General features: G+C 44.1%; 2 protein-coding genes and 1 non-coding gene across 3 annotated transcripts; all 3 read right to left on the reverse strand.

The window, feature by feature from the left end:
• Positions 1-3,356: 3,356 nt before the first annotated feature.
• On the reverse strand, positions 3,357-38,969 carry KICS2 (KICSTOR subunit 2). The gene is made up of 3 exons (XM_066634384.1): positions 38,732-38,969; positions 34,539-34,827; positions 3,357-4,628 (listed from the first exon to the last, which is right to left on the reverse strand). The coding sequence occupies exons 1-3, from the start codon at positions 38,964-38,966 to the stop codon at positions 3,812-3,814; spliced, it is 1,341 nt and encodes a 446-aa protein (XP_066490481.1). The 5' UTR covers positions 38,967-38,969; the 3' UTR covers positions 3,357-3,811.
• A 688-nt stretch (positions 38,970-39,657) lies between these two features.
• On the reverse strand, positions 39,658-46,873 carry RPL18A (ribosomal protein L18a). Its single transcript, XM_066633745.1, has 5 exons — positions 46,765-46,873; positions 45,219-45,398; positions 43,477-43,606; positions 42,004-42,113; positions 39,658-39,810 (listed from the first exon to the last, which is right to left on the reverse strand). The coding sequence occupies exons 1-5, from the start codon at positions 46,780-46,782 to the stop codon at positions 39,718-39,720; spliced, it is 531 nt and encodes a 176-aa protein (XP_066489842.1). The 5' UTR covers positions 46,783-46,873; the 3' UTR covers positions 39,658-39,717.
• LOC136657969 (small nucleolar RNA SNORA68) lies at positions 42,218-42,346 on the reverse strand. Its single transcript, XR_010794776.1, has one exon. It is a non-coding gene; the product is annotated as a small nucleolar RNA SNORA68 (small nucleolar RNA).
• Positions 46,874-61,246: the final 14,373 nt, after the last annotated feature.

A 61,246-nucleotide genomic window follows, 5' to 3' on the forward strand; every position in this document is an offset into this window, starting at 1 on the left:
TACTCAGCATTTGGTTGATATGCTAAGAATGGTGCTTTGCTGTCTCTGGTATGAGATAGCCAGGAACAGTATCAACTATTTGGGAAACAGTAGCCTCATCTGTCAAGTTGTAGGCAGTCTTAAGATGGGGGGGGGGTGTCTTTCAGGGCTAAGTGGGAGCTGCATGCCTGACCTATGGGAGTGTGATGGCAGTTGGCCAGGAGCGTGTCAAAAAAACTGAACAGGTTATGGGGGTGTGGTGAGGCTGAAGACCCTGGCCATGACATGCACCCCTACACCTGTTCTCTTGAAACTTGGTGAACTATTAAATGAAAAAGGGGAAGGACTCCCAATACAGTTATGTTCAACTAGTATACTTTCAACTAGTTCCAACTAATTATCCAGACTGTGGATAGGGACTCACCAGTGGGTCATGATCCAATTTTTGGTGGGTTGTGAAATGTTTTTGAATTTTTTTAAAACATTGCCCAATTTGCAGAAGAAAACCATTAGGTGATATGAGGTAATCTTCATACCCCCAAATTAAAATGTCACATTTTCTCTAGAAACAGGCATGCCATAGACCATGTGTGAACCCCATTTCAGCATTTTGTCTGGCCTGGAAGTCCCTAACTGCACATCTTGCTCTCTGGTTCAACCTTCTGGGTACCCTGGAATTACTGTAAAGGTTTGGAGGAACAATCCTTGAACTCAGTTTCTAGGGAGAGTCTAGCAAATGTCTGCACACACATACTATATATAAAGTCTTTACAGTCTCAGGAGCACAGGACCCCAATTATTATTAATAATCTATTAATTAATAAAGTTTCTTTCTAGATATTTTTGTCTAGTGGGTCACAATACATTATCATTTTAAAAACTGGGTGCTAGCGCTAAAAGGTTTGGGAAGCAGTGAACTGGTGATCATGCATTTGACTGTAGTTCTACACGTCCTATCACCACTTCTCAACAATACTGCGCTCTCCTGGTCGCTCAAGGAAGAAGAGCAGAACAGATGCTGACTGTACAAGCATGGCTATAAACACAACCGGTGAAACCAGGCATGCTCACTGTTTACAGCTGTGGGGTCCCCAAGGGTCTTTCCAGTCAACCCATTTATCAAGCAACACATGCAGCATAGTTGTTCCTTATTTGTGCAGGTCCAGTCATTCTTCTTCAAGAAAGTGCTTCTGTCTGAACGTATGGAATGATTCCAGCACTCAACTGCAGTATATCACCACTGCAGGAAAGCAATGAATCCCCCAGGCAGTCAGGCTGTTGAAATTTAGGGTGCTGTGCAGATTATAATTGCATGAGTCATAGAAACCTATTGATAAATTCCATAATATCAATGACACAATTCCCACCATACATATGCTGGCTTTATTTTTCTTAGAAAAATATGCCCCCAGCATTAGAATATTAATCTTTCATGTGAAAATATTAGTCTTTAGGTGAAAAAAGCAAGGGATAGTTACACTCCCATCTATCTTGCATTGAGAAGATGTTGTACAATGACTTGTATGAAAGACAAGTGAAGAAGGGAAGGCTGGGGTATTTATCATGTTGCCAAACCCCAAGACAGCTAAAATTCTAACATAATCTGGATACTTCCTCTTAAGTGTGGCAGCCATCTCATATTTTTGCAAGCCCCTCCAAGCTCTTTTTCAAAATACTTACAGCCAAAATACTGACCCAAGAAAGTTAATTACAGTACAGGCGTGCCCCCTTATTTTCAGGGGCTCCAGCTATACAGCTCAGTCTGAGCCTGGCAGAGGATGGGGACAAACATCCTTGGCCTCTGCTGAGCTCAAGACGCCCCTCCAGAGGCAAGGGATGCTCCAGAGGGGGTGCCAAACTAGATCCATGGATAACTGAATCTGCAGATATGGGGGAGGGGCCCTTATATTGATCACTTCCACTTTGGCCAAGTTTGAATTTCACTAAAAAACTTTATGACAAGTCTACCTATATTCATATCTGCACACTTGTTCAGGTCAGTAACAGGGAACTCTATATATACACATGGGCATATGTAAAAAATGTTTCTTCTTGTATCATCTTTCTATTATTGTGTTAAGCCCTCATAGTTAATTTTGTGTTGGCATCCTTCAGTCTCGGAAGACGATGGTGTCACACTCTGAATGGTGGTTCTGGAACACAGTGTCCTCTCCAGTGTGTGAAGCCTGGGTAAAGTAGGTATGGAGGATAGGCTGTTACCCATGCAGCAAATCCCCCCTCTCCACGTCGCTGAAATGGTCCAATGGAAAGGCAGAGGCCAATACGGTTGGTTCCAGCGGTGTCGCAGGAGTAGCCAGAACGTGACTGTGTTCAGCCATGAACTGCCTCAGGGACTCCGGCTCCGGATTTTGCCTCGAGGTTGACTCCTGAAGCCTTTTCCATAACTGGATGTAGCCACAAGGCAGTGGAGGTTTGGGATCAGAGTTTTCCTTCTCTCAGATGAGCTGCCTTCCCAGGCTAACGAGTTCCATCTACCTGGTGGCTGTTTAGTCGCCTCATAGTTAATTATGGACTATTTATACATCTGATGAGGGCTGGCCTTGGGATGCACTTGGAAACATTTTTGCAGTGCCCCAGGTTCATAGCCAGGATCTGTAGAATCTTGACAATATAAAAAAAGGTATTATAGGCTTTCTATCTCTTTGGTAGAATGAAAAGCAATCCAAATATGCACTTTAAAAGTGCATGTGAGTTAATGGAGCAAATGGATCTAAGAACACCTTACTATAAAATTGCAAAAAGACTAGATTACCCTAGAGAGGGGGCCTTTAGGCACAGGGCACAATTGGGAGCAATTGTTCCGACTTAAAAGTTAATCCTGCACCTTATGGTAGCCAGCACCCCCTCCCACATACTCTACCTGCTCACACCAGCTACTTCCAACCCTGAAGTGCATCATCAACTATTTTGCAACGGACACCAAATGAACAATATGAACTTTGGGCACTGTTTTTCCTAAACCACAAGCACTTTTTAAGCACTTTTTCAGAGAATGGGAGGATGGAATGGGGCAGGATCAGTCCTGGCAATTAAGAAGTTGGTGAATGTACACATTCTAATTCCTAACCCCTCGATATTGCTTTCTAATGATCATCAAACGTAAATTGTAAGGCCATCGACTCCTACACTTGTTTCACTAAAGCTGCGGCCTTAAAATAGCAAGGTCAGCTTACATACATATCTCCAATTCTTAAACCACACACAAGGGTCAGAATTTCAAGAGAACTACCCAAGTTCAGGATTGGAATCTTAATTGAGGAAATTAAACCTTTCTAGATGAAAGTTTGACTATAAGAACTATTACTTTTTCAAGCTAAATTAAAGTTGCCAAATAACAGTATTTTTAATGATGCATTTCCTTTATTGCAATTATTTGCTTCCAAGTTCTTGTGCATATGACTGAAGAGTATTTTCGTAATAGAAGGAAAGTATGGAAAGAAAGTGTAGAAAGAAGAACAGGGAAAAGACATCCACACCCTGTATTCCTTTCAAACCAGAATTCCAGCAGATTCTAAGTGACCAGCAGAGATAAAGTGCATATATTCCACTGAGGTGAACTTAAAAAAATAATACAGCAGCTGAGCAAAAAATCCTGAATAATTTTAGTGCACTACATTTGATTAGTTTTCATACAACCCTCCCACTCAACTTTATCATTCAGTCCAAAAAAATTTAATGCTAATATTTAACATTAAATACTTAATATTAAAATAATTCATTTTTTTCTTAAAAATAACACACACAGTATTTCTGGAAAACTGCAGCTGTTTCCCTGAAGTTCAACATATTGTTTTAACAATGACAAACACTCTTATCCTTTGGATCCAGGCTTTAGGCTTGCAAAAGCCTTAGAGTTCTTAAGGGAATGTGAAATTTCATTGAGAAAAGAAATGAAATGAGAGTCTCTCTCAGACTTCTTAGACTCAAAAATAACCACAATAGTAAAATGAGGTTCAGGACGAGTCAAGAAATATGTGCTTTGAACTTTGTCATCATAGAAATGGACAACTTTCTCCAAACCGTTGAGGTCGGAAGCCCTGTCAGTCATAATCATAATGACATTGGGCCAATGCATCACAGGCCTGTCACTGGGCAGAGACACCACTGCTGGATACTGGTCTACACCCTTTGGGGCCTCCCTGTAGGAATGGGGGTGATGGTAACCATGTCCCTGAAAACTTTCTGACCCCCTGTTGTCAAAGATCAAAGAAACATTCACAGCATCATATTTCCTGATCAAGCTGGAAATCTTCCCAAAATAATCAGGATTGGCTTTTGCAGTCAAGCTTTTCATTTCCGATGGCGTTGTTTGTCGACTAAGTGCTTCGTGAAAGTAAAAGCTACATTTGGCAAGAAGCGTGTTTTTGAGTTTTATTAACCACAAGAAAAGGTGTGGAGGCTGCACGGCCTTCTGCGACTGGCCCCCAAAGAGATGTTTCTTGGTTTCACGTTGCTTCTCAAAAATCTGTCCCCAGCTCTGCAGCTTTGTGTGAGCGTTGTGCAAGTTGACCAAAGATGGAAGGAACTTCCATTCCGAAATCTGCACCTGAGCCTTCAGAAGATGAGTAAGGACATCTGCTTCTAGTTGGAAACTGCATTCAAGAGGACTAAGAATTGGATGATGAAATCTAGAAAAGAGCATTTCAGTACTTATGAGAGATCTTGTACCAAGCTGACCTACAGAATATACAATTCTAAAGAGTGAATACAAAATGTTATTTCTAGAAACATTCCGTTAGTTGCAATTTATTAGCTACACAAGTAAACAGGAAAAACATAATGAAATTCAAGTAGCAATGCCCCAATTTCCCAAATACAGAGCTACTGCACTTGAGACTTGAGCCACTTGTAAATACAGAGCCACTTGCACACTTGAGACTGGCCCCAAATACAGAGCCACTTGCACACTTGAGACTGGCCGATATCCCAGTATTAGATAATTAGATGCAGTGATGTATGCCTTGATTACTATGGACATTTAAAGATCCATCCTGTCAAAGCAATCAACATATTTTAGTTTGCAACTTCCCAATTAAGTCATCTTTACATTATGAAGCAAAAAGAACATTAACAAGAAGAGCGAAACATGCAGCACACATGGACTAGGCAATTCAATCATAGTATGGCAAAAAATATTGTAGGGATCTTATCCAAACATAACAAGCTTAATTGCCAATATGGATAAACAGATCATTCACATCTCCTACTGTGAGTAAATTAGTAACCACACCACAAATAAATTCAGAACAGCTTCTAGCTAGAACACAAAGATGAGGCTCTTAACAGATGCCACTTTATACCATGAGAGACAAGGCTCTTTTACAGCAGGCACTAGCAAGTTGAAATGGAAAAGACTGAATTTCGCTTTGCCATATTTTCTACATTTCATCTTTTATTCAGACCACCTAAAGTTTGCTTCCCTTCTTCCGCAATGATATAATTTACACTGATATAAAACAGCTGTTTAATTAACCCATCTGGAAAAAAAATATTCTCTCTATAACCTGTCCTGTGACCAGTTTAGACTTTGGTAGCAATGGAAACATCACAGGCTTCGTTTTAGGAATTCTAATCAATACATGCCTATGTCCTTTTCTTCTTTTAAAGTTTTTACATTTACCTAGATAAAAACTATAGCTAATGAGTTGTTTATGATTAGAAGTTTATAAGCAGCCTACAAAAGGTGGTGCACACCCTGAGTGATGTCTATCCCCAGAATTTTTTTTTTTGTACACACCATATCAAGACAGAGGCTCTCCTGGTTCGGAAATCCTCGATGCAGGTGCTGGACTATCAGCTTGCGCTGAATGGGGCTGCACTCCCTCTGAAGGAGCAGGTCCGCAGCTTGGGGGTCCACCTGGACTCGCAGCTGCTCCTGGATTCCCAGGTGGCAGCTGTGGCTAGGGGGGCCTTCGCTCAGCTTCGGCTGGTGCGCCAGCTGCGGCCGTACTTGGATCGTGCTGACCTGGCCACGGTGATCCATGCCTCGGTGACATCGAGATTAGATTACTGTAACGCGCTCTATGTGGGGCTGCCCTTGAAGATGGTTCGGAAACTGCAACTAGTGCAGAATGCGGCGGCCCATGTGGTTACTGGAGGTAGGCAGTTCGACTCTGTCAGTCCGCTTCTCCAGCGGCTGCATTGGCTGCCCATTCGTTTCAGGGCCCAATTCAAGGTGCTGGTATTGACCTTTAAAGCCCTATACTGCTCTGGACCAGGGTATCTTAGAGATCGCCTACTCCTGTACAATCCGGCTCGTCCTCTTAGTCAGCCTTTTTCAGAGAAGGCCTTTTTACAAGTGCCGCCGCCTAGGGAGTTACGTGGGGCGGCAGCAAGAAATAGGGCCTTCTCAGTAGTGGCACCAACACTATGGAACTCCCTTCCCCTTGACTTAAGAATGGCTCCCTCTCTTGAGACCTTTCGGCGAGGCCTGAAGACCCTTCTGTTAAACAAGGCTTCTGAGTTCTCGGCCTTTTTAACATCTTTTATATTTTTTACAGACCTGATTCTTTTATGATTTACTGCTGCTCTATGCTCTTTTTACTATTTTTACTCTGACTGCTGTTTTTTATAATGTGTTAATATGTTTTTATTTGTTTTTAAATTATGTTTTTATAATGTAAGCCGCCTTGAGTCCCTTCGGGGAGAAAGGCAGGGTAAAAATAAAGTTGTTGTTGTTGTTGTTGTAGTTATCATCATCATCATCATCATCATCATCATCATCATCATCAAAGATATTTTCACTATTTTTTTTAAGAATCTACAGTGTCAGTGCACAACTATACAACAAATGAATTGCAGCTTCTTCTCATTTCACTCACCTCATGTTCACTAACTAAATATTGGATCCAACTGGTTCTAGGGATATACCAGTAGTAGTAGAAAGTACATACCTTATATCAAAACTAACTTTGACAGCTGGTCCCGCCCCCTTTTACCAGAAATCCCGCCCCTAAGGGGGTTCAAGTGACCCCTCAAACAACTCCTCCCACTGCCCCCCACCACTGGTGAGGGTTTTTGGGACACCCCGACATTTGGTTTGGCGGGAAAAGGAGCCCGCCAATGAAGTGTGGGAAAGGGGGTTCATGTGACCCCTCAAACAATTCTCCCCATTCCCCTCGACCGCTAGGGAAGGGTTTTGTAGCACCCTGACATTTGGTTTGGCGGGAAAAGGAGCCCGCCAATAAAGTGTGGGAAAGGGGTTCATGTGACCACTCAAAGAACTTGCCCCATCGCCGCCGACCAATAGGCGCAGGTTTCATAGCTCTTGGACCACCGTGTGGAGCCAATGGGAAAAAAGGGGGAGTGGGAACAGGTCCGGACATGTCCTTTTATTTAAGGCCCAGGGCCTTCGGGGGGAGGGAGAAACCCATTCAGCCTTTGCGGTTGCTGTTGTTTCTGCCATGGCCTCCCCTCTGAAAAGCTCACCCACTTCGCCTTCTGAGATGGAGGCTCTCCAGTTGGAGTGCGAATCCCCTGCCGGGGAGGAGAGTGAAAATCACACTATGGTGGTGGTCAAGATGGAGAGCCCCGAAGAAGAGAAGGAGAACGTGCCGCCTTCTGAGGGGGGAGACCCCGGTCAGACCCGTGGATTCTCAAAACTACATTCGCAAACTGCTCAAGATGGAGAGCTGCGATGAGCCGGAGACCCCAGACAGATCCACTGATTCTCAAAGCCTACCACAGGCACCTATGAAGAAGAAGCAAAAATGTAGGCGCTATGAGGATGACGAGGAGGATGAGGAGGATGACGTGTTACCGTTTCCATCTTTGAACCTGGTTTACCAATTTGCAATGGAAGAACCACCTGTACCTAGAAAAACTGAAGCAGAGGTAAATCATTGTGCTTGAGTGCATACGTGAGTGTGTTGCCTGAAATGTAAAATCAAAAATACTTATTTGTGTGTTTTTTTGTAGGCTATTCCAAAGAAGGATGTGAAGCAAGACGCTTTCAAAACGTTACGGAACATTTTAGGGGTTCTCCCGCTGGACAGACAGAACAAAAATCTGACATCACAGACAAGGCAGAGAATCACAGAGTGTGCTGAGAGCAAGTTTGTTCACCATTGTGAAGTATTGTGTATCAAAATTTCTTGAAGTGTCCTGTGAGGGATGTCGAACGAAGGCCCCAAACCAGGACGCCCACGTCTGCTTGGACTGGACTCAGGAGTTTATTCGAGACATGCTGCGCAGGGTTATGAAGAAATTGGATATTGCATGCCTGGTGCACACGTGTATCTGTATTGCATTTTAATTAGGTTGTCTCTAGATGAAGCAAGAATTTCCTGAATATGTTATGTCATTACTGGATCATGTATATAAATTTGAATATGAACCCCATAAAATAGCCGGTAAATTGCTTCAACCGCAAGATCACGTATTTTTGATTTCTGTTGAAAGAGTGATCAAAGCCAAATCTTTTTGGTTTTATCTGAGATGAGCGGGTGGGGCTGATTTATTAATATCTGATTGTATGAAATAAAATACAGGTCTTGCATGCTAGGGAAAATGAACATAATGTAGAAGACATGTGGGTGAGGGAAGGGGGATGCTTATTATTGTTCTATGTGTATGTATGTTCCAGACTATGTGTATGTATGTTCCAGACATTTTCCAGACTCACAAAGAGAGTCTGGTCCAACAAGAAGCTGACGGAACATACCAAGATCCAGGTCTACAGAGCTTGCGTCCTGAGTACACTTCTGTACTGCAGCGAGTCATGGACTCTTCGCTCACAACAGGAGAGGAAACTGAGCGCTTTCCACATGCGCTGCCTCCGACGCATCCTCGGCATCACCTGGCAGGACAAAGTTCCAAACAACACAGTCCTGGAACGTGCTGGAATCCCTAGCATGTATTCACTGCTGAAACAGAGACGCCTGCGTTGGCTTGGTCATGCCGTGAGAATGGATGATGGCCGGATCCCAAAGGATCTCCTCTATGGAGAACTCGTGCAAGGAAAGCGCCCTACAGGTAGACCACAGCTGCGATACAAGGACATCTGCAAGAGGGATCTGAAGGCCTTAGGGATGGACCTCAACAAGTGGGAAACCCTGGCCTCTGAGCGGCCTGCTTGGAGGCAGGCTGTGCAGCATGGCCTTTCCCAGTTTGAAGAGACACTTTGCCAACAGTCTGAGGCAAAGAGGCAAAGAAGGAAGGCCCATAGCCAGGGAGACAGACCAGGGACAGACTGTACTTGCTCCCGGTGTGGAAGGGATTGTCATTCCCAGATTGGCCTTTTCAGCCACACTAGACGCTGTGCCAGAACCACCTTTCAGAGTGCGATACCATAGTCTTTCGAGACTGAAGGTTGCCAATACATGGTATGTATGTATGGAAATAAAAAATAATTACAGGTCTTGCATGCTAGGGAAAAATGAACATAATGTAGAAGACATGTGGGTTTGCTTATTAAAATGTGCATGTTTAGGAATAAAAAATATATTCTTTATATGAACTTTTGACTGTTCTGATGCTTACAGGGGGATTAATTCAAATGAATTTAGAAGACATGGGCCTGGGGGGCATGGGAGAATAGAACCTGCTCACATAGGGGTTACACCAAAAAAAGGACTGAAAATCAGAAGCTGATCAGACACATTTCTATATGGGAAAACAATTTCAGCTATTTTATATTCCATGAGACTGGGAATCATATTCTGTGTCTGGATTTTTACATGTGCAAAAACCAGATACAGGTCAAAAACTGGGGTTAATCCAGGACTATTGCATTCCAATAACTTGGAAATTTTTCAAAACTTTTTTGACATGTGTCTGGATTTTTCCACGCGCAAAAACCAGACACAGGTCAAAAACTGGGGTTAATCCAGGACTATTGCATTCCAATAACTTGGAAATTTTTCAAAACTTTGACATGAGAACAGAATCTGTATCTGGTTTTTACGTGTATAACATCCAACACCCATGACTTCTTTTAAGATTTATGGTGTGAAAATAAAAACATACTAACTTACCAACATTTTTGTTTATTGTATAGGCCTGGGAAGAAAAAACTAATTGGAATGTCCAGATGTGAGGGGTAGAGATTTTTCCTATAAAAGGGGACACCTTTTTGTGTGTGTCAGAACATCTTTCATTTGGTAAGCATATTGCTCTCTCTCTCTCTCCTTTGCCTTGGAATTTGTATGTGTGGGGCGTGTATGTGAATCTGATAGAATTAAATATTGCTTCTATCTATCTGTATGTCAGACTGCTTTTATTCAAGGTTTGTATTTTTCACTCTGCAAGTGCTCTGGGGCATTCTTGGTCTGAGAAAATCTTACACCTATATCGCTGGCTACACAATTTTGTATGATTGTACTATGCCAGCCAGCATGCCTGTGTGAAAACTTGCCTCTGTGTGTGTGTGTGTGTGTGTGTGTGTGTGTGTGTGTGTGTGTGTGTATGATCCTATTAGGACAAAATGTCTGGATTTTTGTGGGGTCTGATGTCTTTTTTTTTTATTCTGTGCATGCTCAGGGGTTATGTAATGACAGGAGTTTTTAAAAAATCCTAGCTCTCTCTCCTTTGCCTTGGAATTTGTATGCGTGGGGCATGTATGTGAATCTGATAAAATTAAATATTGCTTCTATCTATCTGTATGTCAGAATCTTTTATGTCTGTATGTCTTTTTTTTCAGGTGTACAGTGCAAAAAAATATAAAATTGTTTGATCCGTGGTGGAATGTCTGAGGACGACGATGGAAATTCACAGGAATCTGATGGTGAGAATCATCTTAAATAATAGCATCCTATTAATCTTTAAAAGTACAAGATACATTTACATGCCTTCTTCTGTTTCAAATTTAGTGCTGTTTCTGGGGGCACTGCAGCAATCAACTGCTAAACCAGGTATTTGCACAGTTGAATTTTTTATCTTCCTTTCTAAGATAAAAACTGAGCAAGCAAAAAGAAAATATGGTTCTTTTATGTTTTTTCAGATCCACTTACTCAAGCAGGCCCTGCTATGTCAGATGGCAAAATTAGTAAGAGGGGCCTATAACATTTTAACTGGAAAGTTACTGAATAATCAAGCCTATTTTTAAAATTTGATTTTCCACATTTTTACAGGTTGTAAGGAAAAGGCATTCACTTTTCGAAAAGGTAAAACTGTGCCTATATTTTTTTTAAAAAATAAGTTTCTAGAGTTTCTTTAAAAATCCAGTAACGTGGCCTTCCTTTTCTTTTTAAAGTAACTGGTGCAGTATCTTCAAGTACCAGATTAAACCCCCCAGTTCTGATGGTTTATACTCAGCAACCAGTTCTGGTTTGTGTTACTTTACCTCATATTTTATTTAAAAATCAAGAAACTGTGTATCCTACATAATCCATAATTATTTTTACTGTTTTATTTCTTTTTTGAAGGAGAATCTTCTCCAGCTCTATTCAAAAGAGGTAAAAATTCTGTTATTGCTCCCCTTTTTTATTCCACATTTATAACCATTTAATATAAAATTAAATTTCTGATAATTTCAGCTAAAGGAATTATTGATACAGCTCTTACCAACAGATGTGATGGTGGTTCAGGCATCTTTAAAAGAGGTAATGAACCTGATTAATAACAATAAAAAATTAAAAAGATTTTCCTTTTTTCTTTTAGTTGCCAGAGGGTCACCAAAATCCTACACAGGAGGAGGTAATTCTAGGCCTTTTTTTTTTTATGGAGGTCAGTTTTTTTTTAAAAAAAGAAAACTGATTTTAAAATTTTGGTTTTTCAACATTCAGGAAATACTGGGCCTGTGCAAAATCACGCAGGTGTTAATGGACCCCAAGGAAAATCTCCATTGAGTCCAAAGCCTAGCACGTCCAAACTACCTGCTCTGGACAGTCACAAAAAATGTAACTTCCTGTATAAATTACATAATAGGAATATTTTTGATGGGAAATCCTATGCCACTATTTTCTAGCGCTTTTAAATTTTGGTTTGTCTACATTCAGAAAATCCAAGGCCAATGCCTCCAGCACCTGGTAATGTGGTCCAAAGAAACATTCCCATGTCACCAAGACCTAGTACCTCAACAGCGGGAAATCAGAAAGGTATCAGCTGTTCCATTTCCAGCCTGTATAAACTAAAAAATAAAATTAATATTGGGTTGGGGTGTGGTAATCTGATGCCTCTTTTTTCCTAAGAATGTCAGATTTTTAAAAGAAAATGATTTTAAAATATAGTTTTTTCTACATTCAGGAAATACTGGGCCTGTGCAAAATATTCTTCAAATAAAAGCTGCTGGGGGGCCTTCTACTTCTAATGTAGCAACTACTGTCAACCAGAAAGGTAACGACTTGTATAAATTTATCCACTAAATTTGACAAAAAAATATTTCTTTACTCCTTGGGACTGGATGCCTTTAAGAGGGGATTGGTGGAAAAAAATCCATTGTGGGTTACAAGCCAGGATTTTAGAAGTAAACTAGGCAAGGGACTCTCTTTTTTACCTGGTGTGAGATACAGGTCGCAGGACTATGTGGGGGCCTATGGTCTGTTCTTATGATAATAAATTGCCTATTTCAGTTATGCAGTCTCCCCATTCAGTAAAAGAAAATTATGCCTTTTCCTTCTAGGAACTGTCACACCTACTGGCAGACCGCTCCCTGACCAGAAGCGTCATGTTGCTGCCTTGTCTGAAAGTGAATCTGAAGATTTTGCTCTGAAGAAAAAACAGAAGAAAACCAGAAACCTTGACCCAGATGAATGTTTTGAATTGGGTGGATTATTGAACCAGTGTATGAATTCTGTTATTGAGAAGGAGAGAAATTTCTCAGCTCAGCTTAGCGACTGGAATTCAGAGTTAAAAAAACAGTGGTGCTCGTTTCAGGGGAAGGGGCTTGATAAAGAGATGCTTGTTTCTTTTCAAGAAAATATTAAAAACTTCCACATCTATCCTGATAGTCTGCAGGGGGACCTGAGCCAGACACCACACAAGTCTCCACCAGATGCAGGGGTGAATCAGGTTGGGGCAGGCTTCCCACACTTCCTACAGGGCTCCTCTGATTCAGAGGATGATTATAGGGCTTTCTCCCATCCCCCAGGGGTCACCTGTTCGTACACCAGATGCAGGTGCTGATATGGTTGAAGACCATTCTGATAGTGGCTATTCCTCCAATCCAAACGCTGTGTCCGATAGCGGTTATTCCACCATGAACACTACAGGGGGGGAGGAGGAGGAGGAGCCTGAACCAAGAGTCTACCTGGAAAGGGAGGGGCGCTGGGAATGGCATGCTCCGAGACTACCTATCTCCCGATACACTTTTTCCTTCCGCTTTGTAAACCTGGAGCGTTTAAGTCACCCCCTGTTGGTTGAACACGCCATAAGAAATAACATTCAGGAATTAATGGATGAATTACGTAGCGAAATAGATCCGGGGGATTTAGTACAACTGCGTCTTGAAGGAGCGGGGTTAAATAACCCCCTCTTCTCCTTGAGGAGACACATCAATGCTCTGGACGCTGCATCATTTTTTGCTAACATAGGGAATCTCATTCAGAGCAATGCAGAAGTTCATCTCCATGGTCTGTTGCGTCTCATTGTTTCTGTTATCAGAAACAGGGGTGGAAGGGGCCAAAGAGTGCTAAGCACTGTCCTTTATAGCAAGATCATAGAAAAGAAAAGACAACACCTTGTTGACCTGAATAATGAGGACAGCAACCTTTGCTTTGGGGGCGGTCTCTTAGCAATCATAAATGGCCAAGGGTATACTGATTTTCATTTATTACAGATGGCAAGACAGCTGTATGCAGCAGTTGGGATTGCCCCTGATAAAAAAATACTACTATCAGACCTGAGGAGATTTGAAAGGTATTTACAAGCGAATATAGGGGTTGTACTACATGGTGATAAAGGCTGGGAAATCTTCAGATCAGGCTCACTTATAAATGATAAGTCCTACTTTCTACTGCTACACAATGAGCATTATTATGGTATTCTAAACATGAAAGGATTCTTTGGTTCTAGAAATTATTGTTCCATCTGTGGAACTCCTTATGCTCATACACACACTTGTAGGTTTCGCTGTCGTTTTTGTTTACGGAGGCAGTGTACCAGGGAGGTGGAGGTGCGGTGTGAAAGCTGCAGACTGATATGCCCTTCTCGGGCCTGTTTAAATATCCATAAAAAATTAGCGGCCAAAGAGGAGATTGACTGTTTTTTTAAACGGCTGTGTGGAGAATGTGGAGGTTATGTCGCTAAAAGACACAAATGCAAGCCACGGAAGTGCTTGGAGTGTCTCAGTATTCCTTTACCTGACCATCTCTGTTACATTCCCCCACTTAGGGAACCTGAACTTTCAGACAAGTATATCTTTTTTGACTTTGAGTGTACTCAGGAGACAGGAATTCACTTTCCCAATTATATATACGCGATGGGGACAAAGAAAGGGAAAACTTGGGAGTTTAAGGGCGAAGGCTGTCTTTCAGACTTCATTTCAACTTTTATCTCCCCAAAGTTCAAAGGATTCACCTTTTTGGCACACAATGCAAAGGGGTATGATAGCTACTTTATCTTAAACCAGCTGGTGAAGGAAAGGATGGATGTGAAACTTATTGTACAGGGAGGTAAACTTTTGTGCGTGACGATGAAAAAATTGAAAATTTATCAACAGCTTAAACTTCCTCCCCATGAAGCTTGGGAAACTTCCCAAGGCTTTGGGGTTTGAGAGCTGTAAAGGATATTTTCCCCACTTTTTTAACACTGCTGAAAACTGGGATTACGAAGGCCCTCTCCCCCACCCGAAATTTTACGGGTATGACACCATGATGCCTGATGAGAAAAAAGATTTTCTCACGTGGTATGAGAAAAATAAGAACAGCATTTTTAATCCTCAGAAAGAGCTAGCGCATTACTGCCAACAGGATGTAAAAATATTGAGGAAGGCCTGTACGTTGTTCAGGGATGAAATCCTACGGATGACTAAATCGGGAGGGAGGGACGGGCTGGATCCATTTCAATACTTAACCATAGCTAGCATCGCAATGGCCATGTTTAGATACATGTTTTTAGAAAGCAATGCCATCGCTATTCTACCATGGGACAACTACGACTTGATAAAAAAGCGATTTTCCTCTGCGGCTATACAATGGCTGATGTATCTGGAGCATAAAAAATCCATCGAGATCAGACACACTTTGAAAGGGGGAGAATTTCGGGCAGGAGAATATTATCTGGATGGCTACACAGTGATTGGGGGCAAACAGGCAGCTTTTGAATTTTACGGGTGTTTTTATCATGGCTGTCCCATTTGTTACAAGGATACGGAAATAAACCCCCTCAGGAACACAACCTACCGTATGCTTTATTATGAGACCAAGCGTAGGGAGTATGAGATCAAAGATATGGGGTTTGAGATCATTACCATTTGGGAACACGAATGGAGGGAAATGTTAGCTGGTGATGCAGCACTTAAAGCGTTTCTGTCTGAAATAAACCCTCTGCAACCTCTGCAACCTAGAGATGCGCTGATTGGTGGGAGAACAAACGCCATTACCCTCTATTACAAGCCCAAAGAGGGGGAGGAAATATGTTATTATGACTTCACGAGCCTGTACCCATATGTAAACAAAACAAAGAAATATCCTTTGGGGCATCCTGAAATTATCACAAAGAACTTTAAGTCCCTGTCTTGCTATTTTGGTGTCGTGAAAATGAAAGTGCTCCCCCCGAGAGGACTCTTTTTCCCTGTATTACCGGTTAGGGTGAGGGGGAAGCTCATGTTCCCTTTGTGCCAGAAATGTGCGGAAACGAGCCAGCAGGAACCCTGCCGTCACTCTGATGAGGAACGCGTCATCATAGGCACATGGTGCACTTTTGAGATGATGAAAGCCCTGGAAAAGGGGTACAGGGTCTTGGCAATTTCAGAGATATGGGATTTTCCTGGCAAATCTGACGAGTTGTTTTCTGGTTACATTAAAATGCATCTACGTCAGAAACAAGAAGCCACGGGCTATCCCTCGTGGTGCACGGATGAGGCAAAAAAGAAACAATATATCTCTGATTATCGTGAAAAAGAGGGCATTGAATTACGCCCCCAAAAGATCGCGGTGAACCCCACAAAGTGCCAGATAGCAAAGTTGTTTTTAAATTCTTTGTGGGGAAAATTTGCTCAGCGCTCTAACTTGCTGAACAGCAGCATCGTGAGGGACCCTACTCAGTTTCTGGTGTATGCCTTTTCACCTGCCTATGAGATTTCAGGGTTTGAAATTCTTGACGACGAGGCAGTCACTGTGTCTTGGAGAAATTCATCAGACAGGTACACACGGTCTGGTAGAACAAATGTACTAATAGGGGCTTTTACAACTGCATACACGCGATTAGAACTTTACAACTTGCTGGAACAGTTGGGTGACAGGTGCTTGTACCATGACACAGATTCTGTGATCTTTGTACATCGTGAGGGGGACTGGCGACCCCCCCAGGAGACTACTTAGGGGATTTGACAAATGAGATTCCCCCAAATGAGCGCATCACAGAGTTTGTGTCAGCTGGTCCAAAGACCTATGGCCTGAGACTGTCCTCCGCGAGGTCTTACATGAGAGTGAAGGGCATTACGCTCCACGCTCAGAATTCTGAAAGGGTCCATTTCGATAGTCTCAAACAGATGGTTCTGGACTATGGAACGGGGTCTAAAGAAATTGTTCTGCAGCAGAGGGGCATTCTGAGAAATAAAAAGATGTGGCGTATCGAAACAGGCGGTCTGAAGAAGACGCTAAGGGTCGTATATGATAAGAGGGTCCTTCTGAAAGACTTCAGAACTCTACCTTACGGGTATTAAGATGGATGTGCGGTGGAAACACCCTTTTTCGGCCATTTTAGCAGGGCCTAGCAACTGCGGGAAAACGTATTTTATAAAAAACATGTTGGATCACGCGCATACTGTGCTCTCTGTTGTTCCTGAAAATATTGTATGGTGTTATGCATGCTGGCAGCCTATGTATAAGGAGCTCCTTCAGAAGTACCCCCACATACATTTTATGGAGGGGCTCCCTGTGACGTTTAATGATGATGAAATACTACCCCCAAATAAAGTGAATCTTGTTATCATGGATGACCTCATGGCCTCTGCTTCTTCCAGCACTGAGATCGCTGACGTTTTTACCAAGTATGTGCATCATCGTAATTTAAATATTTTTTTCATCACACAGAACATTTTCTTTCAGGGAAAATCCAATCGCACCATTACCTTAAACGCAAAATACATAGTGCTCTTCAAAAACCCCAGGGACAAACTACAGATCGTTACACTGGTACGCCAGATGTACCCTGGAAACGTTCAGTTCTTTCTAGAGAGTTTTCAGGATGCTACCGCAAAACCTTATGGGTATCTGATGGTTGACTTAAATGCTTCCACGCCTGAGTCTTTCAGATTGAGGACGGGGCTTTTCCCACCAGACTGGCCGGTCGTCTACAATATGAAAAAAAAGAAACTTGGAGCCCTTTACAAAAGCAAGTGAGTTAACCCATAGGGCGTTGAAATGTAAGTGCATCCTCCTCACGGCAACATGTCTATCTGCATGAGAAGAAATCTACCCCTTTTACAGCTGCTTATCAAGGCCCCCCCGCGACAGAGAAAAGCCATTCTGTGCTCGGCTCCTCACGATCTCGTCTGGGCTATCTCAGAAATTGCACTCAACACTTTAAAAGGTAACATTCCCTTATCCGGCAGTCAGATTTCTCAACTGAGAAAAAAACCGCTCCCTCATCAGAAAACTGAGTAATAAATGGCTATCATTAAGAAAAAAGAAGCAGCTGGTAAATCAATCTGGAGGGTTTCTAGCTCCCTTGTTAAGCATAGCTCTCCCCCTAGTCGCAGAGCTTTTACGTAACCGTTGATGGAACACGCTGAAAAAATGTTCCTTGTACCTAGCCACCAGTTAGAGCAACTGAAAAATCCTTCCCCAGGAGAAGAAAACATCAGAACTACAGCCCTCAGTTCCTTAGATGCTGACATGCAAAATGTTTTACAGAGAAGGGACTTAATGGAATATGAAAAGGCGAAACAATATTCCGCTCTGCTTCAAAAATATCTAACTCATGTGAAACGGGGAATCTGAAAAAGGACATCTGACCTTGTCGTTACCAGCAGCAATGCCTGCAGAACTGGCTGAGACAACTACCAAAGCACATGTCTCTTCAGATCCAGACAGTGTATATCATGAAGTCTTGGACAGTTTGTCAGATATAAAACCCTGCGAAGATAGTACTAAACAAAATGATGCAAAACAAGTCTGTTTCTTCGTGGAATGAAAAGGGGGCTTTTGTTTACAAAGGGGAAACTATCCCTGGCTCCAACATGTTGGACTTGGTGAAAGGAATCACACAAATCCACGTGCTGCCAGCTGCGCGCACGCCTAAGGGTTGGGATGTCTTTCTGAAGGCAATGGCTGAACTAAATATCCCATCCACGGTTGTCGGCAACCCGGGAAACAGGACCTCTTTGGACCACTTGAAAAACCCCAGCCCCGTGACGGAAATAAAACATACCCCCAAGGCTTCCAGAAGATCTTATAAAAAGCAGAGACAATCTAGTTCTGTACTGTGGCTGACCTTATAAAAAATAAAAGCACTTTTAAAAAAAAAAAAACATGCTGCTTCGACTTTTTTTCTTTTAAATCCCCTCAGAAACGAGTATCTTTTTTATTGAAAACCATGCCCATGAAAATTACTACATGACACACAGGTTTGGGGCTGATAAAAAAACCGGGAGGCTAGTCGTGACATGTTCTGCTTCTTTTTTACAAATAACAGTACCATGCGGTCGTTCCTTAGCAAATCATCGGAATAGTTCTTGAATCTGGTTAAAAGTTAGCCCCTTACACCGTTAGCGCAGAAAAAACACACAGTGGTAACCACAGGTTGCAGAGTCTGGGTATTGTACTTGCTTTGCTTGATATGTTGTTACAGGGCCACATGTTCTTAAAAAATCCATGATTGCCTCGGGGAATCGGGGATGGTCTGGCAGATGGCCGTAGGAGTAAAAAAACTCTACCTGGTTTTCTTCCGACAGGTACAAAGCTAGCCAGTGCTCTCCTGGGCAATCATGAGGGTCCGTGTTGACCACCAGTCCCGCGGGTCTCTGTAGCTGGTTTGCTTTAGGAAGCTGGTCACAAGAAAACACTCCCTTGAATACCTTACAGGTGGCGGGGTCAACAGACAGCAGCCGCGTTAACTGCAGAGTGTCCATGTCGCATATAATCAAACAGAACATTCCTCTGGTTATTTATTTCAATTATGTTGTCAAAAACCCCATAGACGATCATGTTAACGGTCTGCGGGAGGGGTCTGGCAAACTGAACTTCTGCCCTAAGGTTTCCCACGTTGATCATGGAATAGTGCTTGCCGCATTCCTGGTCAGGGGACAGGTCGAAGGCGAAGAGCGTGTACCCCCTCGCAAAGTCTTCTCTGTTGACTATCAGCCCCTTGTCTTTCATGTGCTTACCAGAGGCATGCACCAGGCTCATGTACTCCCTCACACAGCTTCCTTCTTGAAAGTCTGGTTGAAATGGCTTTGCTGGGATTTGGTACCCTGATGGGTAAATAGCAAAAAACTTGATGTCATAATGCTTAAAGTTAAACGAGTTTTTGCTGAAGGTTCCGCTGAAAGCGTCTTTGTCCACTAGGCCGATCACGACCATCTTTGGCAATTGTCCCAGAAACAGGTTCTCCTGGTTACTAACGCGACTCCCCACCGGGAGACCTGACACGGTCCACGGGGTACTTGGCGGTGGCTGTAAGCAAAGCTTCAGCGTGCCCCAGCCATACCCCCGGGGAGACTCTCACCTTCTTTACAAACAGCGACGCCATCAAAAGCTTCAACTTGTAGCAACGTTTGCCTCATCAGTCATCATGCAGAATCTGTCTTTGCTCCAGGTAAGTTTAATTTTCATGTCCACCATGTTTAATAACAGTTTTTCTTGAAAAAAGAGGTACGCGTGGAGATGATCCAGGAGTTCTATTTTTCTGCTTTCAGCAGTCAGTCCCGCTCTTTTAATAAACCCTTGGTTTTGCCCATCCAGGTCCACTGAGTCGTGTTCACCAGGTGTGTCTTTGTAAAACAGCCCTGCAGAGAACTGACTGGATAGTGCGTCTTCGCCGTAGTTTAGCACAGACTCGATGAAAGCCCTATAAGGATAGCAGTTGTTGCTCTGGCTGATGAGTCTGTCTCCCAGGGTCACATCCAGCTGACTAAAAATGGAAGCGATAGCGTAGTTCACCAACGCCACTTCTGCCTGTCGATCAATGTTACCCCATCCTCTTACAATTTTACACCTCAGGTAGAGTGTTGTTTAAATCCAAATAATCCACCCCATTTCCCGCGATGAAAAACTCCAATGATGAAGACTCTGTCACAGCCGTCAACGGAGGCACCTCCACATAAACGCTTCCTTCAATGCTGGTCTGCGTAGGAGCTATTTGGAACAGGTCTAGTTCGGATTTTGTACACTCTTCTGAGCAACTGTGAATAAAGGCCATGGTCATTTTTTTAAAAATATGTCTAGAGAGGACTCTTTCTGCACCTCTGCTTCCGAGCTTTTCTCTTCTGTGTAGTCCTTCAACTTTTAGCCCTTCTTTTAAAGGTACGGGGTGGTCCTGTCAGCAGCGCTCGTGATGCTTTTCATTTAAACGCCTTTCTTCTTTTCACATACATCAGACCCGACCCCTTCTGTGGTATAACTTTATTCAATACAGCCTGAGAAACGTTTCCAACCACGTCCCGGGTAATATTGCGGGCAGCTAATTTAATGTGCGGTTTAATAATCTCTAACCCCCTCCTCAAAAGGGGAACTGCCTTTTGAAAAAGACTTCGGAATATGCCTCCGACCCCCACTCCATACATAATAGGCGCTCCATGAAATCCTTGAAGTCCATGCCCAGCCTGCACCCTGTAATAGTTGGTAAAAAGGGCCGGGTCCCCATAGCATTTTAGAAGGATCATGTTTTTTTAAAGTATCCTATTTTTCCTGGGACGGAAGTGTAGCTTCACAACCACTTTGCCGAAACGAAATGACACGTTTTTGTTCTGGTCTGTCTTTATCTTCACGGTGATGCTGTCTATATGGTCCCTGCATACGCCGACATAGTGCGGTCTATCATAAGTCACTGTAACTTGTTCACCGTTCTCACCGTGAATAGGAACACATCGCAACAGAGGCACATAAAAGTCCCCCACGACCTGGTGGTCTATAATGTCTGTGTAAACGTACAGGGTGCTAAACCCCCCTGTAATATTCTCAGTGAAGGTTGATTTTCTGGTGGTTAAACTCGTGTCCAGCCCTAATATATGAGACAGTTCCGCTTCTGCTTCAATTTTGTGAAGCAACGGGGCAATAAGATAGACCTTCCTATCCACAGAATCATAGGTCAGAGATGTATCAGGTGGTGGATTTATATGACTCTTTATTACCTTGTTCATATTATCCAATATGTCAGGTACTGAAGCGTAATAACCCCTACGTAGAGTGAATAGCCATTCTGTCCTTCCATCGTCAATTTGAAACTTTCTATCATCTGTGAGTGTGTCCCAGGTGTGAGGGTATTGTATCTTCGCTAACCCCACTTCCCACTCCCCCGGCAGATCCAGGGAGCGCACCAGCCAGATCGTGAAGGCAGCACTGGTGTTCTGATCAAATATTTTATTACAGGCGTTGCTAGGAAGGGTGATGTAAAAATCGTTTTCCGCCATTTTCCCCCTTCTCTACTTAGCTTCACACAGTTCAGTCTGCGACCCAACTAATAAATTTGTCAGGCCACCCTAACCATTTCACCAAGTGTTGCTTTTTCTTACCCCTCCCCCTCGTAGCTAGAACTTTTTCAACCCTGTAAATCCTATCCTCTCTGGCCCTCACTCTCTGTAATTCTTCAGATAGAAAGTCCCCGCAATGCTCTCCCCCTCGTAATCTTTTAAGCTGTACACGGGTCTTCTCCCCTTGCTGCTGACTTGGTCGACTATGAAAATCTCAGTGGTAAGGTTTTGTTCGTAACCTTTTTCAAATACCCCCTTGAGCTGAGATCCTCACATGATCTCCTTTTCTGAACACAGAAACCTCTTTTCCCCCTCTAACCCAATCTCCGTACACTGTTTTCCAGACAGCCCCGGCATTGGAGTGGTTCACATCCACAGGTCGAACCCTGATCGTTCTGTGCACCGTGTGGTTATAACTGCTTATAAGTCGCAGTAGCACTTCCTTGTATCTAAAAGTGTTGTTAGCTGTGAAAAATCTCCACATTCTTGATTTTAATGTTCTATTAAAACGTTCCACGTCCACAGCTTTGACCTCATTCCCTGTAACAAAGTGATGGACGCCATGTTTTTTTAATAGTTCTCTCACAGTATGGTTTAGAAATTCTTTACCAGAATCAGTTTGCAGTTTGCGTGGTATTCTCCCCTGTTTGAAAATGTGTTGAAAAGCAGATGCAACCTGCCTGCCTGATTTGTCTTTCAAGCTTCTGGCCCATGCGTATTTGGAAAGTATATCCACCACTGTTAAAATGTACTTGTATCCCGCGTTGTACTTAGAAAACTGTTTCATATCCACTAAATCAGCCTGCCACTGCACACCCATTCCCGAAACAACTGTTTTGTTTCTCTTAAATCGTACTCGGTGCTGTTTGTGCAGTGTGTAAGCATCTTGCTCTGCAAGCCAGTCCCGAACATGTTTTTGAGTCAGAGATTTACTTTGCTTTTTGGCCTCTCGAAAGAGCGTGTTTACCCCTCCAAAGCTCCCGACCGCCCTGGGTGTATAATATACATTTTTTAAAATTTCCTCTTGCTTTTCCATGGCTCCACTTAGCACAAAAACACGCACAATCAGATAACGTAATTCTGTTTTATTTTCTTCTTCACAGTTATTTTCATTCCTCCTCCGCCTTTTTAGGGAAGCACGAACAGCCTAACGGCTCACTGAGATTCATGCGCCCAAAATCATCTTCAATTTCCTAGACAAGACAAAAAATCATGTCTCACACATTTTTTTTCCCCTCAGTGATCGAGGTGTCTAGTTATATTTCAGACCCCCTCCCCCCGTAAAATTTTACATACAGACATGCACGGACACCACTGCGGTGTCTTCTTCGGGACTTTCCAGATATCTTCACTGGTATCCCCATCAGCCGACCAATCTAGTGGCGCAACATCTAGTTCCCACATCTGATTTTTTTTTTAAAAAAGAAAAATGCAAAATATTACCACTCCACCCCATGTACCCGCTATCGAAACCCTCCCCCCCAAAAAACACGGTTTTTTCTTACCGTGGACTGTGTCCAATAGAGTGCTGAATCCACATCACTTTCCTGGCTGTCAGGCAGAGAACTACCCCTGTATAAAACCCCCTCTGGAGGTCCAATACATGGCTCTGGTTCTTCACTCTCCAAGGGGACCTTTCCAATTAAATCATCCATGTGTGTACCCCATTCAAGTGAATTACTACGGGGATCCACAGCGTTATAAAAATAGATAGTTGTACCCAAGCACTGCCCGTCTACAGTCTCCATTTTTATTTTTTTATTTTTTTACACTTGGGCCGGGGCCTTAAATACAGGGGCATGCCCTGGCATGCCCGGACATGTTCCTGAAAGCCTATTCCTAATGGTTCATTCCTCCCTCCTCCCCTCAAAAAACATACATTGTGGGTCTTTCATTTTCTTTTATTTTTTAAAAAATCATACAAAGGTTTTCTTACATCTCCTTCACTTGTCATGAACACTCAGACAGTAGTGCCCTCTTGCAAGAAACTTTTGATACTTTTTTTTAGAAACCACGGTATATACATAGTCAAGGTAAGTGTAATCCTCCCCATCCACCAATGTATTAAGCCAAACCAGCGGGTCAGGAAAGATATTCATGCTAGCAAACAGGCTTAAAATATAATCAACGGTTGTGGCGGTCAGATGCAAAAACCGAAAACTGTAAGCTATATTAATCACAGTGTTCAGAATTTCCTTCAGGTAGATTCTTTTACACACAACTCCAAACAATCCTAATCTATCAAAATTACTCCATTGTCTGCAAAAGTGGGCTTCCTCTTCCTTGGATTTAATTTTACATCCAATGCAGCGGTCAAGTAAATACCCCTTATAGCAATGCTTAAGAATCACATACACTGTAGCTCTGATCAGTGATTTCATAGTGCCTGAGTGGCAATTGGGGGTGAAATGCTCCACCCGGGTGTTCTGAAGGCCTAAAATTTCATGGAAACTTGTACAGCCTTTTTCTTCTTGATTTTTTGGAACCTTCCCGGTGTTTGGAGATCCGGGACATTCTTTCTCCTTTTAAAAAACATATAAAAAAACAATCTTAATTTCTAGTCCATTAATACAGTTGCAATGAGGATCAGCCATAAATGTAAAAGTGTTACCTGCGCAATCTTAATTGATGCGGCCTTAGGATACTCGGACACTGAGTGGAAAAGCGCAAACCCGCAGTCACAGCCAGCTGGGGGAAAACGCACCGTCTCTTCATCCCAAGCCAGCTTGAAAAGAAGCTCCATAGGTATTGGCCTACGAAATTCACCACTGACATCGATTTCACAGCAGTGGCTTTTCTTCCTTGGAAGAGAATCCGTCAATCACTCAGAGCCTGAAGCCCGGTAGGGAAGATTCTCAAACACTGATCTAAGCACGTTACTGTTAGGCGATTCAGGGCTGTCCATGGTCTCCCCTCCCCTCAGAAGGCAGCATGTTCTCCTTCTCTTCTTCAGGGCTCTCCATCTTGACCACCACCATAGTATGATTTTCACTCTCCTCCCCGGCAGGGGATTCGCACTCCAACTGGGGAGCCTCCATCTCAGAAGGCGAAGCGGGTGAGCTTTTCAGAAGGGAGGCCATGGCAGAAATAACAGCAACCGCAAAGGCTAAACGGGTTTCTCCCTCCCCCCAAAGGCCCTGGGCCTTAAATACAAGGACATGTCCGGACCTGTTCCCACTCCCCCCTTTTTCCCCATTGGCTCCACACGGTGGTCTGAGAGCTATGAAACCTGCGCCTATTGGTCGGCGGCGATGGGGCGAGTTGTTTGAGTGGTCACATGAACCCCTTTCTCACACTTTATTGGCGGGCTCCTTTTCCCGCCAAACCAAATGTCGGGGTGCTACAAAACCCTTCCCTAGCGGTCGAGGGGAACGGGGTGAGTTGTTTGAGTGGTCACATGAACCCCTTTCCCACACTTTATTGGCAGGCTCCTTTTCCCACCAAACCAAATTTCAGGGTGCTACAAAACCCTTCCCTAGCGGTCGAGGGGAATGGGGCAAGTTGTTTGAGGGGTCACATGAACCCCCTTTCCCACACTTCATTGGCGGGCTCCTTTTCCCGCCAAACCAAATGACGGGATGTCCCAAAAACCCTCCCCAGTGGTGGGGGGCAGTGGGAAAGTTGTTTGAGGGGTCACTTGAACCCCCTTAGGGGCGAGATTTCTGGTAAAAAGGGGCGGGACCAGCTGTCAAAGTTAGTTTTGACATAAGGTATGTACATCCTACTACTTATACCAAATTACATGCCAGATGCACAAAATCTGATTTACTCTAGATCAGTAGTTCCCAAACATTTTCGGGCTAACGCCCCCTTGAGGCCCAGAAAAAATTCCTAGCACACCCCACCTCTTTGCTTAATACTCTACTGCAAATTCAAAACAATACAACACTATAAAAAAGCGTATGTATTTGACAAATAAATCTAGTAAACAGTATTTACAGTTAAATATATAACATTTTACATTTTTAATAAATAACATTTTTAAAAAGCTAAATTTGCATCTCTTCTGCAACTACGTTGTCTTCACAAGTTTAATGGGATGGATGTATTTGGTGTAGAGATATCAGCTTATCAACATCTGGCTGGAAGGAACTAAGGAAAAGTCTTAGATCCCCACGTTCAATAATGTTCAGTCTGTTTCTTTGCTTGGAAAGTAGGTAGGCGACTGCACTGAAGCCTCGCTCCACTAAATATGATGTAGGGAAAGCAATGAAGTACATCTTAACTTTGTTCCACAGTGCAGGGTATCATACGGCCAGAAAAAATTTTTTGTAACCAAAAGTCTTGATATGACTGTTTGAACTTTGGCCTGAGCTCAATGTCATTTTGGAGTGAAATAAGTTCTTCCTCTACCATTCCTGTTTCATCATTGCCGATATCTAGGAATGGATTTATCACCCAGTCTGGTATCTGAAGCAAAAAAAGATCCTGAAATCTATCAGACATGTCTCTGTGCAACTCATCCAGGTGTGCACAATGCACTTCTAGGTAATCGTCTGGTATGCTTTTCTCCTCCAATTCAGAGAGGCTCGGAAACTGAAAGGGCTCACGACGGGCTATGTTACGTCTGAACAACTGTAACTTAGAGCAAAACGTGGAGAGAACAGATTTGACTTTGATAAGGCTAATCTCATTTCCTTGCAGTTGCAGATTAACTTCGTTAAACTTTGTGAATACATCAGACAAGTAGGCGGTATCATGCTTGATGTTTCTTAGTTCATCAGAGAGAACAGGATTGTTGGAAGAATTCAACAACTGTTCCAAAAACTGAATAGAAACGTCTCAGGCAGTTTCCCTTTGACAGCTTCTTCTGTGTGCAACAACACTTCTGTGTTGCAACAACTTCTTCTGCAACACTTCTGTGTTGCAACTTCTGTGTGCAACAACAAATGTTCAAACTCTTCATCGTTCTCAATGCAGAGCTGTCGAAACAATCGAGAATTGAGAGCATGTGCCTTAATTTTATTTATCGCTTTGATAATAGTGTTTAATGATTCGTGAAGTCGACTGCTTAGGTTTTTTGCGATCAAATGTTGCCTGTGAATTACACAGTGGACTGTAAACACACCAGGTACAGCTTTTTTCAAGAAACTGATGAAGCCACGGTAACGACCTGTCATCGCAGGTGCCCCATCTGTTGCACAAGCAAGAATGTTGGTAAGCGGGATATCTTTCTCCTTGGAAAAAAGTCTCAACAACACGAAATACTGACTCCCCTTTTGTATCTGTTTCTAGTTGTCTTGCAAATAACAGCTCTTGAACCAAACTTTCATCTTTGACAAAACGAACATAAGCAAGAAGCAAAGATTGATTGCCTGGAAGAAAGGACTCATCTAATTGTAAACCAAATTCTATTGTTCTAAGCATGTTGCACAATGTGTCTTCAATATTTTCAGCCATTTCATCCACTCTTCTTTGAACAGAGTTATCACTGAGTGGAATAGCTTTAATAATTTGTTCGGGTGACTTGTGTAGAACTGTGCGCAGAACCTCACTGACTGCTGGCAGAATAAGCTGTTCCCCAATTGTATGAGGCTTACCAGATCTAGCAATTAGCAATGAGATGCAGTGATGACGCAAACCATCACTGGATTGCTGTGAAGTGCTAGCAAACATATTTACAATATTTTTCCTTTTCTGTAATTGTTCCAGAAGTGACTGAAAATATGCTAAGGTTTTGTCTGCTTTATCAGAGTGCATTTTCTTCAAATGCTGTAGGAGCCTGGAAGGTTTCATGGCTTCATTTGAAAAAACTCCCTCACACAGTAGGCACATTGGTTGCTGCTCGTTATTTGGTGCTGGTACAAATCCATATTTCAGATATTCCATACTGTATTGCCTACACTTCTTTTTTGTTTGCTGTGTTGGAGCCATATTTTATTCTGGAACAAGAATATGCAAATTCTTTGCAAAGCACGCACTCACTATTTGCAGCAAACTTTGCAACCAACCTTCTCTGCAGAGTCTGCAGAAGTCTCCAGCAGGCCAAGTCAAGAAACACCTGTGCAAATCACACACCACTATTTGCAGCAAACTTTGCAACCAACCTTCTCTGCAGAGTCTGCAGAAGTCTCCAGCAGGCCAAGTCAAAAAACACCTGTGCAAATCACACACCACTACTTGCAGCAAACTTTGCAACCAACCTTTTTGCATCCAGCATCAACCATCTTGTATATGTATAAATTTATAAATAAATATGTATAAATATATTGCATATATTTTTTATCTTGGGGCGGGAGGGTGCATGCATGACGGGATTTTCTTTGGGGCAGTGCAGGCAGATCCAGAGGGGTTGGGGGGCAAGACTAGTTAGGCTGCAATCCAAGCCACTTCATTTCAGGGGGCTTACTTCTGAGTAGACACAACTGGGATGGGGCTCAGACTGGGAGATAGAGGCTGCAGGTGCAGGGGGGGTTGGGAGGGGGAGATTGCTGGGCTGGGGGCGAGCCCAACTGAGTAATGGACCTTACTTATGAGTAGACACAAGTAGGATGAGTAATGTTTTTAACGTAATGTATTGAGGTTGCAACCCTTAAGACACTTTCTTGGGCGTAAGTCCCATTGAATATAATGGAACTTACTTCTGAGTAGACAGCCTCAGGATTGCACACTTATACTTCCTTCTCCTCTTTTACCTGGATATCAATGGAGAAGGCTGCTGCTGAGCTGTGTTGGTCCCAGGCAGGCAGGCAGGCAGCACAGCGCCACTGCAGAGGCTGTGGTGGCGATGGCAGGCACACGGCACAGGCAAGCAGCTGTGGCCACACAGGCAGCAGGCAGGCACCACGACCAGCGCTGAGGCTGTGGCCACACAAGCAGGGAGGCAGGCGGCAAAGCGGCGCAGGGGAAGAGCACTCACGAGGCTGTTGCCTCAGAAGTCTGGAGTGCTCTGAGCGGTGAGGGGGGAGGAGCCTCCTTCTCCCGCTCATTGACTCCAGGCAGAGAAAAACAAATCAGAGGCGCAAGGACAAAGCGCGCCAAATTCAAACACTGGCTGCCTGGAACCCCTTTTTTTTGGTGGCGGCCAGCGTTTTTCACCTGGCCTGACCTGTCACTGCCCCCTATCGCCCACTTTGTCCCCATCGCCCCCCTAACGCCCATTTTACTTTCAACGCCCCTTGGATCTTTCCAACGCCCCATGGGGGGCGCTAGCGCCCACTTTGAAAATCACTGCTCTAGATGCTTAAAAAAACCCCAAACAAACCAACCATTAAAAAGTCTTTGTATGCTCATTCCATGGAGCTCTGGGCACACCAATGCCAACACACCTACTTTCCATAACCCATGCATATTCTACACTTATCTCTCCATGGTAAACATACCCAGAGAAAACTTCTTTGGTGTCCACCACAGAAGAAGAAACCTTCACCAAGCATGGCATCTGCTTTTTCAGCTATTGCTTCCCAAGATTAGTGTTCTGCTAACCTATTAAAATATGCATTGCAGAAGCTCCTATCTGTATAGCAACCAATGTTCATCTTCAGACTAAATGCATAACTACTGAATATTTGAGAACACTAGTTCTAGGGGAGGCATACTTTATACACTGGATAAAATGGAAGGCCTAAAGACAACATAACTTAGGCGAATTAAATTACATCACTTTATCTAGAAGTAGGATGTTTTTTTGTGTGTGCAAAAAGTACATGCAACTTGGTTTTCACCAATCTAATATATAAAATTTCAGCTGAGATTACCTCCAATAAACAGTCCTCATATTGTCACTGCAAACTGTGGATTCTCCCTGATCCCTGACCTCCCAAGTTTAACTAAAAGTCAGAGCACAGAACAGTGCTGAGTCTTTCCCAATGAGAAAATTGGGAATGAGAACGTAAGACTGTTCTTATGGCACCTGCAGTTACGTTTCCTGTTTGGAGATGCGTGTTCTATACACCATATACGATTCAGCTAACAGTTTGAATGAAGTAGAATTTAAGTTGAACTCAAGCCTTGCTTTAGGAACCCTATGAAAAACGGTTATGGGCCTATGGCCTGATCCAGTGGGGCTGTTCTTATGTTCTTATGTTATTTCAGAAAATTTCCAAATAAGCAAATTACTCATATCAGAAGCAAATGGTAATTACACTAGTGACAACGTGGCCATATCTTTCTCTTTGGTTCTCTGGAATGCTGAGGCAATCCAAAAGCAAATTCAAGTCTGTCCAAACAGCAACAACAACAACAACAGTATTTATATACTGTGTATAACAGTATATATTTATATACAGCACTGTGTATAACACTTCCATTCTTAATTGATTAGACTAGAGTCATAAATCCAGGATTTGCAGGGTTTCCCAGTAGCCAAGCATCTAGTGCCCCTGAAATGATTTAAGCTGCAATCCTAACTAACTTTCCAGAGCTGACATAAGGACAATGCAACTCTAAGAAAAGGGAACAAACATTACCTTACCTTGAGGGAACAAACATTACCTTACCTTACCTCCATGGGAACAAACATTACCTTACCTTACCTCCATGATTGCCCCACAACTGCAGGATGCAGCACATACCCCACTAGCGCAGCTATGCCAGTGCTGGAAAGTTGGTTAGGATTGCGCTTTTAGCGGGTGAACTGCTACTAGAAAGCGAATCTTCACATCATGGAAGTACAAGGAATTCCTGATGGAAGTCTTAGACTACATGCCAGAGAGCAGACTGTTCATAAGGCTAGGTAGCCTCTCTAACAGAATTAGAAGCAGGGCTTCACCCCACTCCCACCTGAAGTTCTCTATAAACTGTGGAAGGTCTTTGTAAGGGGCAGAAGCAGTGAGACTCTTGCTACTTATGCCATCTATAAAGTCCTACATAAAATCAAACAAGATCCAGCCCCTCACTCCACAGCCTCTGGAATGCACAGAGCACTTTGGCAAACAGGCAAGGTCTCATTTCCCCTGGCACTGGGATTTTAGCATGAATGTCTCTCACTACATCTTTATGCCATTAAAGGTCTACTAACTTACTTACTTACTCCCACTACATCTATTCTCCCCAAAGTCTATGGAAACACTGCAGAAGGGGAAAGCAGTGAGAGGGACCCGCAAGCAGCATGCACGGTTTGTTGTCTTCATTGAAGTTCCACACCAGGTAAGAGGTGTTGAGGAAAGAAGGATGCTCAAGTCTGGCATGAACAAGAGACCTGAAGTTGGCTACAATACTTTATGACAGCCAACCTAAGGATCAAACCATCAGAGAGACAAATTGGAATGAGAAGGCTGAACAGCACAAACAAGGATGAACAGCATGTTCAATGGGGCACAGGGAGATATGCATAGGATTGCAGCCTACAGGTCAAATTAGAAAGGATGACTGGCCCAGAACAATGGAACACGTGGTTAGAGACCTTTTTGCTCCTTGTAAAATGTGAATACAGCAGGTCCTTTTCTCCGTATGTTTGGAATGCACGGATTTGACCCACCATGGGTTCGAAACCCACAGCTGAAGGACCCATGGAGGGCTTTCCATTTATGTCTGGGAAACCTCAGAACACAACCTAGAGTTGTCAGAAAACCACTTCCAGTTTTTGTAAAACCGGAAGTGCCTTTCCTACACCTGCGGACAACTGAAATGCCAACCTATACTGTATGTTTATTCTGAAAGCAAAACAGATAAATAGATAATAAAATGGCAGTGCCCTAAAGATAAATGAAGCCTTCCACTCAAGATTATGGTATTTGACACAAACATTTGGTATGCTTTCCCACTGCACTGCCTGAAGTAGCAGGAAGCAGAGGGTAATAGGAGTTCTAATTAAAAACCCATCACAGATGTCATTATAAATTTATTTCCACAGTTTCTGCTCTAGAAGAAATACTACTCCTGACAGTGACAATTAAGAAATATGGCCTAATGTTTGCATCTCTTATCTCAAAATCCAGGGAACTATCTGAAAGTCATCAACAGATGCATATGCTGTAGATCAAAAGACTTGGGGAGGAGAACTGTGTAGGATATGTATTAAAAACTAAAAAACCTCACTATGAAGCTACAGTAATATATCAAACATATTCATCAGTAATATACCAAACAGATGACAGTAATATTTCCAATAGATTCAGTACATATTCAAACACATGTAAAAATATCAAATATATTCATCAGGCAGGGATGGGACAGACAACTTCAAATCACTTCCCTCACTCCTCAAATGTCACTCAGTTCTGCCACTTGCTGCCAACAGTATCTGTATCCCAGGACTTGAGAAGGAGGTATAGGTCATTTCAGGCCCCCCCCCCGGCCCCACCACCAGAATGTACATTTGAGAGGAGGGAGAGAAACATGGCAACACCTTCCTCTTCCATGCAATAGCTGGGGGGGGGGGGAGAGAATAACACAATTAGAGTGCATTTGTGCATGGATTTCTGTCTACACAAACCAAATGATGGGCTGCACCAAAATGTTGTTCCATACTAAATTCCTGTATGTTTCCCCACAGGAGTGAATGGCAGTCCCTTATATCTAGGAGAAAGAAAAAGTAGGTACTCGAACATTATCATTGGTGACCTGACCTTAGTCTACGAAGCTGGGTGCCCCTTCACAACTGCGTCTTAGAACGCAACCTGAATTTCACTGGTCACTGAAATTAGCCTAGACCCATCTATATAGCTCAGCCTTGAGTTTTGTTTCATGCTGGACTGAGTGTGATAGAATCTTGAGAACTGCCTGTTATAAACACTGATTTCTAACAAACTGTTGGCGGCAGCAGCAACAACAAGAAGAGCAAAACAAGAGCACCAACAAAAAGAGCCTCAGCAGTCTACTGAGGCTGACCTGGTCATATCTAAGAAAAGTAAGACTTTTCAGTATAGATGTCAATTATATAAATACACAATCAACCGCCTGCAAGCTGTTCTGAGGTTCCTAACTTCAGACAAGCTGTAAATAAAAATGCCACCTGTAGCTTATAAAAGAAATCAGTGCATTAAGAGATGCCAACACCTGTAAGCTATTTCACCTACAACATCGTACTTTCATTTTACTTCCTGCCCTGTAGGCTGCCTGGAAGAATTTGAGGTCTTCCAATCCAAAAACAGACATCTTAGGCATAACAGTAAGTCTTAAAGAACCCTGACTACAAAATAAGTTGACAGCTGTATGCTGAGAACAGCTGTGGCAATGACACTGCATCACCAACAGAACTGGAGAGAGTTCAGAGGATCACTGCAAAAAACAAGCATATTTTAAAATATCCTCAGATGACACCAGCATTTAAAACATTCATGTGTTTTGCCACAGGCATCTACAGGTTGAGACTATTCCCATGGGTTCCAAGCACTCACATGGATTTAAAAAATGCACTATAGCAAATCAATTTAAAAGACAAAGTTTCTTTGTTCCAGTGATTGAAAAACAGCCTTGCTGACCTTTTGACTCTAAGGTAAGAGTCATTAAGAAGACAATCCATCAGCACTTCACTCAGCCCTTCCCTTCACCAACGAAAAATGATCACCCTTCTTTCACATGCTGGGGGAAGGGAGAGGTCCGAAGGAGAGAGAAGGATGGATGGATTGTTAGCCTGCTGCCCCAACTCTCTCTCATTAAGGAGGCTGTTGTTAAAGGACTGTTCAGTTTTTAAAACTGATTTTAAAGGGGTGCATTTTTCCCTTTCTCCAGGGATCAGCACATTCTTTCTCATTTGCAGGGGCCATTCGTGTTGAGTCAAATTCGTGTATAAAAAATCCATGTATAAATAGGCTGGACCTGTATTTCTTCCCCAACAGTAGAAAGATGAAAGCCAAAGGTCTTTAACTCCCCAAGATCCTGCACTTCAATATCTCAATGTGTGCCTTTCCCTTCATGCAGAATCTTCATCATAAAGGTACAAATCAATTATTGTCATAGGCTATAATTGATCTTGGGGAACCATGAACTCTAAACTATTTAGCTGGCACAGGACTGTGGCGACCCGTGTTGGGCTCCAAGACCCAGGAGGGGGGATAGGATTTGGTGACAGCCGAGGTTGCCATCCCTGCCCTAAACCACCCCCCAGTCTGCTCCCCTTCCCAGTTTTGCCCCTCCCCTCTCCCCCCTGGAATGCCTTCCCACTGCTCAGCGGTCCACTCATCCTACCAGCACGGAGGCCCAGTACCGACTGGTGCTGGCCTCTCCACCAGTGCCATTTGTTTCCCAGCCACTGCAATGTGCCTTATGGCACGCTTGCAATGGCCACTGCTGGGCCAGCGTGTGAGTTGCCAGCACTGCCCAGCAGTAAGATCGGACTGCCCATTTCATCTCCTTAGGAGGTGTAGCACTCAGGCCTTTTGCAGAGTAGGGCTCTATCAAGAGAAGCTCCCACCATGCCTGGAATGAGAATTCCACCCACGCAAGGAGACCTTTTGGTCACAGAGGAAACTTCTGATATCAAGGCTCTGCAGTGTATCAAGACGCTGCCCAAGGAATCTAGCTGCTATTCAATTTTGTGCCAACCCCAAATCTGCCTCATTGTAGAGTCTACAGTGGAGTCTACGTATATTCAACAGGCAAACATATAAAACTACAGGCTTTACACAATTCTTCCTGATTCCATTTTTAAAATTTGAAGAAATAACTATCCACTTGGTAGTAACAGCACAGGGAGCTGTACCATATCCAGGTCCCATTGTCTAATCACAGAAAACACACAGACAAAGTCTAATTTCAGAGGCGTTGGGAGATGCTGTTCACACACATTAAGCCATTTTCTGAAACTATATAAATTAAGACGTCTCTAATATATGATATCTGACACTTTATGGATTCTGAAATAGCTGCTGCTCTGATAGGATCCTACCATCCTTATTGCAAAGACAATCACAGCATACATACTGACCTTGAACTATATTTCTTTAGGATAGATTCCAAAATGTTTACCAGTTCCTCAGAGTTGATAAACTTTTGGGTGCTAAGGCTGTACATTTTTTCATAGAAGTCAGTAATTTCCATCCGAGCCTGAATGAAAAAACAAAGCTGTTCTGACAGATGAGAAAGGAGTTCTTCAAGGTGAGGGGCTGTTCCTCCCACTGCATTCCGACCCGTTGCCACCACCTTCTTCAGTTCATTATGCAGAGATGTATATATGGTTTGTATAGAGTCCTTTCGGCTGAAGAATGACTGCCCGCCTGTTTTTAAAAAGTGCATGTTACTCCAACACGCAAGTGGGAAAACATACAGCTAGCACAAGGAAATAAACTGCACCCAAACTCTCTTTAACTCACTCCCAATTATATATTCAAAAGCAAACTATACTTTTAAGAGTATTATCTTATTCTTTGGAAATACTTTCTTTGGAAAGTATTCTTTCCAAAGAAAGAAGGGCTCCACTAAATCCAAGAGGGTGCTCGCATGGCTAACCAGCCAAGTTAGAGAGACTGTAAAGGGCAAGGAAGCTTCCTTCCGTAAATGGAAGTCTTTCCCTAATGAGGAGAATAAAAAGGAACATAAACTGTGGCAAAAGAAATGTAAGAAGGTGATACGGGAGGCCAAGCGAGACTATGAGGAATGCATGGCCAGCAACATTAAGAAGAATAATAAAAGCTTCTTCAAATATGTTAGAAACAGGAAACCCGCCAGAGAAGCGGTTGGCCCTCTGGATGGTGAGGGAGGGAAAGGGGAGATAAAAGGAGACTTAGAGATGGCAGAGGATGCGGGAGAACCTGTGGACATTATATATCCAGACTTTCAGAAGGCATTCGACATGGTCCCTCACCAAAGGCTACTAGAAAAACTCCACAGTCAGGGAATTAGTGGGCAGATCCTCTCATGGACTGAGAACTGGTTGAAGACCAGGAAACAGAGAGTGGGTGTCAGTGGGCAATTTTCACAATGGAGAGAGGTGAAAAGCAGTGTGTCCCAAGGATCTGTCCTGGGACTAGTGCTTTTCAAACTCTTCATAAATGAACTGGAGACAGGGGTGAGCAGTGAGGTGGCTAAGTTTGCAGACAACACCAAACTTTTCCGAGTGGTGAAGACCAGAAGTGATTTGAGGAGCTCCAGAAGGATCTCTCCAAACTGGCAGAATGGGCAGCAAAATGGAAGATACGCTTCAATGTCAGTAAGTGTAAGGTCATGCACATTGGGGCAAAAAATCAAAACTTCACATATAGGCTAATGGGTTTGAGCTGTCTGTGACAGATCAGGAGAGAGATCTTGGGGTGGTGGTGGACAGGTCGATGAAAGTGTCGACCCAATGTGCAGCGGCAGTGAAGAAGGCCAATTCTATGCTTGGGATCATTAGAAAAGGTATTGAGAACAAAACGGCTAATATTATAATGCTGTTGTACAAATCTATGGTAAGGCCACACCTGGAGTATTGCGTCCAGTTCTGGTCACCACATCTCAAAAAGGACATAGTGGAAATGGAAAAGGTGCAAAAGAGAGTGACTAAGATGATTACTGGGCTGGGGCACCTTCCTTATGAGGAAAGGTTACGGCATTTGGGCCTCTTCAGCCTAGAAAAGAGACGCCTGAGGGGGGACATGATTGAGACATACAAAATTATGCAGGGGAAGGATAAAGTGGATAGCAAGATGTTCTTTACACTCTCACATAACACCAGAACCAGGGGACATCCACTAAAATTGAGTGTTGGGAGAGTTAGAACAGACAAAAGAAAATATTTCTTTACTAAGCGTGTTGTTGGTCTGTGGAACTCCTTGCCGCAGGATGTGGTGATGGTGTCTGGCCTGGACGCCTTGAAAAGGGATTGGACAAGTTTCTGAAGGAAAAATCCATTACAGGTTACAAGCCATGATGTGTATGTGCAACCTCCTGATTTTAGAAATGTCAGAACGCCAGATGAAAGGGAGGGCACCAGGATGCAGGTCTCTTGTTATCTGGTGTGCTCCCTGGGGCATTTGGTGGGCCGCTGTGAGATACAGGAAATGGGCTCTATCTCATTCTGGCCTGATCCAGTGGGCTTCTGGCCTGATCCAGTGGGGCTGTTCTTATGTTCTTAAGAGCAGATATCACAAGAGGCATTGATGTTATAGCAAATTAACCAATAACCAATTGGGTTATTTTTCCCAACAAGAGTTTTCTCTAACATCACTTCACCCTACCACCAAGGTCTTGATATTACTAAGTTCTCTTCTAGTTTTGCCAGTGAGCACATTTGTTACCTAAAAGTAACCTCTTCTTTGGAGGTTTGAGACAACTATATCTCTATGAAATGTTAATAACTCATGTTGCTATTAATACCTCTAGACTTCTAAATGTGGTTTTCGACCACACGGAAACATGAGACATTTTAAGCTTCTAAGAGAGCAGTGAACCGTACAGTGATGCACAGACCAATGTTTTGACTGCAAATCTAATGAGAATAACCATGTGCATCAAAACACCTGCTCATTAGCGCAGAAAAGCACACAAACACAAACACCTTAAATTATTTAAAATAAGGAAAGCATCAGCATGTCCCCCCCCCCAAATCACATCCCATCTCAAGGGACTGACAAAAACCATTAAGGGAAGGCAGCAAGTTAAGTGGGGATATGATAGAACACAATTCAGGAAGGGGGTTGTGTGTGTGTGTGTGTGTCTAATGTTTGTTAAAATAGTCTTCTAACACAAATACAATTTTAACTAGCATAACTCTAAGAAAGAGTAAGTGGCCTATACTTGCTGCATCCATCTTATGCCACTAAATGCCTATTCATTGCCCTCTAATTTTCCAAGCAGTGTAATGAGAACTCCTAGCGCTCATTTCACTGGGACTCCATCCTCACAACACAAACCTAAACACATTTATTCAGGACTAAGTCCAAATTAGCCCATTTTTGCCTAGCTCACAGGTGTGCACATTTGGTTCCTGTTGTGTATCTGCAACGTTGGGCAGGAATGGCTTCATTCAGTGTGATTTACCGTCAGGTAATCACTTACATAAGAACATAAGAAGAGCCCCACTGGATCAGGCCATAGGCCCATCTAGTCCAGCTTCCTGTATCTCACAGCGGCCCACCAAATGCCCCAGGGAGCACACCAGACAACAAGAAGACCTGCAAGGCCTCCTAAGAATTGTAGTTTAAGAACATAACAGCCCCACTGGATCAGGCCATAGGCCCATCTAGTCCAGCTTCCTGTATCTCACAGCGGCCCACCAAATGCCCCAGGGAGCACACCAGACAACAAGAAGACCTGCAAGGCCTCCTAGGAATTGTAGTTTAAGAACATAAGAACGGCCCCACTGGATCAGGCCATAGGCCCATCTAGTCCAGCTTCCTGTATCTCACAGCGGCCCACCAAATGCCCCAGGGAGCACACCAGATAACAAGAGACCTCATCCTGGTGCCCTCCCCTGCATCTGGCATTCTGACATAGCACCGGGGCCTTAATTTCCACTCTGGTTTCCAAAGCTGTTGCCACCTGTTAGCTTCCTTACACCTTGGTCGTCCTCAGATGCAAGCCACCTGCTCCAAGGACTGGCACCTTCAGGGATTTGCTTTAACTACAGCACTTCACAACCAGCGGTGTGCTGCAAAAGGAACACCACTGCGACAGTCCTCCTGCTGGAATGTGTTTCTTTTCTGAGGGAGCAGGCAGGCCAGGGGAGGCTTATTCGGAGAGTGCCGCTTGTGATCCACAACCTGGAGCCTGCAATGCCTCCTGCGCGGTGCTGTCCCTTCCCCCAGCAAATGTACCTCCGAGCTGCCCCTTGCGCGTGATGTGTTTGAGAGAGCTGCGCTGGATAACAGAGTGGGGCGCCCCACCACCGCACAGGCGCCTCAGCCAAGAGGTGTGGGCTGAATGGGGGGGAGGGAGACGGGGCCAGGCACTCTGCACACGCTCAGAGACTCAGCAACCACCGAGATCCACAACCTCAGAGAACGGACTGTCCCCGGCCCCAACAGACGCCTCCTTGGGGGCGATCTCCAGCCCACCACGCAGGCGCCTCAGCCCAGCCCTTCAGCGAGGGCTGAAGGGGGGGGCGCGGGCCAGGCACTCTGCACGCGCTCAGAGACTCGGTCCCCACCCGACACGCCCCCCGGGGCGGCCCCCCCAGTGCCTCCGGGCGGGGGCGGGGCGTACCTATCTTCTGGCCCAGGAAGGCCATGCCGTGGTAGGCCTTCTCGGCGGCGGCCAGGTGGGCCAGGCCGGCCAGGAGGGCGAGCCAGCTGGCGCCGGCGCCGCGGTGGGCCTCGCGCTCCTTCTCCACATTGTCCTTGGCCTTGTCGTAGGAGAAGATGCCCAGGTGCGAGAAGAACGTCTCCAGCACCGCCTGCTCCAGCGGCACCGGCGCCGGCGCGCCCGCCGCCTCCCCCATGCGCGCCCCGCTCACGTGACCCGGCCGCAGGGGCGGGGCCTGCGCCAGCTCAGCGAGGCTGCAGCCCGTCGGGCGCCCCCCCCCGCGCGCCACGTGGGCGCCTCGAGGCTCGCGGCGCAGGCAGCAGGGGCGGTGCGAGCTCAGAAGCCCCTCCTCTCCCTGTCTCTGGACCAGCCCTGCCAGGCAGGCACGTGCCCCGGGTGGGGACGCAGGTGAGGCGGAGCCTCCCCCAAGCACAAGAAATGCAGTGGGGAGGGGCGGAGCCTCCCCACCAGTCCTTTGAAAAGCACTGCAGCCCTGGGAGACGCCCAAAGCACCCTCACCCGTGCACTGGTGGGGAGGCTCTGCCTCTCCTGCCTCCCCACCCACTGACACCTCCCCTCTGCTCCTCCCCCTGGGTTACACTCTTTACAACGCAAGGAGATGCTCTTGCCAAAGCTCTGTGCAAAGGAAATAGCACTGGACTGTGCCAAACAGTGTGGAACAGGCAGGCAGTCTGTCCAACTTGACTCCCTCCCACCGAGACACAATGTGCTTGCCTGGGGATGGGGCAGAAGAAGGGCTACGTAATCCGAGGGGGGGAAAGCGAACGGGCAAGTTGTAGGAGGAAGGGGAACTCGATGTAAAATGGCAGGTATGCAATTGCTAGGCAACATTTGTGAGGCTGCAGTAATTATGTCAAACACACCAATTAACAGTTCAATTTATCTGAGTTTATTGAAAACACAGAGCACATGAATTAAGTCTACATTTAGAAGAATGTGTTTGGTCTCTTGGTGGTGAAGCGTGGCCTATGCTGGCGACGCAGAACTCTGTGTGGCAGAGGGAACTTGATCTTGGAATCCTGTAGAAAGATAGAAAGCACTGGTCAATTTTCATTGTAAGGTAACCTGGAAAACCGACATAAGAGCCTTACTGGGACAGCCCAAAGGCCCATTTAGTCCCATTTCCTGTTTCTCACAGTGGCCCACCAAATGCCTCAGGAGCACTCAAGGCAACATGGTATCTTGTTGCCACTCCCTTGCATCTGGCATTCAGAGAGAATACCAATAAGTAAGCTTGCAACATGGGATGGATTTTTCCTCCACCAATCTGTTCAATTCCCTTTTAAAAGGCATCTAGGCCAGGTGCCATCACCACATCCTGTGACAAGAAGTTTCACACGTTACACATTGCGTAATGCAGTGGGATGTATTCACATATCCTGTATCCATGGTTTCAATTTACACAGGGATGTGGGAGCCCCTGCACTCACTGCACAATTTATACTTACCCCAGCAAAATTCTTGCTTAAACTAGGTTCCTATGAGCTTATGAAAGGCTCCAAACACACCCCTGCAAGCCCATTAATTTAAGCCATTTCTGCCCAACACTGCACATACGCAACAGGGACCAACCTTGTACATGTGTGGGCCAGGCAAAAATGGGTTAAGGAATTGCCCCAACCCAAAAAGTTCCTTAAAAGAGAAGACTGCCTCTTGGCAGCCTGGATGTTTTTAAAAAACTAGACAGAAGTTAACAGGAAGCAGTTAAGTTCTGCTACCTAGTCATCTAGATATTTAAAGAAACCAGGCTGCCAGAAGCAAGCAATAGTTTAAGCAAGAATTTCACCATAGTAAGTATAAATCATGCAAGGGGGGCACAGACACAGGCATCCGCTGTACACAGTACCCAAGGGAGGTGTGGAGTAGGACTCCTGCAGATACCGGGTCACGCCTGTATTTCCTTTTGTTTTTGTTATAACTAAGATGTGGATAACGTGTTTTCAATAATCCACTTGTATATAAGAAAAGTAATACAAGGCATTAAAGCCTTAATCAACTGATAATGGAAGATGAAGCCCTTAGGAACAGGACATTTTAAAAATACAAAATTTTAAAGAAAATAAGTCTTATGATACTTTCATATATTTTCAATCAGTGCAAAAATTTCCCTTTAAGACTGTTTCCCTTTAAGACTGTGACTCCCAGTCTGTGCATTGTGACACCATGGGGTCTCACAAGGCACTTGCTGGGAAGGCACAGTCCACCCTCTGCCTGGCAGAAAGACTGAGGCATGAGCCTCCAGACAGCAGTAGGAGGCTCAGTGTGGCGGGCAGAGCTGCAGCAGCTCTGCATACTGTGAAAAGCCTGCCCGCCCGCCCCTCTTACCACTGTTTGGATGCTTGCAATAGGCCTCCGAACCCAGAAGTGAACGGCTGAGACTGTTTGACACTGTGTGTCAAATCACTGTGTGACATGTTTCGCATCATTGCTACTCACTTCTGGGTTTCAAGGGTGTCATGACAGCAATAAGTTTGAAAACTTCTGCTTAAAAAATTATTTTGTTGTTTTGTAATCAACTACTGAAGTTGTATGTTTCTTGTGTTATTATAATATGAAGCATTGTTTTAGTAACAACACTGACCATTTGATTGTACATTATTGGAAAATAATTCTGCATATATTCTGTATATTTATTGTTCCCTAGTTTAGGCCTATACAGCTCAACACACATCTGAAATTGAGGAAATACTCTGACACATTCCTCTTTGGAGTTTTTCTTTGGGCAGTTTAAGGCAAAGATTGTGCCTATTTATTAATACAATGTATTATTTATTAATTCTAAGAATATTTATATATGCTTTTTATATTTATATAATATAATATCTAAATATAATATTTATATACCCCTCAACAAAAAAAAATTCACAAACTGGGTTGCAGAAAAAATAAAATAACTAAATAGCTCCCTGTCCCATAAGGGCTCAAAAATTAAAAAGACAAACACTAGCAGCAAACAGTCACTAGAAAAGACACTGTGCTGGGGTGAAAAGGAACAATTACTCTCTCCATGCTGAATGTGAGTTCTAATTCACTAAAACTAATTTACTGTATTAACATTACCAGCCTTACATAAAATACTGGTGGTCAGTAAACTGCAAGTGTCCTAACATTTATGTTACAGTCACCTTAGGTTCTAGTCTTCACTTTTGTTGAATGTCAACAATGAGATTGCTTGAGCTTTGCTCTACTTATTGCAACTGTGTTCTACTTACATGGAACTGCTTGACAGCTGGTCTGCGGCACTTGCTAGCAGCAATCTCTTCAACCTTCATGATCTGAATTGAGTGAGCACGGGCCCGATGACGGGCGCCCATGTCACGATCTGCAAGATGCCAGAGAATTACAGGCTCTTAATGAAAGGAACCAGAAAGAGACCCAGAAAGAGCTTGGGATCATTAATACCAATATTCTCACAAGCTCTAAACAAGTTGTAGGACCTTCAACTTCACTTTCAAGAACACATAAGCTCTTGAAAGGCGACAAGGTGCATTTAATATTTGCATACATGACAAGAACATTTTATTATAAATAATGCTCTTTGGGTTTGTATGCAGTTTAATTTCCAGGATTATCAACAACTGATGGCTTACATTATCATACATTCATTATGGTAAATTGTTCAAGAACCCTACACTAAAGGAACCAGAACACTCAAGCTGATAAAACATTTAATTCTAAAAGCCATTTTCAACCATTTTATGAACAGCATGCAACACCCTCTCATGACTAACATATTAAGGCCACACTTATGCGGGAATAAATCGTACCAAACTCAATTAAACTGACTTCTTAGACAAGCATAGGATTGCACTGCAATTTAGCGGCACAGCAGTTTCTGGTTATTTCTGAACTTCGTACGCATTATAACACAATTGTAAAACAACACAGTCTTCCTTATTATACAGGAAGTATCTTGTCTTCTTGCCAATCCAAGCAGTAAAAGCATTTGACATACAGGGTGGGCCAAAACTAAGTATATGGTACATCTCGGATTGTCAGTTCCAATTCTGGTCAGATGATCTTATCAAGAAGGCCTGGTTAGTGAGAAATTTGGTTATGCATTATCTCACAGAATTGCAACTAACAGTCTGAATCATCCTGTATATCTACTTTTTGTCAACCCAGTATTTAGCAAGTAGCATCTTGCTGTTCTACAAACATTTAGAATTTAGGTCATGCTATGCCTCTGTGACTCAAACTACTTCAAGTAAGGCTTGCTTCTTGTAATTTTTCTTATTTCCTTAAAAAGGGGTCATTTAACACTATAATATGGAAAAGAGGAGTCTACACCATTAAGATTTGCTTTATGACCAAAGCAAATATTGATACAGGGTTTTATTTTTAAAAAGGTAAAACATTGCTATTTACATGGATACACAAATTCCACTAATTTCACATAATTTAGAATATCTAAGCTTTACTTTTCCTAGATGAATTTGTTTTATTTAATATAACCCACCATATATTTATATAAGAGCCACAGAAAAAAGGGTTACAACTGACTACAACATGACATCAACGATAAAAGCCTTGATAAACCAAAAAAAGTTTATTAAGAAATTAACATATAACACAAAGTAATAACACAAAATGTGATCACGTACTGTGATGTAAGATTTTAACAATATTTCTCTATTTTTACTTTTTCGCACAGCACAAAAAACTAGCAAATGATCTTTACTCACAGCACTGTGTAACAGCTCCAGCAGTTGTCAAATCCCTGTACTCCCTGTACATGTTGTGAGTTCCACTACGAGAATCATAGCGCAGCCAGATACCAAAGTTTTTCACCTTCAGTGGAGACTTCTCAAAAACCTAAGGAGAAAGATACATCAATTAGAATATCAACTGAATGACCCCCAATATTTTATATAGCAAAATCAGCATCAATTGAACCACAATTTAAACTTCAATCTATACAGCTGATCTGTTTTTCATTACTACAACAATTGCTGAAAATGCTGTATGTTATTTCCCAATTCTTTCCTTAACTATCCTCTTTCAGGATTACAGAACACACCATTTCTGAGAGACTTAATACAGAACCACAGCACTCACTCTTCTTCCTTTCCAGTAACCTTACTGGCTACTTATAGAAAAAATACATACAGCTTCCACAAACAAGCAAGTACAGAAAAACATACAGATTTCCTTGCTGAAGAAAACCAAGGTCCATTTAGTTCAGCATTCTGTTTGCAATCATAACAAGATAAGTACAGTGGCAAACTCTCAAGAATAGGAAGTCAACAGCTACCTTCAGCTGTCAATCTTCAACATCTGGTTACAAACACATATTGCCTCTGGACATGATTTTCAGTTAGTAATTACAGATGTTTAATCTATTCTCCATAAATTTGTCTAATCTCTTTTCTATGCCATCTATGGCAATACATACCACATATTGTGGTGGTGAATTTAGGAAATTAGTTCTGGTTTATGCTGAAGTTTCACTTTCTTTTGTCTGCCTTCAGCCTAATGCCAATAAATTTCATTGGGACTACCCAATTTCTAGTAATCAAAGAATCTACAACTATGTTTTGTTCGTAATGTTTTATAAGCTTCTTTTTGCCTCCCAACACTAACCCCAAGCCACTCCAGTTGTTTTGTTTTCAGTTTTAAAGGGCTCAAACCCTAGACTTCTCTAACAGGTAAGATCTTTCTGGAATTCCTTAGTGTGCTTAAAATTTTACTATCCTATGTTAGATCTTCTACAAGCAGACTGAGACTGCATTCTTATAAAAACTGAGGTCTGAAATGTATTTCTGTTCCTTGATCTCTTCCCAAACCACAGCCCATCTAAATAGATCTACACTAAAATAACACAGGCCTACAAAACTGAGGGTCAGAAAAGTTTTTCCCAAATTTTATGTTGGTTTGATATGAATTTAGGGTGCAGATTCCAAAAATGGCATCCGTTTTGCCCTATCACATCTAGTTTAGGAGATATAGTATAGCCTCATTAGTGAATGGTTCAAGCAGCTTCCTCATGAGGAAGCCATGGTATAGGCTTCCTCATGAGGAAGCTGCTTGAACCATCCACTAAAGAGGCTATACTATAACTCCCAAACTAGATGTGACAGGGCAAAACAGATGCCATTTTTTGAATTGGCACCCCAAATATACCCAGGAACTGGTGTAATGTTTAAGGAAGCAAAATGTGCATTGGCCTGTGTAATTGGGACAGTCACATGGAGAATGGTATGAAGACAATCTTTTTCATTTCCATTAACTGTGACATGCTATACCTTATTTTGTTAGTTATTCACAACATTTAACACAATACTTAACATAGAAGTATTTCTCATTCTGGAAATGAGACAAACATTCTGAACAAAGTCTGGGTCCAGACACTAGGCATGAACATGCAATGAACAGCTTTATTGACAATATAAAACTACTTTCAATATCTACTTATTTTGCATCATACCTGTCCACAGTACACAATTTCTCCAGAGGATTTCTTCATCTTCTTCAGTTGAGAAACAAAGTACCAGAAACGGGACTTTGCAACCACGTGATTAGGTGCAAATATGCGCATACGATAGAGAGGCGGCGTGGGACACTTAGGGGTGGGAAGGCATCTCCCAACAACCTTGTACTCCCTCAGCTTTAAAAAGAGAGAGAAAAATCATTCTATGATTAGAACCATAACAGTGTTGCCTGCAAAATGGCTAAGAGACTAACCTAAAGGCCGAATCCTGTCCAACTTTCCAGTGCCGTTGCAAGTGCAATATGGTCCCAACGTAAGGGAACAAACATTCCCTTAGCTTGGAGAGGCCTCCATGACGGCCCCCCCCCCACTGTCAGATACAGTGCATGTCCTGTTGGCACAACTGCATCAGCACTGAAAAGCTGGATACGATTGCACACCTGCATGATAAAGACACCTGCTAAAGTTATGATACTAATAACCCATGCCATGCACAAGTGTGCACACTCAAGCCTGTGAGGGCAAGTCAACCCTGCCCTTTGGCAGAACTCAAATCTGTGATTTTCAGCACTATGCCACGGCACACTGGTGTGCCATGAATGGTGAGGAGTGCAGTGGGATTTTGGGGGAAGGTCATTTATGAATGGGGATTGGGGGATGTGAGCCCCCTGGCAGCTGTGTGGCATTCCTTGGAAACTGTCCAAAAAGCTGATGACCTCAGCCACTTCAGCACCTTGTCAGTGAGCAGTGAGATGAAAAGGGTTAAAAATCACTGACTGACTACAAAAGGGCTGTTCACAGGGTACAGTTTAATGTGTGAACAGCTGGGTCAGCAAGCGGCCCCTCCCTTGGGAGCCATCCCCTGCGGGGGGGGGGCAAAACGGAGCCTCAGGGAATGGCTCCGAAGGGAGGGGCCGCTTGCTGACCCAGCCAGACTGGCTGCTCTGCCCCCTCCAGCTACGCCACCGCCAAATCCACTGAGGCACAGCACCAGCAACGTGTTGTGCAGGACTGAGCCGTGCACAGCTGCTCACAAGGAGCACGTGCCGACAGCCCCGCTGGAGCCAGAGGCCCGACGGCTCTACCCAGAAAAGCGGCAGGGCCCATAAGCCCTGCGGGGGCTGTGCAGGCCCACGGCAGGAGGGCAGCAAGGGCGGCGCTGCTTCCGCCTCTCGCGCCCCGGGGAGAGGAGGCCGAGCCCCAGCCGTGCCCGTCCCCTCAGAAGCAGGCCCGTTCTCGTCAGCGGGGCTGCTCCCAGGAGAGCGGAGGGAGGCCCGGCGCCTCAGCCCGTCGGAGCGAGCGGAGCCGGGAGCGGAGGGCGGCAGCCGCGGAGCAGCTGCGAGGGAGGGAGGCGGCCAGGCCGACCCCTCGAGCAGCGTTGCAGGCCCAGCCGCGTGGCGGCCATGTTGGGCCTGGCTGGCTGGCGGCCGCGGAGGGTGAGGAGAGAGGCCCGCAGCCCGGGCCCTCCTCGCGCAGACGGCCGCGGCCCCCGCCCTGAGCCCCGCACCGGCCGCGCCCGCCCGCCCGCACGAGGGGCACTTACGGTGCCCGACGCCTTCATGGTGCTGCTGCTCGCCTCGCGGCCGGCCAGGAAAGGAAGGAGCGCGCTTTCCGCACGCGCGTCCCGCCTCCCGCGCCGGCCCGCCCCCCGCGCTGTCCCCGCCGCCTATTGGTTCGCGGGCACGTCGCTCCGGCAGAAGAGCGGCCATCTCGGGGGCGGCGTCGCCATTGGTCGCGCGCCCGCACAGCAGGCTAGTCTCTGCGGAGCGCTGCGTTGCGCCGCGCCCGGGAGGCAGCGCCCCTTCCGGACGCCTTGGGGACTGCTGGCGGCTCGCCGACACGCGGCAGGCCTGAGCAGCCTAGGCCGGCCTCCCGGAGCCACAGGGCCCTCAGGCGCCAGCAGCGCTCCAGACAGCGCGTCCCGTAGCAGGGAGTTCGCGTAGGAGCAGCCCGCGCTCAGGCCCAGGGCCCGCCGAGCCCCTTCCTGCACCTCACAGGGGCACGCGAGACGGCAGAGACCGCGTCCTGGAGCCCCGGCAGGAGGTTCCAGCTGGCCATGGAGGAGGAGGCGCCGCAGCGCCCTGGCAGGCGGGCGGCCTGTGGCTCCTTGCCCGGCGGTGTCCAGCGCCTCCCCGTCGTCCAGGACCCTCCAGCAGAGGCCTCACCAGGAGCCCCCCTGCTCAGGTCCAGATGCCGCTGGAAGTCCAGTCAGAACCGCCCTGCCTGCCTGCCTCCGTTTGGCTGCAGGGCACACTCCAGCCGGAGCCCTCACAGCTGTGCCGGGAAAGCTCCTTGCCGTGCACGTGCCAGTCCGTGGCAGACCTCCCCGAACACCAGAACAGCCCCGCTGGACCAGGCCGTGGCCCAGCCAGTCCAGCTTCCTCATCTCAGCGGCCCACCAGTGCCCCAGGAGACCTGCATCCTGGTGCCCTCCCCTGCATCTGGCATTCTGACAGAGCCCTTTTCTGAAATCAGGAGGTTGCACATACACATCATGGCTTGTAACCCATAATGGATTTTTCCTCCAGAAACTTGTCCAATCCCCTTTTAAAGGCGTCCAGGCCAGACGCCATCACCACATCCTGTGGCAAGGAGTTTCACAGACCAACCACACGCCCAGTAAAGAAATATTTTCTTTTGTCTGTTCTAACTCTCCCAACATTCAATTTTAGTGGATGTCCCCTGGTTCTGGTGTTATGTGAGAGGAGAATGAGCTCCAGGACGTGCCAGGGGAGCCTCCTGCAGCCTCCCTGACACTTTAAACGGCTTCCAGCAAACCAGAAGCACAGTTCCTGACCACATCAGGAACCTTGGAGAGGCTTCCACATGGTCCTGGAGGTGCACAAGGCCCTGTGCCCGGGGCATTTGCCCCTTTAATTTAATGGCAGGTCTACCACTGACCATAGCACCCTTTTCAGGGCTTCACACAGAACTTCCTGCCCTGGGGAGCTCAGCAGTTGGCTTCTCTCTCACTGTGCCCTGTTCCACCAGCCAGTGGTTGTGAAGCTGATCTGCTGCTGGAATATGGCACCTTTTTCTATTTTAGAAATATTTTAAATAATGTTTTTATAGTCTTCATTAGCTCCCTCAAGACTACAGGTGGGACCTTGGTATCCACTGATTTGGTATTCACAAATTTGACTCATCACTGATACAGAGGTCCACCTTTAAATGCCTGTGACAAGGAAAAAAGCACCAAAATCCAATTTCCCTCCTTCAAGTTGTTAAATAATTATAATTTCATTCCATTAGATTCCATTATTCACCCCATTTAGTGACTGAATGTGGCATAGCGCCTATACCAGCCATTTCAACCACTGTGCCGTGGCCAACAGGTCACGTGCTGCACCTGCAGTCATGGGGGCTTCCTCAAGGTAAGAGAACGTTTGGTCCCTTACCTTGGGGCTGCCTTGACACTAGAACGTTGGATAGGATTGGGCCCTCAATGTCCTAGCACTAAGCTACACCAGCTCCCTAGCACGTTCACAGTACCTGTGGCATCAAGTAATATTGCTACCAGAAAAGCTAGAAATCTACCTAGGTACTGTAATATACTTTGTGGAATGAGATTGAAAAGCCTTAAAAGGGGGAGTGATAGTGCTCCAGTGGTGGTGTTACACCCAGATTCTCCACATCCTCTGACACTACTATAAATATTCTCTATATTAGTTATCCAAGTATTTCATGGATAATTTCACTGACAGTGCTTCATGAGCTCTATATTCTCAACTCTAAGGTGGCATCACAGAAAAAGCTCCCCTAAGAACCTATTGCTGTTATTTTGTTTACTGATTTTTTTAATTAGTATCATTTCTCTTCTTCTTTTTTTTAGGTCTAGCAACCTTCAGTCTCGAAAGACTATGGTATCGCGCTCTGAAAGGTGGTTCTGGAACAGCATCTAGTGTGGCTGAAAAGGCCGATTCGGGAGTGACAATCCCTTCCACACTGGGAGCAAGTGCAGTCTGTCCCTGGTCTGTCTCCCTGGCTATGGGCCTTCCTTCTTTGCCTCTTAGCCTCAGACTGTTGGCCAAGTGTCTCTTCAAACTGGGAAAGGCCATGTTGCACAGTCTGCCTCCAAGCGGGCCGCTCAGAGGCCAGGGTTTCCCACTTGTTGAGGTCCACTCCTAAGGCCTTCAGATCCCTCTTGCAGATGTCCTTGTATCGCAGCTGTGGTCTACCTGTAGGGCGCTTTTCTTGCACGAGTTCTCCATAGAGGAGATCCTTTGGGATCCGGCCATCATCCATTCTCACGACATGACCGAGCCAACGCAGGCATCTCTGTTTCAGTAGTGCATACATGCTAGGGATTCCAGCACGTTCCAGGACTGTGTTGTTTGGAACTTTGTCCTGCCAGGTGATGCCGAGAATACGTCGGAGTCAGCGCATGTGGAAAGCATTCAGTTTCCTCTCCTGTTGTGAGTGAAGAGTCCATGACTCGCTGCAGTACAGAAGTGTACTCAGGACGCAAGCTCTGTAGACCTGGATCTTGGTATGTTCCGTCAGCTTCTTGTTGGACCAGACTCTCTTTGTGAGTCTGGAAAACATGGTAGCTGCTTTACCGATGCGTTTGTTTAGCTCGGTATCGAGAGAAAGAGTGTCGGAGATCGTTGAGCCAAGGTACACAAAGTCATGGACAACCTCCAGTTCATGCGCAGAGATTGCAATGCAGGGAGGTGAGTCCACATCCTGAACCATGACCTGTGTTTTCTTCAGGCTGATTGTCAGTCCAAAATCTTGGCAGGCCTTGCTAAAACGATCCATGAGCTGCACACATTCTAGGTCTAGCACACATTCACATATGCTATGTAGTTATTTATGTTTTTTTGCTGGCCAAAATTTGCAAGCTAAATAAGGCTCTGCCTTGCAATTCATTCAGTTTTTACTTTCATCCAGTGGCGTAGCTACAGGGGGTGCACAGCACTACATTTTGCAGGGAGCCTCACCTTAGCATGTAAGGAACCTTTCCCCCTCCCCTTCGGAGCGATTCCAGGAGGGGGGAGCAAAACGGAGGTGTATGGCTCCGAAGGGGAAGAGAGGCCCCTTGCATGCTGCAGTGAGGCTCTCTGCAAAACCAAATGCTTTGGACCCCCGCTAGCTATGCCACTGCTTTCATCCATGCTCTGGTCCCTAATCAGAAGTACAAGGTATTCCTGTATTTCAAAAACACATCAGCCAATACATGTTATGTTTCTCTTATATCTAATTGTTTTAAGACCATAAAGTACCCACCATCCTCTGTGTGGTGCAATTAAGGCATCAATATAGTACATCCCTGGTACCATAACATTGTCTGGGCATTTTGCTTTGGGTTTATAATTTTATATAGCCACTTAAAAATATCTCTTCATACAGTATTTCACGCAAAGATGCATTTTCCATTGCTGTCAATACCATTGCCAGTCTTATTAAACCGTGTCTTATTTAAAAAAAAGACACAGATGCCATCACTCTCAACTTGAAATTTCTTACTTTAAATTCCATGTTAAGGACCTTTCCAGCTGGTTTTTAAGGAGCATTTCTGCTTAGGGCGACTCCATGCCAAGTCAAACCATTTGTCCATCTAGTCTAGCACTAGCTACTTTCATGCAAAGCTCATGTCAGATATAGGCAAAAACCTTTTCTTGTCCTTCTACCCAAGATCTTCCAACTGGTGATTGAGGGCCCAATCCTATCCAATTTTTCAGCACCAGTGCAGCCTCAATGCAGCCCCAAGGTAAGGGAACAAATGTTCCCATACCTTAAGAAGGCCTCCGTGACTGCTGCCCCACTACAAGATGCAGTGCATGCCCCACTGGCACAGCTGCACCATCACTGGAAAATTGGGCCCTGAACCAGTTATAGGCTATTAGCTCATGCTCAGTATGGCTGTAATTTTTTTTGTTTCCTAGATATGCAAATTAAAAATAATTTAAAACTATACAACGAAAATCAATTTATTAATAGTTAACAACTAAGTCCAGTTAGAGGACTTGCTGACATTTTGGTATATGGAAATATCCACAAGATGCTAAAGCAACAGTAAAATACAAAGTAGTAATACAGATATCAGTCAGGAGAAGTGTGTTATGTGTTTTTGCAATAAAAGGAGTTCAATAAAGGACATTTTTTCCAGTCTTTTCAGATGATCTCTCATTCAGATGATCTTTTATTCCATTTCCTCTCAAGTCCGTTCTTGAGTTGTTCTCAGATACTTCTCCATCTACATGTGAGGAAAAAGCCCAATTTGCATTTTAGATAAACCTGCTTTTCTCCAGAGAAATATTATTATATTCTGGAGAAATATTTCTCCAGAGAAATACCATAGTAACTGTGGGTGCAATCCTAACTTGCGCTGGAACAGGCAATCCAGGAGGCTTGCGCTGTATCCGGCACAGGATTGTGGCCAGCAGCAGCTCAGTCAGAGAAAAGGCATAGGTAGGTGTGGAAACAAGTGACATGGTAAAAGGCCATGTTTTCCTACAATTTATTAACATAACTGCTAAGTGAGCCTGACCCAATAGTTCCATGTGCTCTGAAAATAGTCACATCCCTGAGCACAAACTCCATTTGAATTCTTGTCTTCCTGCTGGAACTAAATATGCTTTAAGGCCACTATGTGTGTAAGAAATCCATATCTTGTTTTGTTTTTAGTTGCCCATTAAATATGCCTTTGCTCTTAAATTCTAATATGTCAAAGCCACTGTTACTAAAATAGAAATTCATCCTAGCAAAGAAATCATCATGTGGTAGCCATCACATAACAATTAAGTTTTAAAAAACACACGCTAGAACACCACACATTGTTCATTAATCTAGAAATACTGATATAGAGTCAAAGTATCATGAGAAGAAAAATAGCTACTAGCGCACAAATGCTTGTCCTAGTCACTAGTAGAAGAGTTCATCCAATATTGTAATACTCAGCAGCAGTCTTCTGCTTTTAAAAGTTCTTGCACTAGTGGAAGAACCACTTTGAACTTTGTTTAATTTTTCTCACAGAAAGTTCTAGCACAAGGTGGAAGCCTCTCCATGAGCAGAGGACATCACCCACACGCAGAAGGGCATCTTGATCTCAAAATCACTAATTAGCATGAAGCAATTATTGATTTATTTTGTGTTGGAGATTGTGAACTACAAGTGCCAACCATGCTTAATTCTGGAAATTAGGATGCATATGTAAAAAGGTACTGTACCGCTGACAAATGCCACAACAGGAACATCAAGAGCATAACGGTCTTTTTTCAAAAGTTCATATTGACATTCTGCTTCTACCAGTCTAAAAGAACAAGCAAAAAGTCATCAGTTCTTAAAATTGGTTCTAAAAGAACCAATCTCCTGTGGATACTGAGGTCCACTGTGCAGTACTTCATATTAACTGTGGGCGAAATCCTAACTTGGGCTGGAACAGGCAATCCAGGAGGCTTGCGCTGCATCCAGCGCAGGAGTGTGGCAAGCAGCAGCTCAGTCAGAGGCAAGGGGAAATTTTTCCCCTTACTCCTGGGTAAGGGCTGCTGGTGCCTATGGGTCTCCTCGGACTTCCAAGGAGAGCAGAGCGGCTTGAAGCTCCAGGGGGACGTTCTCTCTGGTATAACTGCCAGATCCCAGCCCCGCCTCCCGCTCCCCGCCTGCCTCCGGGCCGTCCATCGCCCTCCCTCCCTCCTCCCCCCCCCGCTGCTGCCACCGCCACCCCCATGCCTACCAATTTTGACAATTGACAAGGCATACTGCACGGCTGGTGAAGGGCTCACATGGCCCTACTAATAAATGACCCTCCCTCAAATTCCCGCGACCCACATGCAGACCATTTACAACATAAATGTGCCGCAGCACACTGTCGGAAAGTAGCTGCTGTAGAGGCACAGGTGCATGTAAGCTCCACACAGAATGGTTCATTCCAAAGTGGTGACTGTGGCATGCCAGGATACTATCCCATCTGGTCAAGCCTGCCAGAACCTGCTGCTATCATTTTAACCGGGCAAAGCCGAACCAATATTGCTTGTTCTATGATGGCCAAGAAGTCATCAGAGTAGCAAGTGGGGGGGGGGATGATAATCCCAAACCCCAATTCTGTGTAGTGACGATACATTATCTAGCAATCAACCAAGTCATTTTTCCCCAGTTTGAGCACTATGATACTTACTTTTTCCTAGTTTTTTCATTTTCAAATTTCATATCATTCAGAAAACTTTCTGCTGTGCAGCCTGATAGCTTTAAAAATAAAATTCATGTTGAATACCACAATTCCTTAAAATCCCAAACCTTTGCATTTGCATCCTAGAAAGCAGACTATTAAAAGCCTGCTACAGTAGCTTAACTGGCACCAAGCAGGCTGTCGTGAATGAGTAGCTCTGGATTGCCATCACAGGATGGAGCATTTTACAGTGAAATGAAAGCGGGGGGGGGGGGGCCAAAACACTGATGAAGGTAGCACTGAAACAAGGCCAGAAAGAGATTTGTAGGATCAGGTTTAAAGGACTGATTTTTAGAAGAGGTTGATCCTTGGAAAGAACGATTTTGAGTGTCACAGTTCAGAAGAAAATGTGCATATCATCTGCAGGCATAAACTCATTGGGAGCCTGTTCTATGCACAGTTTGCAGCTGTAACAGTTTTCTCTTGGAGACAATGAGGCAGAGATGTGGAGATCTACCCCTACCTGCTTCTGGCACCAGAGAAACAGGGCTACTTCCTACTTCCCCTAGTCCTCCATCTGCACTACAGATGGTGGGAAACCTGGTCTCCTTCTCCCCCACCCTGAGGAAGACCCTTCTGCAGCATTCCTTCAATGAACGTGGGCCTCTCCCAAATATGACTGCTTCGCCCCAACAGTTCTGAGCCCGGCAGCGAATCTTCCACCCAGCTACATACAGGGCACACAGAAGGTGCAGGCTGCATCCAGGACAGAAGACAGGCAGCTGCAGCAGCAGACTCTGTGAGATTAATCAACAGAGATACACCACTACAGGTCAAAATGTTCCTATAAATGCCTTATGGTTTAGCAAATGGTCAGGACCACAATACAGAGGGGTGAGTAACATCCATGTGCACATCTAGATTTTCAGTGGGTTCCATAGAACCGTCAAACTACTATTTTCTTAAATTTATCTTGTCATAAAAGCTAAAATTTGTCATTTAAAGAAGCAGTGTAAGGACTGTTTGGGGACAGCATATCCACCTCTTCGGGCAGTGGCATCTCAGATGGTCCTTGCCCTGCTGGAATCCACCTTGCAGTCATCCGCAAAACCCTTCTCCAAAAGACAGAAGACCTCTGGTGCTCGCAACTTACCAAATTATCATATGCTTTCTTCTCATGCACCATAACCTGTTAAGACAATAACCCAATAGATCAGGAGCATATATTTCATGGTCAGTGAAAATGGATTCTCTGTGCTAAAAGACTTAGGGTGCAACCCTATCTTGCACTGGAACAGGCAAGCCAGAAGGCTTGTGCTGTATCCAGCGCAGGATAGGTGCCCAAAGTGGCTAAGCCACCCTGGCCCCAATGGGTCTCCTCGGACTTGCGCCACCTCAGGAGGTGGTGCAAGTCCAAGGAGAGGATTGGAAGAGAGCACTTAAAGTGCTGCTTGGAGAACGGGGTTGGGATCTGGCATAACTGCCAGGCCCCAGACCCACCTCCCACTCCCCACCCACCCGCCTGCCCACCCCCAGGACCATCCATCGCCCGCCCTCCTCCTCCCGCCCTGGAACACCTCCCTCCCATCTCCTCCCCTTCTCCACACCTCATCACTGCCTACCCCAGAGTCTCTCGCATCGGCCAAGCTCAGCCGACACAAGGCTCAGAGCCTCTGTCTGCATGGAGGCTTAAGTCAGCCTCCGCAGGCTGGCATGCCTCCAAGCAACAGCCTAGCTGACTCATGAGGAGGTGCAAACGTGCCTCTTGGGCCAGCCCAAGGACCTGTCAGGATTTCGCTGTTAAAGGCTAGAAAGATAAATGCCCACCTACTATTCTACAATGGATGGAGGAGCTCTCTCAATATTTGAATCAGTTGTTTATAGAAGACAATTTTGTATAGATAAGTTCATGAAGATCTGGAAACCTTTTTTAAAATATTCATCTATAGAAGTTTATCATTGTTCTTTTCACTGAGCTACCTTGTTTTTAATTGTGTTTTAAATTGTGTTGGGGTTTTTTTGGTAGTCTTTAATTATTGTTGTAAGCCGCCTTGGGTCCCTTTGGGGAGAAAGGTGGGATATATATGTAGTAAATCTTTGTTAAATATGATGTTTTCTGTATTCAATATATATCTTTTTTATGAAAACATTTTTTCTTTTTTCTTTTAATTGGTTGGCAACCTTCAGTCTCAAAATTTTTTCTTTTTTTATTATTATTATAATATATCTACAGTGTGTTAAGATTTTATTATTGAATTTTTTTTACTCTATAACAAAGATTAAAAAAAGATCAGGAGCATACAGTTGAAATTACTGCAAGGGTTGTTTGACCTTTTTCACTGTGTCAGGGGCAACAAACGGTTTTATTAACAATGGAAAAGCATTTCGTCAGATCTGAAATGCAGTTTTTTTGAAAACTAACCCCCCGTCTCTGTCTCTAGCAGTGTACACCTTCCTATTTGCAACCCATTCTCTCGACCTTCTCAGGGAGCTCTATCCTGCGGCACCCCAGTGCAGGCCTAACTCTGCATCCCATCTGCCACCCTCCCAGTTCTCCCTTTCCCCACCCAACCTCCTCACGCTCTCCCTGCACCACTGTCCACACTCCTCTTGTGATCTATCAGACCTCCTGTGGTCTGTCAGAGGTCTGTCTACACTCCCCCTCCCCGCACTGTTGCTTCTGCACTCCTCCTTTTCTTTTGCTCTCTTTCTTCCCACCCACTTTTTCTCTGTGGCTCCTTGCCACGTTCTGCTGCAGCAGCAAACAAGAGGTTTGCTTTGCCAGAAACTCACACCAGGGAGAGAATTTCATGTGCCTGGAGAGGCCTCAGGCTAGGAGGAAGAGCAGCAGCAACAGGCAGTCTCTCATCCCTCCTCACTCTTGGTGGGCTTGAGTGGGCTCTGGATGTTCCTACAAAAAGGTGAGGAATTGCTACGAGCTGTGGATGCCTGGAGGACCCTGACAGGGCTGTAATGAGCCTGATGCTGGACATCCATGGTAAGCTTTGATCTACCTCATGCACTACAAAGTCAATGAGCCCTTAAAATTGAATGAGATGTTGCATAATTAATCTGAATTAATCTGAATCTCTTTGTGCCATTAAATTCTATGGGACCCACTTTGGAATAAAAGCACTTTGAATCATGCTGCAACCCCAAGCCTGCCTGCTCTGAAGCAAATGTGACAGAAATCCATGGAAGTAAACAAGGTTCAGGCTGGGCTGCAAGAGCCTTTCTTCCAGGCTTGCTGCTATTCCAGTGGCCAACCAACCGTAAAACCCAGATACATGAAGTGACCATTAAGCCAAGAAAACAGGTATACCTCACTCTGGTAAAAGTGAACAGTTCTTTCCAGCTCCTCTTTCAAATCGATTGCCATTTGTCTGTAAAAGAATCATTACACACATGGGGTCATTTTATACAATGAGGGCTTGGTGAAGCAGAATACTATCACCAACACTCATGAAGGAACCTCAACAGTAAAGCAGTGAATTCAAAAATAAAAATCTAGTGGTTAACCCTGATGATGGAGGGGTGGCAAGTCACATGATCTGCAGCCTTCAGCAGAGAGCCTCACATTTCATGCCTGTTTCAGAGTTTCAACAAAAGCATCAGGATGTCTACACAATCTCTTTCCTTTCATGGTTATGCTCTGCTTGCATTTTGTCTCACAGAATTGGAAGGGGCCTTCAAGATCAAACTCCTGCACGTGCAGGCAGCCCACAAGTACAGTATCCCACCAGGTGGCTATACAGTCTCTGCTGAAAGGTCTCTGTTGGAGAGTCTCCTCTCTGCCAAGGCAGGCTATGATGATTTCCCAGGGTTTCAAGTTGTTCAGCCTAATCTTCTGTTGAAATTTTGTGTATTCAAGAAGAGGAAAAAATAGATACAAAATCCATCATTACCGATAAGTGTTGGATTCTTCAACAGCATGATCAATACTTTTGCCAAGTTTAGTAAACTGTTCTTCTCTCTGCGAACGCTCTTTTGCTTCCACAGTTAGCTTCCTTAAAGAAGAATCTTTTAATCAATCACAATGCAATTTGAAGTTATCTTCATCAAACACCTTTCAGGCCTTTCAGGGCGGGAGAGGGTGGGTGGTGGGTGGGCCCGTGGGTGGGAGGGGGAGGGGCAGGTCCTACCCATGCAGCCTTGGACAGCTCTGTGCTACTAGGTTCTGCACCACCTCTTTAGGTGATACAGATCCAAGTAGCCCCATTGAGGTTGCAGAAGCTATCCCTGGGGTAAGGGGAAGCAATTTCTCTTACCCTGGGCTGAGCTGCTTTCAGTCCCAAACTCACGCTGAATAGGGAGCAGGCCTACTGGCCTTCCTGTTCTAGCGCAAGTTAGGATTGCGCTGCCCGTGTTTTAACTTATCACAATCTATGGGTTTTTATTGAAATACTGCTGTAATTTGCCTGCTCTGGTTTTTAAGTATGTTTCAGATTTAAAATATCTTTGAATGTGTACATTTTAAGCTAATATTTTTATATGTTCTAATTTTATTTACTGTAAGCTGCCTTGAGCTTCTGGAAAGGCAAGGTCTAAACATTTTACATAAATAAATACGTGACATGTATATCTTGAAAACTATGTACAGGTTAATTACACAAAGTGGTTCTGGGTAAGCAGGGCAGCTCAAAGGATTTCACATGAAGGTTCCCATGCCAGCAGGAGGGCATAATTGGTAAAATAATGTGGCAGGTTCAAGTCTCAGAAAATTCTAACACAAATATTTGTGTTTCTACACACAAATATTTGTGGTGTGGTGTTTCAAAAATCTAATCACTAGGAATAGTTAAGCATTAAGAAAAGGTACCTGTGAAGGTTTCTTCCCATTTCTTGATACAGCTCCTGGATGAATTCCAGCTTCCGCTGAAGCCTCCGCACTTCACTCTCAAGGTGTTCATTTTCAGACTGAATCACCTGATGTTTCTTCTGCAGACTTTCCATATGTTCTGCCAGGATCAGAGAGTGGAAGCTGTTAAGGCTGTAAGGAACCTTGGGTGTGTCCCAGTGTAGAGCAGGGTGCACAAAACCAGCAGACACAGCAGAGTCTTTGAATTAGCTTTGTATATTAGAGCAAGGAATTGCACACATAGAGTAGTCAAAAAACAGTCCAGGTCATCCATGTAGAGTACAGCAGTCCAGCGTTACCTTATCCAAGTCAGTATCCACAAATCACAGTCAGTCAGTCCAAGGTCATTTACAGCATATACATAAACAGTAATTCGTTCGTCACAGTCTCCAGCTGCAGTTTCACAGTTTACACCTACTGCACTGGTGGAGCTGCAGACTGAGGCTTAAGTAGTCTGAGCACCCAATCAGAGTCTGCTCAGTTAACTAGGGTGTGTCAGGCACAGGTGCAGTGTAATTCCTGCTGACTCAGCTGCCTGCAACTTTCCTTGAACCAACTTGTTAGGTTTGTCTCTGGCTTTGCCTGAGCAGAGAGCTAACAGAAGCAGAACATAATTAAAGCCATACAAAAAAGAAAAGTGTGTTAGCTGTACATACTATTTGAGACTAACCCTGAAAAGAAACAGACTTTGGAGTATTTCAGCATTTGGGTAAAACTTCATGATGCTCCTGCATCGTACAACTCCAAATCTGTTCTTTAAAAATAAACTTACCCCACCGAATTATACATTAGTACTTAAAAAAAAGAACCATGATTAGCACTTGCAAATGAACAGGCTTAGAAGCACCATGTCTAATCTTATTCTCTTTGTCCAGTGTGCAGTTTTGCAAGCTGAAACATTCACTGCCCTCTCCATGGTACAGCAGCTGTAACAATAATTTATCAATGTGAACATTATATTGAGCAATAGTTAGTGTAAATCATGGTGTGGGAGTGAGAAAACACCTTCCTGAGCCATCAGATTGAATTAAGGCTGCAATCCTAAACAGTAAGGCTCCAATCCTATACACATTTTCCTGGGAGTAAGTCCCATTGAACTCAATGGAACTTACTTCTGAGTAGATATGCATAGGATAGGCCCATAAGTTCCACTAAACCAGTGGGTACCAAACTTTTTAGCCCAAGGACCCACTTTTTAAAATGATGCTCTATCAGAACCCACCTAGGTTTACCAGACTTTTTAAAAGGAGATCCTGCAAACTGCAGGAGCTCAGCTAGTTGCAAGAGAGTTAGCAGCTATCTTGCAAACTGCAGGAGCTGAGCAATTTGCAGGGTAATTAGCACCTACAATATCTGATTTTTGAATAGCCTTAGGGCCTGAGGCAATGAGTTATCTGATCTTTCCATCACCATTGGACAACCCACAAAAAATCAGGTCATGTTGGAGGAGGCAGGGCCAAGCAGTGCATGAGCAGCAGATTGCAGAGCTCTTGGAATTAGTCTGTTTTTCTCCTTATTTTTTGTGGATTCAAGGAAATTTGAGGACAAAGCCAGGAGAGGTTTTGTCATCCTGACGGTATAAAGTGTCTCCAGGTCAGAGCCTGGATGGGGGGATGGTGTTTCCTCCCGGGACACACCATTGAGGCAGATAAGGAGAAATGGTGAAATTCGCCACTAAGCTGTGAAAACCCCTGCAGTGATACCATCTATGAAAGAAGGAAGTTGGGAGATCAAAGTAAGTGCTAATGGTATTATGCAAATCTCAGCTTCAAAGGATTGATTTGAGTTACTGGTGTTTTTTTTTAAACCTGAAATGATATGGTGCGATTTTGATTTCATATGGACTATGATCTGATTGATATAACTTTACAAATTTTGCAAATGGATACAAATTTTACTAGACTTTATCTTAGACTATTTTGGACTATTTAAATATGCAGAAAGATACTGAGTGGTGAATTGACTTTGTTGAGTCTGAAGGTCTTGTATTTCACATTCCACATTCCACAGTAAAAGGAGCTGCTTATGACATCTAGTGGATTAAAAGAGAATTGCAAAGAGAAAAATGTCGGAGGAAGAATGGGGAAACCTCGTGGAAGAAAAATTACAAACTTTAATTCTATTGAGTCATCAGCAAGGAATTCAATTTTTACAAATTCAAATCAGTGTGGAAATCTTAAGTCAAAAGATAAATAAACTGAGTGACACGAAAGAATAAAGCGTAATGAAGATTATTGATCAACAACCTGGAAGAGGAACTTTGATAGAGTTGCAGACTGATGGAACAGCTCAGAAGACAAGTATTCAGATGTCATTGGATCAGAGAAGAAACAATTGGACTGACAGGCATAGAAATGGATCAAGAGAAGGAGAGAATCTGCCAGAATTTGGATTTGATGGAAGAAACAAGAAGAGGACATTTATTAAAGCACCAATTGTGGAGAAAGATTTATGTAAAGTTTACTAGGAAAAAGAGATGGAAGAAATGTAAGATATTAAGATGAGTGGACAGAATTTGAGATAAAGAGAAGAACTGATATTCAAAATAATGATTTGGTAGATATTTTTATATTTGAGTTAAGAGATATGTTAGTATTTTATAGGTTAATTTAGAAGAATTAGAATTGGAATTAAAGTGTTTGAGATTGCTTTGGAATTATGATATAGTAAAATGGTTAAATTTGTATATTAAAATATATAATATAATATATTTTATATATTAAAATATATATTTTATATTAAAATATAAATATAAACATATTATTTATAATATAAATTTAATATTAAAATATAAATATATATATTACATATATATTAAAAATATATATGTAATTGAAAATATACTTGGGGATGTTAAGTTTAGAGATAGTAAAAATGGTTATGAGTGTGGTAAAATAATGTTTAATTTTTAGAAAGGGAAAGGTAAATAAGAAGGATTTTATATATCATATTGTCGGGATTCCCCTCCTCCCACAGGTCCCCAACTTACCCAGGGAGAGGACTTCTGGGTCAGAGGATCAGGGAGGAAGCTGGTGGAACATGGGGCCACCTCCCCAT

This window comes from Tiliqua scincoides, chromosome 7, assembly GCF_035046505.1.
Source record: "Tiliqua scincoides isolate rTilSci1 chromosome 7, rTilSci1.hap2, whole genome shotgun sequence".
Taxonomy (NCBI): domain Eukaryota; kingdom Metazoa; phylum Chordata; class Lepidosauria; order Squamata; family Scincidae; genus Tiliqua; species Tiliqua scincoides.

Coding starts and splice junctions, on each gene's coding strand:
- RPL18A (XM_066633745.1), bottom strand. Junction 43,607..45,218: donor AAATTGTGTACTGTGGACAG/GTATGATGCAAA, acceptor CTTTCTCCTTAG/GTTTTTGAGAAGTCTCCACT. Junction 42,114..43,476: donor TGGAGCTGTTACACAGTGCT/GTGAGTAAAGAT, acceptor GGCATCTTGCAG/ATCGTGACATGGGCGCCCGT.
- KICS2 (XM_066634384.1), bottom strand. CDS start 38,966: ATGGGGGAGGCGGCGGGCGCGCCGGCGCCGGTGCCGCTGGAGCAGGCG. Junction 34,828..38,731: donor CTTCCTGGGCCAGAAGATAG/GTACGCCCCGCC, acceptor TTTTAAAAACAG/GCGGGCAGTCATTCTTCAGC. Junction 4,629..34,538: donor CTAAAGAAATATAGTTCAAG/GTCAGTATGTAT, acceptor GCTCTTTTCTAG/ATTTCATCATCCAATTCTTA.